Source organism: Triplophysa rosa, linkage group LG14 (assembly GCF_024868665.1).
Source record: "Triplophysa rosa linkage group LG14, Trosa_1v2, whole genome shotgun sequence".
Taxonomy (NCBI): Eukaryota; Metazoa; Chordata; class Actinopteri; order Cypriniformes; family Nemacheilidae; genus Triplophysa; species Triplophysa rosa.
In genome coordinates this window covers 11959104-12029337 of record NC_079903.1, presented here as the reverse complement: position 1 = coordinate 12029337, position 70234 = coordinate 11959104, and the positions used below count along the sequence as shown (strand labels likewise).

Sequence of the window (70234 nt, the reverse complement as noted above, 5' to 3'; positions counted from 1 at the left end):
TAATGTTAGTGTTGCCGGCAGTCGTCCGCGAGGGGCTGCCGGCTTGTTACTTTTGTGTTTATGTTTGTGTGGCCGGCAGTCGTCCGTGAGGGGCTGCAGGCCTGTTTTATTGCTGTTTATTGTTTATTTATTTTGAATTAAAATGTTTGATTGTTCGCCGGTTCCCGCCTCCTTCCTTCCGTTTTATTGAGCTTTGCTACAGGGTTTTGTCAGAGGAAGCAAAGAAAAGAAAGCGAGAGAGTGATCGGACACGAGGCCGGTCACGAATCAATATCGGAAGGGCTTAAACTAGGTGGCGCGAGCAGCAAGAGGCAACAGGTTGCAAAACGGATGGAGACCTAGCGGTCCTGCTACTGGATTTGTAAGTGTTATTTGTAACTATTTTGTTACTGTCCTGTACTTTTGAACGTATTTGTTATTAGTCTGTGTCATTGGCGCACCACCGGTTCACACTAGCTGAGAGATAATATAGAGATAAATAGCAGGGCAATGTTGGCTTGCTCACCGGGAGACTGCATTTATTCATTTAATTATTTATTAGATATTATTTATTAGAATGATCTTGCTTGGTCTAAACACCATGCACTGTGCTGTGTTTTACCTCTCTGTGTTTTTCTTATTTTCTACTAAAAAGCTGCTTTGGAACAATGCACATTGTGAAAAGCGCTATATAAATAAAATTGAATTGAATTGAAATGAAATGAAATGAAATAATATATGGTTGCCGGTGTCGATAGCTAGCATGTTGTCGTGTCTCGTCATGAATGTGTGTAGTGCTTGTAAATGAAGACTAAAAAACGACAATAAACGTGTTGTGGTAAAAAGTAGCAGATTCTTTAGTTCAAACCAGTAAACCGCGTAAATGTTGAACAGTTCAGTCGTTGAGTAGGCTAATGTTGTCGTTATATATATATATATACATACTATGCGCTGTTTTCATAGTGTATCTGGGTCCGCCGGGTCCGTCGGCTGCCAGCGGGAAATCTTTGCGACAGTTTTTATGACACTGTAAACAGACAATTCCGCTTATCAACCATGTGGGGCAACAGTGAGCAGAAGTTGCTCGTTGTCGCTTTAATACAATTGTTATACAATAAAATAATATTAATTAATATTAATTTAAATTAAATTAAACTAAATAGTTATATTATTAGCCACTAGCCAGACCAAAAAACAAACACAGACCGGAAGTTATCTTCCGTCCAGGCACGTGTGTCTGATGAAACTGCCTATCTTCAATCATTTCAACAGTTAGAATGGGAGGGTGACACAAAACAGTCCCAGTGCTCTTCTGGTTGCATCAGCCCTCTTGTCCAATCGTATTCGAGGACCTGAACTAACTGTTCTATCAAATATTTAATACAGCTGAACATTATTGACAAATAAATGCTTAGGAATACCAGAATAACATCTTTGTCAAGCCTGAAGAATACAATGTAAAGATGCCACGACTCATCCGCAGTTGTGTAAATAAACTAATTGTGGGAAACACAAGTGCACAACCCTTCCTGTATATTTGCTTCACTGTGACAGCATGCACAAGTGAAATTTAGCAACCAGTAGGACGATGATGATTTCTCAGGTGGGTTTTTATCTGCTTTACACTGGAGGGCATTGTCACATATGACATATCACCATCTCTGCGCTGCTGGGGTTTTTTTGCTAGTAATTTAAATGTGCGGAGGGGACCGTAATTTGTTCTTCATGGATAATATGACCCTTAGCGGAGCAAGATCATGGGTCGGCTGAAGTGATATTTTCTGGTAATGATGGTCATACATCATTCCTGACGGCGTGGGTTTAGAGGCTAGCACATCCCTGCCATGTCCTCTGGGACTCGCTGCCATAAACAAGTAAGACATGAGCGCCCTGTGGAGGGCTGTGCAATTTTTACGAGCTTATCTTGAGCCCTCGGGGGTTGGGGGCTGAGCTCCTCACTGTCGCGGTGATTAATACCTCTGAAGTCCCATCATATTTCTTCATGCTCTTCCACTACTGAGGTACTACATTAGTGCTAGATGTCCTCAAGGTGATTTTCTGCAATCGCTCTTGCAGTGTACCGGTTGAAGAGATATGGTTATAAGAAATGTAGAGAGAACCATGGGTTTTTAACACATGAGATAGAGGTTGCTGGGTCTGTAAAGAGTGTTGCAGGTTCACAAGGTTAAAGGAGGTTAAAGAGAAGGATGATAAGCATCAGATGCACAATAAATGGCGAACTGTTGTTTCTTAAAGGAACAGTTAGCTCAAAAATTTAAATTCTGTCTTCATTTACACCATTGACTACCATAGTAGGAAAATTGCTTTATAAATTTCTTCGTTCTTTTGAACACAAAAGAAGACATTTTGAAGAATGTAGGAAATCAAACAGTTCTGGGGCACTTTTGACTACCATTGTACAGTAATTTTTCCTACTATGGTAGTCAATGGTGGCCAAGAACTGTTTAGTTACAAGCATTCTTCCAGGTATCTTTCTCTGTGTTCATCGGAACAAAGAAATTCATAAAGATTTGGAATAACTTGAGGGTGATTAAAGGATGACAGAATTTGTAATTTTGGGTGAACTGGCCCTTTAAGTCATGACTTCCATTCATGTTGTTTCTTAACACCATGATATTGTACTTGCAAAAATGCAAATACTTGTTATTTATGAGCAGTATTTACCTTTGCTTATGAAAAGACCTTTATAGAGTTGTTGTTATATGACAAGCAAGAATTGGTTCAGACTTCACACATGCACTAGATAAATGCAATGTTGTCTCCCTTTAGACATTAACAGACTTTGTAAATTAGGTGTCAGAGTAACAACCAGCATGTAATAAAAGCTGTTCACATTATTCTTCTGAGATTGTTAATAGAAAAGGCACGTAAATCATCCCCGCCTGTTAATATTGAAGTTATAAGAAACATTCCATTTGGCTCTGTGCTGTCTGAATACAGTTGTCTTGAACTAGTAGTCGAGAAGGGCCAACCATCTAAAAAATCTAAAATATGTGATAACTTCAACGTCTGTTTCCTGGTAAATAAAGGCAATTCCAATTTCAGTTTTTTAATTGAAATCAATGTTATGATTTGTCTATGTAAAATGCAATCACATGCAAATCACTCTCTCACATCACCAGTTTATATCAGCATGTAAACCAAGCTGAAGGAATGTCCTTTGCTTGTTCCCCACAACCCACCTCCATCTTACGCTCATGACTGCAGTGGGAGCTATGCGATTATGATGGAAATCTCACAAGCCATTACCATGAAGAGGCTGGGCCCGATGCAGACAGCTTAATGGACTCATTTGTAATTGGTAGGGGGCAATGGCTAAGCTACCGTGGCCTTTGTGTGATTGAGTATAGAGGCATGCATGCAAATGTGACAAATGAATAGGAATTGAGCCTCTCAGGTTTTTGTGTGGCTTTCTCCAGCTCTCCGCTCAGGCAGAGTGACCTTGAGAGGCAGTTCAGTAGGTGTTAAGAATCGTATAAAGAGTTGTTAACACTGGGGCCAGTGAACGGAAAGACACAATTCAGAAAATCTAAAGTGCCATATTCATTAGCTGCCACATGAAAGAGCTTGGAACGAAGCTGTTGTGCAAAGCTGTGAGGTACACATGGGTTATGAGCTCTTCATAAGTAGCATTGGAATACTCCATGTGCCTATTCACGGACATGTTAAACGGGCTTTCTGTGCTTCCTGTTCAAAAGCTTAGATGCCAAGTTCCAAGACTTTCAATTTAATAGTAAAGAATTATGTGCTAAAACTGTAATACAAAATGATCCCTGTCGGTGGTTCACCAATGATTTTTATTAATGTTTATACAGTATTATGATTACAATACGATAGGTGGTTTTATATGTACTAAGATGCGCATTAATCTTACAAGGTTTTGCCTTTATAATGAGTACTTGTGGTTTCTCATTTCTGGCAGTCAGGAACAATGATCAATGTGAATTTTGTATTATTAACGATAGGTAAGATGTTATGATATAACGATGTACATTTGGTGATTTACACAATAATGAGAATTTAGTTGTTTTGCAAATAAAGTGAGAAATTGTGGATGTTGTCTGTTTCTCTTTGCCTGGCAGTCAGGAACAATGATCGATGATCGCTTTAATTTTTGTACGAGTAAAGATATATAGTGTTGGCCAAAAGTGATGTCCAGGGGAATAGTTGTACAATATTTGCTTTTAATGCCCCCTCAGGTTAGATTAAAGCATCAAAATATGAGGTCAAACCATTAATCACAATTAATCGTATCCGGAGTAAGATTTGTGTTTACATATCTCTGTGTACTGTGCATGTTAATTTTGTATTTATAAGCACATGTACATACATGTATACATATTTAGAAAACATTTGCATATTTATTTATTTTTACCAATCATTTAAATGATAAACATTTATTCATGTTTATATTTTTCTTAAATATATGCATGTATTGTGTATGTTTTTATAAATACAAAATTAATATGCTCAGTACACAGACATATATTATGTAAACAAACGTTTGTTCTGGATGTGATTAATCGCGATTAATCGTTTGACAGCCCTATATAAAAATGCATAGAAAACAAAAATCTCACTGTAACTAAAGCATTCATTCACTACAATTTTATCTGTTATTAAAACTTGTTACAAGTCATTGTTGATCCTCTCTTGTTTTAATATTTCATTGTCATTCTCCATTGCATATGTTTGTGTGTAATTTTATGCCAAGCCTTCTTAAATTCTTCTCAAAGCTGAGCTTCAGTTTACACCCCAAGTACAACTATGCAACATGTGTACAACATTTTTAATGCATCTTCAATGATATATTCCAAAGAAGAGCAAAGACGTCAAAGCTGGACATCACTTTTGGCTAGTTCTGTATATGTAAGACATTACGATCGCGATAGCTTTTTTGGTGATTTTATATCCCCATTAATGAAATTGTTTGGAGGCCTTGCCTTTGTAGTGAGTAATTGTGGATGTTGTGTGTTTCTCTAAGCCCTGGCAGTCCGAGACGTCGGCTTCATTGTACGAGTTGTTTTTTGTGTGGCATTGGGAAGAGAGCCTGCTCGTCACAGATGTCCAGGGAAAATTACACAAGTGCCTCATTAATGAATGGCTCAACAGTCTCTGGAGGTGGCCTTAGAGGCAGCTCTTTAATGAGCTGGGAACTCAAACACTGCCAAAGTTTACCTCGACCCTGCCTCTTGCGTTCGGGTCATTCGGAAGAGCAATTCAATTCAGGGCCACTGAAGCAGAGGGGAATGGCCTCACGCTGATTTCTCTTTCTCGGCTCCAAAGGCAGGAATAATGCACTTTTGTCACACGCATCCTGGGGAATTACAGCTCCTAATTTGATTAGGGGAGATTTGATTAACTGGAAAATGGGGATTTCACTAAAACTTTCACATGCTTAATTTATCCCTTGCCAAGCAGATGCAACATTGTGTCACTGCAATGAAAGGGCATATGGGAGCCCTATTCAATGGTTAGACGGTCCTTGAAATCCAAGAATATTGGGATTTCGCCATGGCTCTCACAAGTCAAACGCCTTTGATTATCTCTCCCTGGAAATAGAAATGGTTGTCATGCAAGTTTCTGTGTGCTGGCTTGTGAAGGGTACCTTGAACCGACAGCGCCGCAAATAAATGCGATATCAGCAACTTCTTACATCTTCTGTCATCGGTTCCAAAATCTAGAGAGCTTCATACAGAAGCGTGATTTTAGAAAGCTGCCTCCTTGCTATGGGCCAATGCAGCATTGGATATATTCTTCATAGAGAAAGCAATCCCAGAATGCATTGTGATTAGCAAAAATAAATGCAGGAGAAAAACGCATCAGTTTATTTCATTCAAGACTGCAAAGTATTCCGATTTTTTTAAGTAAAGTGGTCCAAAACGTTCACTTTTGAGGTTCTGTGTCGGTGAAAATTCTGCCTTAGAAGGCAGCAGGCGGCGAGCCAGCTCACCATCACATGGGTTTATGGAGTAAAAATTCCAGCAGTGTCAAGTCATTCTATTCCACAAGCGAATGTACTGCACGCATTACAGTACATTAAGATTATGTATTTCATTTCAAGGCCAATTGGCCCTCGGTAATGGTCTCAGAAGGAACATGCCATTACAGACCAGTGGTTATGGAGGACAGAAGCTATTCGAAAGGGCAAGTATGGAGGAATCTATCCCCATTAAAAATGATCTAGTTAAATCAGCTTTCTCTCATAGGGCCATCGGGCCAAACCTGCTCTTTGAAATTAATAGCCAGACCGAAGCTGAAGGTCTAAGGCATCAATTTACTCCTCCTTCAGACAGAAAATCAGTGAAAACAATCAGGCCAAAGTCTGCACTAATGACTTTGCCTTTGAGGCAAGCCTGCAAGAATCACAAGGAAAAACTTGCGTGTTGCCAGGTCTTGATATGATGTTTTGTTTTTAAGAATGTTTGGGATTATTGCTGGATCTTGGAAGGATTTATAATATTGCTAGTACCGTAAACCAATTCTTTGTCATACTGTAATTACAGAAAATTATTTCAACTCATGAGCACTCCAGCTCATTTTCAGTAATCACATCTGACTCAGATTTTCTGCCTTTAATGGTGTTAAATTGAGCAGTGATTTACTCTTTTGTATCAAAATCTAGCTGTGCTGGTAATGCACGATCATGAATTTTGAAAATGACTTAACTGCACATTTTAGAATCCTTTCAGTATCTTTGTTTTTGCATTAATGGGAATTTGACAGAAGATGATGTGCATTAACACACTGATATAAATACACAATACCCTACACAAACTTGTTTAGGGGAAATTTATGATATACATATATTAAATTTGATACTAATATTGTAAAAACTAGTAAAGTAGTTTGGATTTAATTAAAATTTTACCCAAAGTTATGAATCTAAACTAGACGCCTAGATTCCACAAATATTAGTAGTAGTTAAAGTTATTTCTGCTCAAGTAAAAAAAATATTTTTTCCTATCTCCATTTAATTTGTATATAATACAAACAAAATACAGAATTATTGGGTCGGTTTCCCAGACAGGGCAAGCCTTGTCCCAGCCTAACTTTAATGTTAGATGTGTAAAAATGATAAAGTTCAATGCCAAGCGAGATATTGTCTTTAACAGAATTCGCATTTCAAAGACTACGGAGAACGGCTGGAATCGGACTACAGCCCTTTACTTCCCGGGTAAATTATGTCACTATTCCGAGTTTTTGAAAAACCTCCGCCCAAAGGAATAGGCCAAAAAAGGGGCGAGACCTTCCTTAGAGAAGAGGAAGAGCCGCTGCAGTAGTGTTTGGTTATCAGAGATTGTAAACATTTGACTGAGCTGCGCAATTAATTACTTTCACTTTCATCACAGGCCTACAGCTGGTAATAAGAATTCAGCGACACACATTCTAAGATAACCAACGGTCAAATAACAGCTTCCATGACTTTAACATCGGCTGTGAAAGCTGTTCTGTGTAACACTCTGATATTGTCTGTGTGTGTGTGTGTGTGCATACCTCTAAAACACTTCTATGAAACGTCCTTTGATGTCCTGCTTGCAAATGTCTCCTAGTCAATCTGCTTGTTTTATTATCCAACTTAGGTCCAATATAAAAAGGCAAAACTAACGCTTCTGCTATTAGTGTTAATATAACCGGTCTGACCCAATAGGTCCGGTGTCATTTCCTTCGCCATAGTAGGGGAAAAAACGCGATCTCTAACAAAGATTGACGTTTGCACATGCACTAGCAGACCTCCATTACACTTAGATCGATTTAACTGATGAAGTGAAGTTGACGCCATTGTTACCATTTAGTGCTAAAAGCCAAAGCTTATGAATACACGTGCACTGAGAGGGGGACTGACCAATCACAACAGCCTGAGAAGCCTAAGCTCGCTGATATGGTATGGGTGGGACATCTTCAGATACACGCTCTAAGCGGGGAACCAATCACGACAGACCTGGTCAGCTTTACAAATCAGAGCGTTTCGGAAGGAGGGATTTTATATAGACCGGAAGAAACCCAGTCGTTTTGTTAGAAGAGGGACAGCAGTGAACAATAGACTTGAAATATATGTGAAGCGTTTTTTGAACCTAGAAACATGAACATCCGTTGATAAACACCCAAAAAACATAATCAAAGCTTCAAAAACAGCAAAAGAATGGCTCCTTTAAGACAGTCCCTGTGTGGGAAACCACCCCATAAAGTTTAAGGTTGCTAAATTTGAATAGTTTAACTAGGATTTAGGAGGTTGATTTTTTTTATCTGAATGTAGTTTGATTTCAAAACTAATGTTAAATGATCTGTTAGAAAAGTAAAAAGCAAGTTGCATACTCCAATAAAACTGAGCACAGCTAAACACTGTAATGTGTTTCATATGAAACTGCACCAGTGGTTATGTCAAAAGCAGCCCGGGATTTACAGACATATGCATGTTGCATGTCTGATTCAACCAAAATCCCTTTCTTGTCAAAAACTCATAAATAATGGCTATGCGTATATTAGATATTAAATCCACACAGTCAAGACATAAAGTACAGTAATAATGACCGGCTCAGCAAGTTGAAAGTAAATTCATTATTTGTAACTTATGAATTATAAAACAACCTCCCCCCCAAAAAATGTTTATGATATCTGATGGCCTGCATACGATTTGGAGTCTCTTGTGTAGCTCTGTATACATTTTTCATCTCACACATCTGCCTGCAGTACCACAAATCAAAAGCATCCGAGGGGAGACTGTGTCGAGGCCGCGTGTGTTTTCCTCGGTTTCATTCGTTGATCGGTATCCCGGTGTGTGCCATCAGAAGAGAGAAGTCAAAACTGTTTTGCTCTGCTGCGCTGGCACGCCGAAGATCCATGTCCCACTGAGGAGTCGCAAATCACAGCTACATCCCAGCAGGAGGACCAACTTCAGCTTGAACAAGGCCTTGTTTTGTTCAGGGCCTGTGAAATGCAATTAGAAACCCCCTCAGGGCCGACAGGGCCAGTGACTGAATGAGACCTCCCCGCGATCCTGGCGGGCTACGGACTTTGAAGTCTCGTGCTATCTCCCCCCAAGAGCCCATCCCTGACTCTTCAGCGAGGCACGGTTCAAAGAGGATGATGCGTTACAAGACATGAGGCTACAGTCACACTAGCCCAGGGAGCTTTCATGTGTCTCCTCCCACAGGGGTGTTGACGGTTATAATAAATTATGTGATATATCTGTTGTGATAATTTTCTGTCTTGTGATCTATCATCTTGCCATGCCCTTTCACGCTGACATTCACAGCTCTCGGTCCCATGAGGTGCTCTGTGATTGGTTGATCACACGGAAGATGATGGTGTGTCAGAAGCAGCATGTTCATATGGTCGAGCCAAGTGGTTTTGAATGCGACTTCCAAACAAATGACTTGCTTCTCTTGATAATGCATGATGACTGTAGCAAAAAACGTCTTTGTTGTTTAACACTGTTGCATAAATCTCATTCATACATCTGTCCCGACCTTTTGCAGAAGATCATTTGCTGTAATCATCTACCCACCCTCACGTCACTCCAAACACAGAACACATAAGAGTTGTTATTAAAATGTCAAAGCTGTTTTTTTCCATAGAGAAACTAGCTGTCACGTTCATTTCAAAATTGTCTTTATTTCCGAAACGAAAACGATACCACTAAACTAACACATTTTATATAAAGAACTACATTAGTTCTTTAGCCAAGATCGCCACTGGTTCTCCCTTATATAACAAACATAGGGTGCATGACGCCCCTGGACAGTTTACGCTCGGTTTCAGACTCCCTAGAGAATTCTACAACACAGTGTTTGTGACATTAACCTTCATGTGAAGCGTTTATAATAAGCCATGGCAGATACAAATGCGAGCACCACATTAAATCACATTGTTTTTTTTCTCACCCCACAAAGAATCCGGGTGGCATACCATCACAGCACAGCATTAATTAAAGCTGATGCTGTGGCCCAATGAGTGTGAAGTGTCGTTTCGGTGTGAGGTCATCAGCATTCTGCACTCGTTATTCTCAGCCTGTAATGAAGAGGATGGCCATGGGCCCTGGACTATCTGTCTGTCTGTATGTATGTGTGGAGGTGAGAGGAGGCTGGGCCTGAGGGAGATGAGGAGGGACGCACGAGTGGGCGTGTCCTTTTAGGGAGGGCTCGAGGAATGCACTGTGCACTACTGAGGGAGCGTTGCGCGGAGCTGTGGGCAGGAGGCACTCGGATCTGTGAATCCAAGCAAACCTGCTTCGCGATTGGATTTGCGCTGGGAAAGAAACTCAAAGCTTGCCGGTTACCTTTCCTGGAGGATATTATTGGATACACATTCATTTTCTTGATAAAGGATTGTCTTCGGATTGACTTTTTCTTCATACGTTACATATTTAGACTTTCGAAGGTTTAAACAGGTGTAGGTTAACGTTACACAAGATCAAAGCTGTTCGTGTTTTCCCTTCATTTTGTGAGGTTTTCGTGTTTATAAAGAAGGAAAACACGTTTATGCTGGAACTAGTCTGATTATTAAAACTTCCGGGAGCCTTCTGGTGGTAGTTTCTCTGTTTTTGGATTACAGTCGTTTTTATTGACCGGAGTGTTGTCAACATCTCTTCATCGTTTCATTGACATTTTGGGTAAGTCATCCTCTAACTTAACCCTTGCCAGAACACAGCAAGCTAATCATATATTTTTTTCTTTTTTGGTAGTAAAATCGTAACCACAATTTTAGTTTCACCACAAAAACCATTGTTTGATGATATTTGTAGTAAACGATGACTATGGTAATAGAAATGGTAAACAATCTGCCAAAAACACAGCAGGCTATACACTTTACTATATATACATATGTAAAACCATTTGTAATATTCCCGAGGCAAAGTCTAACGAAGTAATAAGTTTGTTTTTGCTTCAGTTAACGTTATGCTTGCTGTATGAGACAGGTAACGTTAACGTTAATACATAAGTTAGCCTAGACATCAATAAATAGCCTTTACAAAAATTTCTCAGTAAGTGTCCATACGAAGTGGCTAATTTTCATTCGTTTTCATTGTGTCGACGTTGGCGTCGTGTTTTCTGTTACAAAAAAGCAGAATAAAGGATTTTTTCGCGTGTTTTCTCCGAAAACATCTGGTTAATGTGTTTTTTGAGGTGGTGAGACAGTGCCCTCTTGTGCCTGACAGCAGTAATGTATTATTATTATTATTATTATTATTAAAGAGGTTTGCTAAATAATTTCTATTGACTGTAATTGTGTTAATGTTGCAGGTTGCCCTGACAGACACACTCATTCCCTCCAAATGAAGGTATGTAAACCTCTTCACAATGTACACACCTAACATTCAAATCCAGTACTAAATTCATTATTGGTTATGCAGCTCTGCATACCCATTAATAAATCAACATTCTATGTGTTCATTTGCCTCCATGGGTGAGAATTCATAAGCAGTGTTTCTATCTGACACCTCTGGATAGATTTGATAGATATTAGACACACCCAATTATCCAATGACAGTATCACCTCATGATATTCAATAGTCTATTTTGAGCAAAGAATCTCTGGTGGAAATTTTTAGAGATCTGTTTTACAAATGTTTGTTTAAACCCAAAACTTGGTATACATTTAGATTATTTAAAATGTGTTTTTCACATCTTTTTGAAATATATAATTTATACTCCGTATTTTCTGGGATACATAAAAACTGGAGGTTGCATTTGTGTAGAGATGGCAACACATTCTGTTCATCAATGTGAGAATCCGAGTCCAGATTTTCAGTCTTGTAACATTTCATTACTTGCAAGAAACTTTGAATTCTTGCAGTATCATACCATTTAAGCCTTGAAATATGATGACTAGTGAAAGATATAAACAACATGGCATTAAGCACAAACACAATGCTCTTAGAGCCAATTAGCATCTCGATAAGTTAGGAGGCGGGTGTATTCAGGCCAAGAGCATGCTGGTAATCTTTAAACATAATTGGATAGGGGGGTCGGTCACTCAGCAGCCAGCTCACCCCAAAAAAAACACTTTAACCTTGCTGATTTATGTATCAGGACTCACTTAGTCTCTGTTTTTTTTCTTGGCACGCTTAAGTCACAAGGCATTAATGAAAGCCTTTATCGGTCTTCTCGATGTCACTCATCGCTACTCGCTCCGAGCTGTTTTTGTCTCTTAAGTGTGCTAAAATCAAATCAGAGGCACTTAAGAACTTAACCAGATTACTTTTATAGAGTCACCAGCAATAGTTAATGGAATTTACGTCTTGAAGTAAGACCGGGTGCATTCCATTATTCTGTCTAGCACATTTGTCAGCAGGGGCCAAGGTCTGGCCACCAGCACTGGCTGTGGACTCGCTGAGCTGATGGGTCGTGACTTCGGGTCAGCCTGCTGCCGCTTTGTATAATGTGTTAGAGTTTACGTGTGTCATATTCTGCAAAGAAGACATTTGTTTCTCTAGCTAAACATCCTTAAAACAAGATACATTTATTTGCACATACTGTAGATACACATAAAATCACATAAGATATTATGCCTAGTAAAAAGGCAGACGTAAAGGATTTATTTTCAAAATGTAAGAACAAATTAGATTAGATTTCTCTGAATTTAAAGCATTTATTTGTAGAGCTGTTTTTGAAATAATATTATATCTGTTTTAATATAATATATAAAACAGATGATGGCTGAAAGATCTTCATGAATGACTGTTAAGGGATACTTCACAAAAAATGCATCATTTACTCACTTTCAAGTTCTGTATAATCTGTATAAATTTCTTTGTTCTGCTGAACAGAAAGATATTCGGAAGAATGCTTGTAACCAGACAGATTTTGCCTCCCATAGAAAAATTACTTTATCATTTATTTGTTCTGTTGAACACAAAAGAAGATATTTTGAAGAATGTAGGACCGCAAACAGTTCTGAGGCACTTTTGACTACTATTGTATTTTTTCCTACTATGGTAGTCAATGGGGGTTATAAGTCTGGTTATAAGCATTCTTCCAAATATCTTTCTCTGTGTTCATCAGAACAAAGAAATGTATACAGATTTGGAACAACTTGAAAGTGAGTAAATGATGACAGAATTTTCATTTTTGGGTGAAGTATCCCTTTAAGAGAAAGGATGTGAGCAGATGAATGTTATGTGAAGCCTATTAAACCATTAACACAATTGAGTTAAAGGACGCTTGGATTAAACAGCTTTCAGGATCTGTTTTGTTCTTCTGAGAATTAAGTTTTTAATTAGACATAATCTCCTCGAATGACACACATCATATTTTGAATCACTTGCCTCTGAACGTGTGCGTTGTTAGACTGTAATGCATGTGTGTGTCACACGCTGACTATGCTAAGCCTTCTGTTGTTATGGTTGTGTGCTGATAATGCTTACATGTCATTTTGAGGAAGCATGCTGAGAATCTGCATCATCTGTTTATCTGACACTCGGCTGTCAGAAATTGACAGCTTCACTCACCGCCGTAAAGTAAATCTGCCAGGAATAACTGCAGCTCTATTTGTGGATCTGTCGTTGGCTTAGCCTTCAGTTTTGGCTGAGGTGTGCTAACTGGCCAGGATGGAGGGTTTTTCATTTCTGGTACCTAGGATCATAGGAGCTGGTTTAAGCTGGTAGATCATCTTGGACAAGCAATGATCATTCCATAGTAGGAAAAATTGTTTTATAATGGTCCTTGTTCTGTTCAACACAAAAGAAGATGTTTTGAAGAATGTAGGAAAGCAAACCGTTTTGGGGCACCATTGACTGCCATTGTAAAATTTCCTACTACGGTAGTCAATGGTGGCCAAGAACGGTTTGGTTACAAGCATTCTTTCAAATATCTTTCTCTGCGTTCTTCAGAACAAAGAAATTATACAGATTTGGAACAACTAGAGGGTGAGTAAATGATGACAGAATATTTATTTTTGGGTGAGCTGTCTCTTTAAAAAGGAGATTGAAATCACCCAGAATGCATTTTACACCAAGGCTACTGTATCCGCCTTCAAAGTGGAGTGAGACTATTCAAGACCGTTGTATAATCCGTTCATTCCCTGTCCATTGCAGACACAGGTATACATGTTAGTACAACGAATTCTGTGAGATAGGCAGCCAGAACAGGGTTCACATTGTTCCCGTGGTAACCCGAGCCGGGCCTGGCCCAGGCATCGAGGGAGAACGTATAGCCGAGATTGGCGCTGTTGAGAGATCAGCGAGACAGCTGCCTGTTTGGAGCTTTCATGACAACTCAAATAAACACTTCAACTATCCAACTTTGGAACTCGCATTGCCCCCAACTCACACACACACATAAACACGAGAGCTGTGTTAACTGACCACTGCTTTAACACTTAGGTCAAGCCTAAGGCTTATTAATCATTTGTGAAGTCAGGTTAAGCGAGATCTGTTATAGCTACAGAAAGTCAGGTCTGACGCTCGGTCTCTCTGAACCCGGGAGGTACGGCCTATCCCACAATGCATCAGCAGACATTTTGTACACATCCCCATTACTAATCCCCCACTGAGTGTAACCTGACCACTGAATAATGAAACGGCTCAATGCTGAGCTATTGTGCCGGCTGTGGGAGAACACAGTCATTTCGCTCACGGCAACCTAGACGTCCTTAGCTTGTATCATGAACTGAGCTTTCACATCGTCTATTGTGAAGGGATTCATTGATAATAACATGATATGGCTTGCTTAAATAAGTCTCTGTTGTATGCTGTATTTGTCGGATGAAATGAGGCTTTGAAAGTGGAACGGGACATTTCTGAAAGCTATGTAGTTTTAAAGCTTTAAAGATAAATGCGGGGTGTGGATATGTTTACTGAAAAGACATTAAATAAATGTAATCCTTGAAGAACAATTTACTGCTAGTAGGTTGCTCCACCATGGGTCAAAAGATCCAAGTTACCCTTCATTTAAGTTTTAAAGGGATAGTTAAATTCTGTAAGCATTCACTCACCCTCAAGTTGTTCCATTTCTATGCTATGTATAACACAAAAGAAGATATTTTAAAGAACGTGGGAAAGTAAACAGTTCTGGGTCACCATTTACTACCACAGTAGATGTTTTCCTATTATAGTAGTCAATAGTGTCCCAAAACCGATTGATTACAAACATTCCTCCAAATATGTATTTTTGTGTTCAGCAGAACAACAAATATGATACAGGAACAATGTGAAGGTGAGTAAATTATGACAGGATTTTCATTTTTGGGTGAACTATCCCTTTAACTCAGATGTTTTCTTAGGGATGTATATTAGGGTTATAGAACTATACAATTATATAGATGGCAAGCAAAGATCATTTGGTAGTATCTTTTAAAAAAAGAAAGACATATAAATTCAAATTTACATTCAAACGCCGATATCTACATACTTGACTATTTTAATGTTTGATGTAAATCACAGTAAGGGTGAAAATCCTATGTGTGCACCACCCTGCTTTTGATGTATTAACTAGAGTTGGAAGAGAGAGAGAGAGAGAGAGCAGTGAGGCAATAAGGGAAGTGTTCGCTTAGTCTATGTGATACCCAACACCACAGACTGTGATCCTGCAGACAGACGGGCAGTTTGAGAATACAGAAGGATACTGTTCCCCTGTGTCTTATTCAAGAGCTGTTGAACGCCTGCTGACTGCACCGCAGAGAACTTTCTGAACCTGGTGGAATGACTGAAAAGGCTTCTTTAAAGATGTGGACAGTTTACGGTTAAAAATGAGGGTTCTTGAGAGGTAGGAGGTTTTTTGAGTTCTTTTCAAAGCTTTGGTGTATATTTGTATTTCTGAACAGTTTTTATTCTGTAATGTCCAGCACATGTTGTGTTTTGGATCTCCACCAAGCTTCTTAACTAACTTGACCAGTGAAAAGTCAGTTTCATCAGACAGTTACCAGTATTAAGCAGATTTGGCTAGTGAGGTTTTGCTGTTCTTTTCAGCGTAGCTGATTTCGCAGATGTTTTCAGCAAACTGTCATGATCATCCAAAAATGTCGGATACCAAACTGTAGCGGTGTTATATTCTCGGACACGCTTGTCGAGTGTGTCAAAGAGGTGCTTTTGAACAGCTGAGCGCCGTACGCTGACTGCACTTCATTCACACTGAACTTAAAACCATGTGGGAACCTGCCGGCCTGCAAAAACAACTGGTTCTCTCAGTCATCCGCCAACTGCGCTTCAGCAACAACACACACCGTCCTCGACATATGATTTATTAGACGCCGACCGTAACCACAGAGGGCTCACCTCAAGCAAACGCTCTGTGATTGGAAGATTACGGGGAGTTTTTACGAGGGTTTACCTGCGCTACGCCCGAGTCCCGCTTGTCTAGCATACACACAAAGCTCCCTCCAACAGCTCCCTTCACAAGATTAAGAGCTTTCCCCCTGGCACCCTGTCAAGGACAAAATTTAAAGAACACGAGTGTTTAACCTCTAGCTAATCTTGTCTTTGTGAGAAAGGAGGGATTAGACGATTGGTTTCTGCATGCCTGGAAGGGTTAGGCCAGTAATGGGCTTGATGAATGACAAAAATGGCTTGGAGAGAGAAGCTGCCAACTGACACAGGAAGACAAATTTACCAGTGGCCTGACAGCTCCAAACAGAAGCTTAGCCTCGCATCAGAATAGAGCATTTCTGCGCCATGACACTAATTGAAAATAGGCAGTTTAGGCAAAGAGAATGTTCTGGGAACGGGCTTGGGTTTGAATAGGCGAAATTGTGTTTTGATTTATTTGAATTGTTTGTTTGGTTATTGTTTCGGTTTTTGGAAGGGAGCATCGGTACACGCTGTGCTTTGATTAATCTGGATGCAAATTAGATTTAAACGCCGAAGCCATTATGATCCAAAGGCCTATTAGAGACTCGCTGCGCCTATTATTTAGCTTTACATGATTAGACTGTAGCAGGTCCAGCTATTGAGCCGTGCCATGTGCTCTGTATCTCTCATTATGGGAACTCTCTGTACTCCTCTTTCTCTGGAGACTTATCATTCCAGACGGCATTTCACGTTCGTCTCATTTAGCCTTGATATGTTGCTCTGTCCGTTGCATTCTGGAGACTGTCGTACACTTTGTTTGACTTCTAAACAATTTATATGTAGTTTCCACTGGAAAATGCCTGCTTTTCTCCAAAGATATTTACTCTTATGTCAAATGACCCCCTGGTCGCACAATTCAATGCAACCGGGTCATCACAAGGGATTTGTGAGCTCAGCTCAGGCGAATAAGTTGCCCCCCGCGTTCCCGCCCCCACAGACCCCTGGCGTTCGGCAAACCCCTCGGAGAAGCTAACAATCCATTATGGAGCCCTCAAAAGACTTTTTTTCACTATAGATACAGCAGGGACTGGAGAAAAGGCCCAAATTGACAGCTCGACACAAAGGAGATTTACTGCTTTGCTTTATGTGCCCGAGTGCTGTTTAAAAGGAGGTAATTGCAGGTTGTATAGATGGGCGAAACCCCAAGGGATTTTACCCCTTCATCGCATTTGCATTCACTGTTAGTGGCCCCCTGGGAGGGACCCGTAAATGTCACGGTGAAATCAACGTCATCCTGCGGTACGGCCGTGACAAAAAGCGTGTTAAATGGACGATGCTAAAAGAGAGACACCCTGCGCTTTTTATCTTTCAGTGAGGCTGTATCTCATTTTACACCGCTGTCTTTGCCGTGACTCCTTGACTGCAACATGGCATGCCACTGTTTAACATCATCACCATATTAAATTTCATTAATATCGTATAAATAATGTTTTTTCCCGGTAAGGTTGTGGGAGGAGTCTCCGCACAACCCCATAGCAACACCTTGACTACCACACAGAACATTGTAGTGTTTTAAGTGATCGACTAACATTTTTAAAAATATTTGTATTAGGGCTGTCATGATATCGGATTTTCGCTACACAGTTATCGTGTGCAGCAGAATTCGCAATGGCGATATTTTCATGATATCTATTGAAATTTTAATTCATCCAAATTAATTTAACTAATCAAAATTTTCAATTTTTTGGTCAATGAATCGCACTCAAAGTGAAGAGAAAATGGGAGTGAAGGCTTCTAAAGCAAAATTTCAGACGGTTGCTGAATTATTCACAATATATGTAGTATTGATGCAATATTCATAATCATCATTTTTTATCAATTAAATTCTATTTTATTTATATAGCGCTTTTCACAGTTTTGCATTGTTGCAAAGCAGCTTTACATACAATTTGGCAGTGGTTACTGTGGTAAAATAAACAAGGAGAAATAGATAAATATATAACTAAATGACACAATATATGGTATAATACATGGTAATATTGCCATTTACTTAACTGAACCAAATGTTGGACTGTCTGTATCATGATTATTGACAATATATTGTATATATTAATATATTGTGACACCCCTAGTTTGTATGTATCCATGTATGTTATGGAAATGTATTTAAAGGTCCAGTGTGTAATTTTTTGGAGGATCTATTGACAGAAATGCAATATAATAATCATAACTATGTGTTTAGAGGTGTATAAACACATAGTTACAGTCACCTGTTTTGTTGACGCACCTTTTTTTTACTTTCAGATCTTGCTGATGTTGCTTATACCACAGATGCGAGATCAGAAGGCGACAGGCACGATGCCGCAAGGAGGAGATATTTAGAACCAAGCCATCTCCTTCAAGAAAGACCTAAGGAAATAGTCTTTCACCTTCCAGAGCAACTTGTAAGAACATTTGTGCACTTTTGGGTGCATCGACACAAGCAAAAGAAGAGAGGTGCATTTAAATTGTCACCTCCTCTGAACACCTCAACATGTTTGCCCCAACAACAGCCCTGCCTCCTCCACCTGCCCACTTGACAAGAAGTGCACTGCCTGTGCCTGGGGCGCCACCTACAGGTCCTTACACAGGTAAAACAGCCCCATATCAATAATCACTAATATTTGTCTCTTGCTTTGCTCTATTTTCATCATTTGGAATACTTGCTATGCTATGCATACTTTCTATGGCGTCGTTATTCACTCTGTTGTACTCCACTTCCAGAGCACGACCTACTACGACAGGAGTTAAACTCTCGGTTCCTGGCCTCACAGACGGTTGATCGAGGGGGGGCACTGGCTCCTCCGGCGTGCCTGCGAACTGAGTTCCATCAACACCAGCACACACACCAACACACGCATCAGCACACATTCACACCCTTCCACCCCTCCGTCATGCCCAGTCCAGCTGCACCACTGGTGCGTACCCCTGCTAGACAAGTGAGGATTTGCTTTCTATATATTCATAATCTGTGTTGTTAACGCTGGAACATTAATATTTACATCAATAGGTCTTGTAAATAAATAATTCTCGTTTTTTTTCTTGTTTTGCAGTTCGACAAATACCCAGCAAAAGTGGACACCTTTCATAGACATGGTGTAAGTTGAGACAGAGTTCACCCAAATATAAATATTCTTTCATCATTTACTCACCCTCATGTCAAAAATATTTTGAGGAATGTCCAAACAACCAAACAACACTGGGTCCTATTTACTTTCATTGTATGGACACAAAACCACTAAGACATTTCTCAAAATATCTTCTTTTGTGTTCCGCAGAATAAAGAGTCATATACAGGTTTTGAACAACATGAGGGTGCATAAATAATGACAGTTTTTTTATTTCTGAACTATTCCTTTAAATCTGAATTACTACTATTAGTACTATTACTTTGTATGTTTATGAGCAGTTTGATAAACACTTGAGGTTATTATATTTTTTTAATGCTTCTGTTGCTTTGTGTCCTGAATTAGCACAAACAGACATTAATGACATTTTTCTGCTGTTTGACTCCAGTTGGTTCCGTCCTATCCATCAGTAATGACTGGAATACCTCCTGTGGTTCCACCTGCTGGATCATTCAGCTCTCTCCAGGGAGCTTTTCAGCCCAAGGTCTGCCTGTCGCTCTGGCTCTTACATTTCTCTTTTGTTTAAATCGCACAGTGTTCTCAAAAAGCTCTGACATTTTTGATAGGTGACCCCCGCAAAGAAAAGAGATTGTATGGGGTTCTATTTCTTCTTGAAAAGATCCTACACTTACAAAAACTACTACTGTATTACTGTGTTTTTTGGCCATGTACATAGTACCATGGTATTCTTAATAGTACCTTTTAGTATCTTATAAACACAAATGTACATTTCGACTTATGAATTCAGAATAAAGTTATATATTTATTTCAATTAATGTAGACATTATATTCATGAATATTTGTTTTTGCAGGCTTCCAACCCACTAGATGTGGCGTCAAGACCTGGAACAATGTCACACCAACATTTACAGAAAGAGTCGAGAGTAAGTTTCCATTTCCTATCACTTGCCCATCTTTTCTAATAAGACTGAGCCACATTAATTCATTAAATATTTACTGCTGTAGTTTTCAGTCTTTTATTTGGGAAATACAAGAATAATTTGTAATACTTGTAATATATATTTTATAGCTTTTGGATCCCATGTGTACTAAAGCAAAGGTAAAAAGAGTCTCATCTGTCTATTAAATCGTGTATTAAATCAACCTCTTAAATCAGGGACAGTTATTTAATTACCCTGGTTTTTTGTTTCCATAGAAACCTGGGAAGTGGTGTGCAATGCATGTGCACATTGCGTGGCAGGTTTACCATCATCAGCAAAAAATGAAAGTAAGTTCAAATCACACCAGTCACAATTTGTGTACGTAATTTTGTACAACGTATTGTATTAACTTTTTACTCTGTTCATTACAGAAGCAAATGCAAATTGAGCCACATAAGCTAGACTTTGGGTTTAAACCTGAGTTTATGAATCGATCACTTGCTTCGAGCTTCATGGGACTGCAGCCGCGTGATTTACCTCGCCCTGCTACCATCCTCTCTAATGCAGGTAAAAAGAAAGCTTTAGCCAAGTTGTGTTTGTGGATCACCGTCTTTTGTTGGACCTGGAACAATATCCCTATTAACCAATCACATTACAGGCTCAGTGCTGGGAGAATACTCTAATCAACACACTATTTTTAGCAGTAGTTTATGTACGGAGTGGCATACTGTATGTTTGTTTGGCAGGATTATTGTTCCAGGACAAAGAATGCTTGACTACATTAATGAATCACTCACTGCTCTCTTGTTAGGTCCCACACATCCTTCAGTTTCCCCCTACGGACCACCCTTACCACATGGCCCAAGTAATCTCCACAGTCTCGTCCCCCATCCCGGTAAGGCTACCTTTACCAGGCAGAACATATTATATATATATATACATCACTATTACTGCTTAGAATAGAAACCAATGTGCTCTCTGTTGTTCTGTAGAGCCTCTTAACAAGCCACCCCCCTTTGGAGGTCTAACTGCACTAGGCGTGTCTGCTTTTGGAGGACTAGGAAACCCAACGCTTAGTAAGAACATGCATACATGTTTTTTAATAAACATCTTTGCAGCCATAAGGTTATTATGCATTGCTAATCTTTCCTCTTTGTCCTTCATAGCACCGAATGCATCCCACGCCACTGCTGGTGGGCCACAGGAGCCCTGGAACCGACTGCAGCAAACTCCATCTTCATTCCCGACACCCCCTCTGCGTCCGAGGTCTTCTGAACCAGAAAGGGTTTCATCCAGTTTGGACCGAACTACTAATAAGAAGGACTCTCTGGTCAAAGATGATCAGGAACGGTTTGTGTAAGTTATTCAGTACTAGCCACAAATACCACCTGAACCCAAATACATCTTTCCAAACTTCCAATGAAGGTTTTTAAAAGAATAAATCAGTTGACAGATAAAAATAATGAAGGGATATATACCATACATTCTATAATATACAGTATCTTTTATTTCAATCACATTACAGGGAGACAAAAGCAAAATCAAATGGGAGAAATTCATCCCCCATCATACACAGCACGTTGGATAACAAACAATCAACAGAGATGCTTAAAGCTTCCTCTCCAGATCACCCAAAAGACGACGAACGGCTGAGAGAGAAAACGCAAACGCAAGAGCTTCCGCAACAGACGCGAGAACCCAAGGATCAGAGAAACACAGAGATCCAAAGTGACAGAAGAGAGAAGGATGTAAAATCTGAGCAGCAACCTGATGAAGAGAAGCCAACAGCAAAGGAAAGCTCATCACCGAAGCTGCATAAAGATGATCTAAAGAGGCCGAACAATGACGTCCAACCCTGGGAGCCCCCTGAGAAGAAGGTCAGAATCGAGTATGAAAAGTGCAGCAAGGTGAGGATCAAGGAGGAAAAGAGAGATGACCAGGAGTCAGATGTTATACATCAGAAGAGTGTGGAGAAACCATGGCAGGGTCCCAGAACACCTGGTATAAACCCTTCACCTCTCTCTGCTCTTCCTATGCCAATGGGAATCCCAGGTGGACATCCCAGCCTCGACAGACATCCCAGTATCGACAGACATCCCAGTATTGACAGGGCTCGTCTGCTCTCACCCTTCCTGGGAATGGGTCCATTACCAGGAGCCGAGAGGCTGCCTTACTCCCCGCAACATTGGGAATCCATGAGGAACATGTATAGGGGATTAGATCTCCCTCGAAGAGACTCTTTGGGAAAAGAACTCTTGATGAGAACCGACCCACTGCAGCGCGCCATGATGGGTCACCCTGCTTACCCGAGGGAGACGTTTTTACAATCCATAGCATTGGAGCACAGGAGTCAACAGGAGGAGCGGCAGCGCCTGGCTCTCCTGCGTGAGGACAGCGAGAGGAGTCGCCTGCTGGCCATGCACCAAATGGCACTGGACCCCCACCTGGCTCCACCAGGGTTCCTTGCGTCACCCTACCCGAGCCCCGGGATCCCGCACGGCCCACATTACAGGACTCTACCCGCTGCTTATCTACATGCCCCACCACACCCACTTTTCCCAATGCTGGCTGTACGGTCAGGGTCACCGAGACGAATGACCCCTCTTACAGACAGGCCTGGTTTCCCGCACAGAGACGCTGAGGCTCGGTGAGCTCGACTGTGTGGAGGACTGTGAGAATCTACCTATAACAAGCACTTCATGTTAAACAAAGTGTAGTTATTATTATGTACAGTGGTCATGAAATGATGCTTTTGTTTTTGGTCAAAGAATAAAATGAATTCTGAGGAAAAAATGGGTTTATTTATTTCACGTTGATGTTTTAGGTTTAAACTATACAACCACAGCAAGGCGACTGCTTGTAATGGTACACTAATACAGTGCAATTCAATGTCAAATATAGATAGTAATAAACTAGATTTGTTGTTTATACTCTATCAAATACTTACCCTATTGGTCCTGATCATTTCATAAAAAAATACAAAAGCCAAAACATGGGTATAATGGGTCAAGGGTCAAATGAATGAATGATACCCATCAAGGGTAAAAATGAATGAACATTTTTTAGAACGTAACCAGAGTGCTATATGAAGATTCCAGGCAACAATATATTACTAAAAATAAAACCTGAGATTAAAAAGCTAAAAAATGCCAAACAGCAGATGAACATCATCAATTGAACTGTGCGTGTTAAAACAACACTGATCTAATAAAACAGGCTCTTTTTCCTGACATCCCTCCCACAAAAAGTGTTAAAACATGTTGCCCATCCAGTAAAACTGCATGAGATATTACACAACGTCCATTCCCAGACCTCTAGCCACCGCAGCAAGAGCTATAACAGCCCCTGACGGCCCGCCAGACTCCGCTTCCTCTGGTTCTCCATTCACATCAGTCACAGTGCTCAACACACAATACACAGACGTTTCATCCTCTTTCAATGCGCTGCTGTCGGCCCCCTCCATGAGCTCTGAAGTGGATGAGGATGAGGAGGGAGATGAAGGTGAGGAAGAGTGTCGAGGAGTGCTCTCTCCGCTGTCGGGATGCAGCGCGGGCTCCTTGGAGTGACCTTGGGTTGAATTGGAGATTTTGCGAGGGGTTTGTTTAACAGCCATGTTCTTTATTAACTCTTCCGTGACCTCCACAGTCTCATAGCGCACCATGTTGAGCCGCAGGTACCCGTCCTCATCCTTCTTATACCTGTTTAGAACAGGAAATTGTGGAAATTACTACATGGATGAAAATGGGTAACCATATGAATTACAGTTGAAGGTCTGTGTTAATCTGTGTTTTTTAACTTGCCTGAAACGGGAGTGTCCAGATGGCCATTTCAGTTGATGATTCTTTCGGAGATGGAGGGTAAGTGTGTAACACCAAGAGAACGTCTTGTCGCAAAGGTGACACTTGTACCTTGGAACCATGTTATCCTGATGCAGAAAGTTGCCGAATTATTAGTGGAATGAGTTGACAAAACAGATCATTTAACTTGTTCTTTAGGTTGTATGCAAAATTGTGAAAAGTTTTAATTGAACTTATTATTGCAGTTATATAGAAGTGTGTATAAAAAAAGAATAGTTTGACATTCTTTACGTCATTACATTCAGATGTTACTGGTTTCATTGGTTTTGATGCCAGTAAGCTATATGTTTATATGTGCTTTACGTTCAACAGTGTGCATTTATATGAATACAGCCGTAGAAAAAAATAAGAGACCATTTAAAGACTATTTTCAGTTTTTCTGAGTTTACTATTTATAGGTATATAGGTCAAATGATCATTTTTGTTTCATTCTGTGAACTAACAATATTTCTCCCAAATGTCAAATTAAAATATTGTTTCTATTTGCAGAAAATGAAAACTAGAGAAACGGGTCAAAATAACAGAAAAGATGCTCTGTATTTCTTCAGACCTCAAATACTGCAAAGAAAACAAGTTTGTATTTACTTTTAAGAAATACAACAGTAATACTTGTACATGCATTTAGGAAAAGTTCAAAAATATATGTGATAACCTGGATTTTGATCAGTTTTCATGTGTCTTGTCATGCTGTCAGTCTTTCACATTGCTGTTGGATGACTTTGTCACTCCTGAGGTTTGATTCTGTTCAAATTAAACAAACACTGAACTCTAACGGCCACAATACATCTAGAAATGCTGATCGGAAATGAAAATTTAGAATGATCTCTTTTTAATTTTTTACGTGGCTGTATTTTCCTTAAACTGTGATTTTTTTGGTTGAGTGACGATTACAAATTATTTTTTAAATAAATAATAGTGTATAATAACTGTACTCAAATCCTGTCAATGGAGATTTGTTGCATTACAGATACTCATCTGTAAGTCGCTTTGGATAAAAGCGTCTGCTAAATGACTAAGGGGCGGTTTCCCAGACAGGGTTTAAGCCTAGTCTCAGACTAACTTAAATGTGCGAGATGCCTTGATCGGAAACAACTTGCACTGACATATCTTAAAATATATCACTGTGATTGTTTTGTCTCAAGATACACACAGTAATATTTTTTTGTAAAGTATGTTTTTTAAAACAACTTAATTATCCTAATTTAACTAAATCCTTGTCTGGGAAACCGCCCCAAAATGTACATGTATTGAACATCAAGCATTTAAAACTCAAAGCTGAGGTTCTAGCACCCCCTGCTGGCTGACCTCATGTACTCGCTTGTAGTGCTGGTTCATGGTGTGCGCCATACGTGAAGAATACTCGCAGCCCACCACTGTACAATGATACGCTGCACCTTCGTTGTGGGTTTCCATGTGTCTTCGTAGATCATGCTGGTTCTTGAAGCTAAGTCGAAACAGAGATTAAATATAAGCAGGGCCTTCAGTACTTTAATTGTACGTGGACACCATGCAAGCTCTCGGCAGTCACCTGCTCTCACAGAAGTCACATGGAAAAGGCCTCTCATCGCAATGCCGGAATTTGATGTGGATCTTCAAGGTGGAAAGAGACGTGCATGTCATGTCACACAGAGGACATTTTATGTGATTCACTGCAAAACAAAAGCTGCATTTAAAATTGTATAAAAACATCAGTTTCTCTGAAACTGTCGCACTTTCACAAAGCACAAACAAACAAATCTGCAAGCGAACTCACCATGCTGACGGACATGATCTCGCAACAGCCTCTCGTTGGCGAACGCCTTGTCACAATGTCCACATGTGAGCGAATCTGCAAAAATCAATTGGAATTGTTAAACGTATTGGAAAGCGCAGATAGACATAAACATCATACAAAATATATTTGCATGACCTTCTGGTTCAGCTTGTCTCTGGATGTGATCGAAGAACTTGGTATTGCTTGAGAACATACATCCACAGGTGGGACACGCAACAAGGCGCTCTTGCGTATGACTGCGCAGATGTTCACGCAGACGGTACTTTATCTTGAAAAAAGCATCACAGCCTACGAAAAACAAACAGACAAACAATAACTTTCTTAGAAACATAACAGCGCAAAGCTTTTAGACGACAAGAGACAACGTAATTATAGTTTTGCCTACCTGACCAGCTGCAGAACAGAGCCTGCTGTCCATCAGGAAGAGGCTGAAGCTCGGTGCAGTGTGCATGCATGTCAACGTGACGGTAGAACCACTCCGGACTATTAAATGAACTCTGGTAGAAGCAAAATATGAAACAAATGTATGACATACCCTTTATTGATATAACAAAAGAAACATTTCTAAATGAAAACACCCATACTAACGTCGCAGTGCTGCCACTGACAGACAAAACCCTCGGAGACTTCAGGAACTAGGTTGTTACTATGGAGATCTTGAGTGCAGCTAGGCAGTTCGGGGTGGGATTCAAGAAGCTGAGTGCCAATGTGTTTCAGCTTGCTGTGGAAGATGTGGAAATGCGCATGAGTGACAAACTCACTCTGGTTTCCCATAGCCAAAAACTCACAGCCTCTCCACAGACACTGATAGTCCTCTACAACAGAGAAACACACCCATATTCATAAATACACTCAAATTCACAATGTCACAACACCTAATATCTGAGAGCTAATTTAACGGTCATGTCTGTTTCTGTCAAGCTATTGCATGCATCATCATGACATCATGTCAATGACATACCTAGCTCCTCCATGGCGTCTCCTTCCCCAAGATGTTCCTTCAGATGTAAAGACATATGATCACTCAACTCCTCCATGCTTTGACTCTTAAAGGAGCAAGACGCCCACTCGCATGTCACCACGGTTTTAGAGACATTTCTTCTTTTTGCCATTGTAACCTTGTAAAGATACATAATGTCCAAGTTATTCCATCTTACGTATTGAAGCTTTACGGTCTCGTAGCAAACAGGGAGCTCAAAACGTAAACAAGGGTGGGTAACGTTAACGTTACTGGTGGGCTACTGCACAACACACAATCAAGCACATCCATGACGCTACGACGTCACGCTTTACCAAAGGTGCTATAAAATCCTTGCGTTCACTTACTCTGATGTTATCGAGTCACGTAAGCTGTTTTGAAGATCAGTTGCTAGTACGGTGTCATGAAATGATCGAGGTTTAAAAGCGCGCCCGAGAGAGAATAACGTCAATCATACAGTCTCGAAGTATATTAAGCCATTTGGGAGACGGTTCGTAACGTTTAGGGGGTTAAATTAAACGACACATAACTTGTATCCGTAGACCGGATAGGAAGAGAGCCGCGAACGCGGGTAATGTGTTCGTTTGAGACGATGATGAGAAGGTCATGACGTATGTTCCGTGTCGAAGGCAAAACAAAAGTCCCCATGCCTTAGTTCGTCTAGCCTTGTCAGTTTGTTTTGTTAAAAAAACAATCCGAATACATTTCAGACAATCATTTATACAAATATGATTACGAATATTCATCATATTTATTTCATATTTGATCTATTTTTCGTGGTTTTCATGTTAATTATTTTTTAACCTCTCTATCTCATTGTCTGTCTCTGCCTTCTGTTCTACAAAGTTTGTTCTACAGCTGCTTTGCAACAATGCAAAATTGTAAAAGTGCTATAGAAATTATTTTTCAAATTAACTAAAAATAAATGAATGACTAAAAACACACCTGAAAGAATGGTAAAAGCCTTACAATAGTAAACTATGAAAAAAGGATGTTTAAAAAAATAAAATAGAAAAGATTGTGGTACTTGTAAAAACGGAATATTTAAAATATCCAAATTTAGCACAATAATAAAGAGTGGCTATTTTACAGAAATGACTTGCATTTAAATGTACTGGACGTGTTCAGTGATGCCATATACATTTAACCTGAGTAGGTTATTTATGCTTCTCACGTGCTAAGAAAAATGATTTCAACTGTTATTTATAGTTTCTTTTGCCCAAACCGTATGCAGTAGGTGAAATTAGTGCCAAGCTTATGACTTGAATTATTGATGATATTTTGTGAGGATGACTGAGTCTCTTCTAGGAGTACCTGCAATGTTCTTTTTCTGACATTTGAGAGCAGCAGCACCAGCACAAGTCATCGTTTTCACAATTTCACAAACGAACAAACCACAAAACAAACGTGTTGCTTTAATGACTTTAATCATTTTCATTCAATGCAAGCTCACAACACAAGCACGTCACACATAGAATTGAACCACTTGACATCGGCCCCATGTTGCTCAATATACAGGCACTACTGTTTATAATGGAAAAGCATAGCTTGAGGATAGCACCTAGAATGCTGTGCATGAAGCACATGTTTTGGACAACCCAGGAGGAGCAAGAAACCACAAGGCTGTAGAGTTTCAATTGACAGGGCTCTCACCCATCAGGCAGGAGCATGCCAGCACTTCAAAGAAAGAATCGAATGATGATAGACGAACAGTACAGATGATAATACTGGGCATGCTTCTGTCTGTCAGGGCTTCTCTGGACAGTCTCAAAAGCTGGAACTCAGCTGTGTGGTTAACAGCATTCTTCCCGATTCAACACTATATGAAAGCAGCAGGCCGTTTTAGGTGTACAATAACAAATTCTTTCATCACACAGCATGATATTTGATTGTTGCATTATGAACCGAGCAAGGTGAGCTTTAAACTGTTTCAAAAGCGTAATGCTCTACACTAAGTTAACAATAAGACTTTGAATGGTTTTGATTGGTCTATACAAATTCTTGGAAGAGAATCTAGAATATGCTTTGATCATCTTGTGCACTTGTTTAGGAAGTTCTGACATTCTTGTGTTTCACTGTGGATTTATGTGAGGTATACAACAATGTGACGTGAAATATTAGAATGTGATCCATTGGTGCATTTAGGGTGTTCTGTATACTTACAGTCCACATTACATTCTTGAGAGTGATTGAAAGAAAGAACCATTCATGTTTACAATAAATATCTTTCAATACAAGAGAAAGCAAAAGCAGTATTTTTATAAGGCTTGTGGCCATTTTCTCGAAGGCAGCATGCAATAAGGTTCAGTAAAATATCTTTGCCACGGAGAAAGCTATTGATGTATATGGAAGGGCGCAGGGCAAAAGCAAAGACAGATTCGTAATAGACTGGACAGTGGCCACGCAGTCATGACAAATCAAGCAGACACTCCTTGATCCATTACAGCAAGCAGGCAAAGACACAGAAGGCAGAGCCGTAGGAGTAATGAACGAGGGGATGAGAGTCCTCTGTTCCTGTACTGTAGCCTCCCCACCTCCCCTCAACACAAAAGTCCACTTAATCTTTTCCTTCGGCTAGTCTGTTGATAATTTCTTTGCTTTTCTTGGTGACGCCTCCCTCTGGCTTTGGCTCCAGGTTGCTCGCTGAGGTTTTCTTCTTGGCTGCTGGATTTGCGGCGATTTGCTTTTCCTTTGTTTTTTTCACTGTTTTGCTATGGCTTGTTGTCTTTTTTGGCTTGGAAAGTGATACGTGATGCCTCTCCACCTACAGAGAACAAAAAGAGACATTTTGGTGCATTACTACAAATTGCAGAACAACGAACAACTTCATATTCTCTATTAAATATTTAACCATTCCTGTTTTCATATTATTTGCAGTTTGTAATGTTTTGTATACCTCTACGGTACCAATTTAGCACCATATGACAAAAACAAATACAGTTGAAAAATGTGTCATTTACAAACACAGCCAGTGACTCTATAGTGCACACTGTACATAAAAAAATGATTTTATTTTTAAAATAATGTGAGTCATATGTTTCAATTGTTATGGTGGCAGTTAGTATTTCATGACACATTGTGTGAGGATGTGATACTTAGGTCGTGTGGAATAAAATAAAAGTAAATGCAACTGCAAATAAACAGTGATTTGTTCTGCATTCTCAGATGCAGACTTTGGTGATAGTGTGTATCCAAGCCAAGTCTTTTAAAGCAAGCTCAATGTCATCAAAATGTATATATGTATAACATATATAATGTGTGAGTGTATCTTATCCATACCTTTCATTCTAAATATATATTCTCCCATTATGAAGAAAATAATCTCAATAAATTGGCTGTAACTTGGTTCACATGGGTCTATTACCAGTTTCTAGTATAGGAAGCATGGTTTCAGTGATCAATGAGAGGTTAGTTTTGATACTAATGGAGATAAGCCCTATTAGTATCTTTTGGCACTCAAACGCTTCTGCTCCATGTTTCAGAAAATAAAAAGCCAATAAACTTAGTTGCATTCAGTTACAAAAGCACATTAAGGCCCCTCTTGATAGTGAGCATACTACATCGTTTCATGCAGAAAAATGCACAGTGCTCAGCAAATCCTCATTGTGAAGAGGATTTCATTAGATACGGTCCCTCCAGGATTTTGTGATGGTGCAATTGTATGGTGGATAACTTTAGTTCCATGCTTTCCAAACACACCTGACTACAGAACAGAGCGGCTGTCACTCTCTGAACAGTCCTATGAGAGTAAGACATAACATGCACATACACACTATTAAACTTTCCTCGTTTCGAAGCATTTGATTTCACATCTAAAGGTATAATTCACCCCAAAAGTCATTATTCATTCACTCTCACATTGATTTAAATGTTTTTTTTTAAATAATATTTACATACTTCCTGTACAACAACAGTTCCAGTGACCACAGGCTGTTTTGTGTGACGTACAGACCAAAATTGACAATCTTCACCTTTACTTTTAGCGATCAAACATGAAGTGGATTCGACATCATGTTTGGTTACACGACACACGAGAACACAATTATGTTTGTCCATCGACTGAACCATTAGGTTATTGACACACAACCCATGCCATACGTCACGCAGGCCTCACGTTTAATCTGGGAGTAAAAGCAGAGGTGAAGATTATCATTGAATAACAACATAGATTTCAATCTGTTTCTCACAAGGACCCACTATATTGTTTAAGAGACTTAAAACGTAGTCTGGACTTGTCACATAGTGCTTTTTAGTCCTTTTTGGAGTTTAATAGCCCGTGTTCACAATGTACTGTCATTGACTGGATAGACTGTGAAGATCCTTTAAATAAACACATACGGATCATGAGAGTAAGTATGTAATGACTACATTTTTGTGAAATATTCTCAGAATCGACAAGCGTTTGAGGACTTGCTCTCCTGTTAAGCCTCATATTAATAAAGCATTTCAAAATGAATATTTCTGCGTTATACACTGCATTTCATTTTTGATTATAATTTTGATTTTGGTCATCAATCTCACAGATTCTATGATCACTCCCAATGACCTAAGTAAACATACCTTGCTAGATTCTTTGCTCGGTTCGCTGTACAGGCTTCGTATCCGGCGGCGTTCCATCACCTTGTTGTCTGTGGTCTGAGGCTTGACCTGCTCTCCTTTAAAGGTGGCGCTGTAACTGGTCTCCAGGTTGGTTTTCCCCTCTACTAGGAGTTTATACTGAGATTTTGCTTTGATCGGTTTCACTGGTTTGACATCTGTGTAAGCTTTGAACTCCGTCCTGCGGAAATAAATCAATAATTTTGTAAACGTATTAAATATTGGGCGTCTGGCATTACACATGGAGAAGTCACGTGTTCTGAAATTCAATACTGCAAGAATTGAAAATTGACAACTGTTTTGCAATATATGCCTGAGACGAGAAGACTTACATACAGTATAAAGCTCTGACATGTTTAGAGAGATTACAGTCAATAATAAATACACATCATTACTTAACCAAAACAAAAGCATTGTGAAGTAAACAAGATAAACAAATCAGGACATTAAAGTGCATCTGTTATATTACAGCTACATGCAGAATGACCTAAAAACTGAAGTATGACTCAACATTTTTCAGGGTGTTGAACCAAAGACATATGAAATAATAAATAAATGTATTACTTTTTAAATTGGCGCAATTATGTTTTTCTGAGACTGGATTGAATTGAAACATGGACCTATATATGTTTCATTGATCACATTAGTGTTACATTTGGCTACATTGATATCAGATTTGTATAAGATGCTCTTTATTTTCTATAAATAAAAATAGACTGAATGAATTCACATATTGTACATAAAAAGTCATTTTTTAAAACTTCAACCATCATTTACTTGTCACTGACTGTGATATCTGGATGCACAAAAACGACAACGTTTATAGAAAATAATCTTATGTGTAGTTCTGATGAAAGTTGTACAGAATGAATGGTAGCCCATAATTATATGCACAATTAGGGAGTAGATCGTTGTAATTTATTATCAGTGTCAACATTTGAGACATTATAATGGGGAAATGGTACTTATAGCCATGTGCCAATCAGAAAATCCTATAATTGTGAAGCAGCTGAATGATGGGCCTGTGACACATTTCAATTGTTATTAAATAAATCATTGATGTATTTTCAGTCACAGGCATTTTTGAGCGAGTATTTGACGCTAAATAAATAAAAAAACAGAACACGTTTACCTGTATGAGCTTCCAGAAGTGACCTCTTGTTTAATCTGCCTGTTCAGAGCATCTGCCGTTGACCTCTTTTTCCCCTCCACTGCAACATCTGTAGGCCTATCCCTTTTAATAACATCTGAGATATTCTCTTTTTTATCAGGCTTCTTTCTTTTTTCTTTGCTCTCTTTTTCCTGCATCTTCTCCTCGATCTCGCATTTCTCCACGCCGGTTTCAACCTCAGAAGTGGCTTGCTCCTGTTTGGAGAATTTACTCTCAGCCTTACAGGACGCAGGGGTGGGTTTGGCAATCCACGGGTGGTCTCCCCTCTTCGGAATGGGCCACGGTTTATAATCTTTCTGATACTGAGTCACATTGTTGAAAGGGGCCTTGGATGGTTGGTACTCGTTCCTAGGCTTACAGCTTCTCTCGGGACGCACGCTCCATGCTTTGAAATCCTCGCGCATCACGGAAGCGCTCGAGCCATCGTGAGATGATGATGATGGTCCTGCGGCATCAGAGGCGGCGTGGATGGCTTTGGCCGACGCCTCTGGATGAGCGCTATGGACGGGCTGGCTTTCTGTGGTGACCGGAGGCTTCTGTGAAATGAGTGGTTTGGGTTGCGGGTGCAGATGTTGCACATCGGCCACATCTGAATATTTAGTGAAAACCAAAGGCACCGCAATGTCACCTTTGTCCAGATCACTCCAGAAGCGATTGATGCAGCAAGCCCTGGTTAAACAGGGCCATGCCATGATCGATAACAACGAGGCAAGTGCTTGATTCTTAAGAGAAACGAATCAGAAATACAATGAAATTAATCTGACCTTATTTGACGATGTATTCTTTACATGTACCTTCTGGTGCGCACGATGCGAGAAGTCCTTCCCAACGTTTAAAATCCCCTGAATCTTTAGGCACGCGCTTGCGCACCGCGCTCAGCAGCAAAAAAAGTAAGATCAGTTTAATGATTCTCGGTGGAAAGGCAGGTTCAAGATTTTTTTTTTTTTTAGAAAAAAAGACAGTTCAAATGAGTTCATTAACAGCTGTATGAAAAAGACACCGCCCGTCTCTCGTGGATCCTCGGGGTCTGCGGAGCGAACTATCACCTGCAGCCGTCAGCGTGTGCATGGGCAGCAGCGGGTGGAGACGGAGACGCCACTTATTTAACCGTTTAAACGCTGGCACACATCTCCCCAGTGTCTTACAACCCCCTCCTACTTTCTCGGTTTGCGTTATTCTTACTAAAAAGAAAATGATAAATAAACTCGTGAAAATTACAGGCTGATGCACAGGACCTCTATGCGTTTTCCACAGATTACAGAAATATTTGCATAAGCGTAATGGGTGTGTTTGACACTGTTGAATAGCAAAACAGCAGCTATAGAGATGTTGAAAGCAGTGATGAACATTTGTTTTTCTAGATTGTTCATTTTGAATGTGCGATGGCTACAAAAATGTGGTAGGTATGTATTGTCAATGAAACTCTCAGCGCCTATGTGTTTTTGAAGGACCCACCCTGCATGATTGAAGCTCTATCCATTCTTTTGTTTCAATGTGGCATGTGGAAAACATACCATCTAGTGGTGATAGTACGTGTGTTCAAGTCTGTGTGTTCTGTGCACACATGGGGTGGGGCACCATCAGCTCAGTGTCACTTGATGCTTTGGTTTGAACTGACCCTTGTTGTAACATGACTGGAAAGAAATGCTTTATCCCAATAAAAATACTTATAATTGATCATTGAAAAATAATCACAAATCATAATGTGCTGTGCTGTGCAGTGCACTAACTGATTCTGATGTACATTTACGTCATATGATTCTTCCTATTCTAGATAGGACAAGCATGCAGGACCATGGAAAAGATGCAAATGATATATAGAATGAGGGCTGTGAAAATGTTGATTGGATCAGATTAGTTGACATTTAAGATAAACTGGGGCAGAAAATGTAATCCAAACACCAACATTTTTTAAATATTAAAAACGATGACACTTGCGCTTACATTTTTACTCACATCACTGGATGAAAACTCAAGATTCTTTTCTCCACTTATTACGACAAAACAGTTCAATGAAGAATAAATGTTTTAAAATCCTTCTCTCAAACAAAATCTTTCCAATTCAAGCTGTATTCATATGGTCGATACCTTGATTTATCCAAGCGATATAAAAATCTTTTGCATAAAAATGTATTTGCATCAGACTTGTGTACTGCAGTGATAAACTACCACAAGCAAATGCACATGTAAATAATATAAGGAATGTTAGTATTCATATAGAATTCATTTTGGGAACAAAAACCATGATTTTGATAAGTGAAAGAAAAAGATTTGAAGGATAGACACAACCCCTCTGTTTACTCAGCCTCAATCTCTCATCAATATAATCTACATAACTATGTCTTCAGAGGTGTATTAAGACCTTAAATAATGAAGCGTTATGTTTTTATGACCTTTGGATGTGCTGTTTCTATTTACATACACCCCAGTCCCCATGCATAGAATTTGACATGTTGTTTCTCCTCTAAATTTCATACACTGGACCTTAAAATAAAAAGCTGAATACCATGTGGTCCGATAAGAGTCCTGTCACATATTGGGCCATTAAAGACAAAAACATTACATCATAACAGAACAGGGCATCAAAAGTGCTATCATTTTATTGACACTTTGAGCCACTTGTACTTAGTCACATCTACACAAAAGCAAACCCCCTCTTCAAATTTCTTACTTTTACTTTTATGGTAAGCTTTTTATAAATGCCCTATCAAATGTAAAAATAGTACTCTATTCTCAATGAAAATCAAAATAAATGAAAATGTTAAAAAGAAATGCAGTTGTGATAAAGAGGAATCCAGATCACTGACAAAATATAAAGCAAACCAATTTTGAATAGTTTTGAATAGCACAGCTCACAGGAATGTTGGAATAAAAACGTAAAGGGTCTATACGGGTTACCCGTCTGTCAATCGCTCTCGCTTTCTTCTGGGTAACTTTTTATATAACACTGAACCATTTCTTCCAAGTCCGTTTTTACATGGTAATTGATGTTCAGCACAGCCAGATGTTTACACCTGTGGTGTAATGACGTGTCTATAATGTAAGCTTGCAAGCGCTTTTGGGCAGTTTCACCGTGACTCCCGTCAAGCTTCAGCACTGGCAGCGTAGCCAGAATCTTCAGAAACGCATTTACATTCGGAAAGAATTTGACATCCGAGTGCTGAAGAGTCTCATGAATGGTACACGGCAGGCTGACTTCCTTTCCTCTGTGTTTCCATTTTATCCTCCAACAATGCAGCTCAGCAAGCAACGTGTCGGGATGGGGCAGATCGCTCCTGTGCACATTCGCGTGGCTCTCCTCGGAGGTATTGAACTTCATTTGCCCCATGACTGCTGGGACGAGCGACAGGCACTTCAGCGCCTTGAGATGATTCTCAGAAAAGATGTCCTTGACCTCCTGCTCGATATACTCCATGACTGGGAGTGTGAGATACTCTTTAAAAAAAGACTCTGCCTGTATTTCCATACCGTCGACTGTCTGATGCTTTCGCAGGAATAGCCTCGGGACTTTCACAGGGACCTCCATTGCAGTAGCCAAGGTGACAGCCTCTTCGAACCAGAATTCATGGTATACTTCAAGATTGTCCATCACCTCGTGCAACGAATGCAAAACTGCAGTCAGGCTGTTGGCTGCGAAAAAGACATCCAGAGTTTCTCCTTGCAGGTTTTTGCCAAAAGCTCTCGTGAATGACAAAGCGTTCTTCAATATAACCAACGTCACAATAAACTCAAAGTCTCCAAGAGCTTCTGAGATGGCGTAGGCCTCGCTGGTGATTTGGTCGTTCCACTTTAGTTCTTCATTGTCATGTACGCTGTCCATGCAGAGAAGGAGCGGCTCCATGAGATCGACGGCCATCTCGAACACGTTATGAAGATCGGTCCAGGTTGAACGTGAGGCTTCCTTGAGATAGTTTTCTTTCTCCGTGTTTCCCTGGCAGAGAATGGAGATGGCCTTGACAAGCTCAGCCTGCAGCATTGGACAGGCTTTAAAAAACGCATTCGTCTTTTTCAGAACCGACATCACAACCTGCACACCGGTCAGCGGCATGCCATTAGCAAGGTGAACGTTAAGCGCACAAGTAGAAGTGGGGGTGATCACCGCCATGGGATATTTCTCCTTTAGGTGAGCAGCAATGACCTTCATCTTGGTGGCGAGTATACCCGAGCCTGCATGCGCCTGCCCCCTGCAGTCCTCTAAACTCAAGCCCCACCCATTCGTGAACCGAGACTCCAATCTCTCGGCGATGGAGATCTCCTCTCCTTCCAGCGAGAGGAACTCTATGAATTCTTCTCTGAGAGTGTTGGCTTGATCTACAAAACGCAGGAAGATGGGAAGGTGATCTCCATCTGGGAACTCCACTAACTCCCCGGTGACGATGGAATAGAAACGACATTCCCGGACCCGCAGAAGAATCTCTTCACGGACGCACTTCTCACAGACCTCAAGCATTTGTTTCTGCTGGACGGCTGGGCAATAGTCTTCGTTGACAGACGCAGTTTCGAAACGCCTCCTGAGAAATTCATCGCCTGCATTGATACGGCTTTCTAACAGTGCCTGGAAGGTACTAGCAGAATAGGGCTGTTCCTCTTGTTTGGCGCTCAGATCATCTTTCGCAATGTGTGGAAAGTTCTGCCTTCCTATTAAAACCATGACTTCAAACAAAGACCTCAAGAAATTTCTCAGTTGTTTTTGTTCAGGCGTCAGCTGAGGGACGTCATCAGTGGTGTCGCTGCCTTCCTGAGGTTCACATTCTTTTTTGGAGAGCATCTGTTCGATTGAAGACTCCACTAGAGAGACAGAGACAAACGCTCGAGGCAATGATACTTTACTTTTCACATAAATGCTAGGTTTTATTTGATGTATCATACTTACATCGTCTTTCTTTCATCTTTTGAACCTCTTCATCGGTCTGTAAATAAGGATGAGATTGAAAAACAAGTTATTTGCTCACTTAGTTTTTAAGAGAGAACACTTATGAGAAACATCAGAAAAGCTCATCGTACCAGAATTTTGATGCGTTTGCGATGTCTGCTGTGAGGATTGCTGAGGTGACTGGTTAAATCAAAAATCGTAGGAATCGCAGTGTCTCTGAGCACTGTCCTGTATGGGCTCTTAAAACAAGAAATATAGTCAACTAAATGTACCTTACGGATTTAAAAAATATATATACATTTCAACTAAATGCAAATGCAAAAAAACATGGTGCATTACAGTTTTGCATATCATGGCTGGTTCAAAATGCTTTGCACATAGCCGGTAGTGCTTGTTCAACTGTTCAGGAGTTTTCTCCTCAAGATCTGCACGGCGACAGTTCTCCACCCACAGCCTACATCTGTGAAAATAAAACAAATGAGAAGTTTCACAAAATTATGTATTTTTGTGATACATTTTTTACAACGGGCAATTGAGTTTGTTAGAGCATATTCTGTTGATAAGAACTTCTACAGTACCCATAGTCAATAATGGTCTTTAATGCCAAATTATGAAAATGTAAATGTGATCAAAAAGTGGCGAAATATGTGTTCTCTAAATACACAAGAGGTTTACCAAAATACCAGAAAATCACTTTGGTAAAAAGCAGTTTGTATTTATAATAATTATGTTCCATGTTGCCAAAAGTTTATCGAAGTGATGTGTATTATTATTTTAAGATGTTGCTGTTGTATAGCAAGGATCTGACAATTAAAGCAGTCTATTTCCTTCCTACCATTTCCTCTGAAATAATAGAAAATAACTGATAACATGTGAGAAAAATGTATTCTTACTTCTATTCTATTCTATACTATGTAAAACTATGGTTTCTTCTATTCTATACTACAGAAACTATATAGCAAAGCAAGGTTTTTTGTATGAATAGACAACTAAAATGATTATACTGTGCAACACTGTTACAAGCAAGCACTGGACGTATATTGACAGGGTATGACTGTATGATCTCAATCAAACAGGTTACGTGTCACATTAACTCTTGTCTCAACGTGCACCAACTTTACATCATGCCTTTACATGCTGCGTAAATACAGGTTCACTAAGAAATCTTACGCGGTCAATATCATTGAGAATAAGGGAATAATGACATTACAAATGCATCAATAATATTTTGTAGACAGAAAGTCCTACCTCTCCGGATCCCTTGGAAACCGAAAGAAAGCTAGATCAGATTGTGTGCTTTTCCTTGTACAGTTCGGGGCGGCGCAAAAATTGGGCATTGTGCATGAATACCCACGAAAACCTTTTTATTGCCTTGCGGACGCACTATTAGTTATGCTCGCATTACTGTAATTTCCTTGCCTATCAACATTACAGAACTGAACATGGCGCGCAAATATGAAGCACCAGTATTGTTGGTCTGCTGTCCCATAATGCAGTTCGCTTCAGTCCCACAATGCACCTCGTGTACTGACATGACAGCCACTAACAATGAACATATTAATAAAACAGCTAGAAGTTATGATTAGAGACACAGAGGGTCTATTATTATTATATACAAAATTACTAACGTTACAGTACAGGCGAGTTATCCCCGCAATATGGAGTAACTTAATGTTACTTGATGTGTGTATAATAGAAACACGGGTAATTTGTGCATTAATAAATGTATTCTTACCTTAGTGACTTCAGTATACGTATTCATTATTTGGCACGGGGCGCTTATATTAAATACGGCGAGCTTCAGGGGAACAAAAAGCGAAACAATATTTTGGGCTCGTCCGGGATTTGAACCCGGGACCTCTCGCACCCGAAGCGAGAATCATACCCCTAGACCAACGAGCCGCACGACCGAATAAGGAAGGACACCCTAATGATTTGTGTTCAAGCCTTTGTTCCTATATGGCGATTTACAAGTCTGACGTGGATTGATTCAGGTATTTTTAATTCCTTTGTGTACTATTTGAGTTGCTTTAAATCAATGCCATCAGAACTAAACGTCAAGGCAGTCCTCTAGATTAGAGCTTAGTTACGTAGTGTGGAAGCAACAAGCCAGGGAATAAAGAAAGAAAAAGCCAAGAGCGCGTCAATTAAGTTATTTTTTTATATATCATACATAAGACTGTTTGAATATAATACAAAGGGCATTTTCATATACACAGCAAAGTATTGACTAGATCTTACAATCTGTGGACACTTATCCTTTCCCCCATGCTGTTCAATTATATAGTGCATGTTGCATGAAAAGGGTCAAGAAAAAAATGCAAAGAAATAGAATAGGCAGATGTTTCATTAAAATCCATGATCTTGTGTATAAGTGACATTTATCTCTAATGCATTTAAGAGAAATGGGGAGAAGCAGACCTGGCAAACCATGAGCATTATAAAAAAGTGTGGACAAACATGCATCATACCCTGTGAAAAGATTCTTTAGGTACAAGTTCTGGTCTTTTCTCCCCAATATAAGCCCTACCTTTAGTGTTGTCCTGTTGAAGTCAAATGCATTTAACTAAAAGCCATTTTTGTCAAGGAGGGTTGAAAAACAAAACGAAACAAACAGGTAATCGAACACATGGCAATGTGATTGACATACCAGCAGGAGCAATGTAGTGAGTTCTATACTTCCTTTATTTAAAAAAATATAAATATATACATAAATTCTATTCAACTATTAAAAAGGGGCTGCATTTCATGAAAACTGCACTAAATCAGATCTCATTGAGCAACAGCTGAAACAGGTGCACTCTTTAAATGATTCTGTCATTTTTAGATTTCGATTTTTGGAATGTTTATGTCAGCAAACTGCACTCAAACGTTTTTCGTATAAACATTTTATATCAAGCTAACATTCAGGTAAACCTTTTTCTGATAGCCACTGTGAGATTCGTAAATATATCAAACATGTTTCTGGTTGATGTCTTTGCGAAAGATTAAAAAAACTGCAAAAGTGAACACTACAAACACACACACACACACACACACACACACTCACGTCTGGTAGGATAGTGTCCCACTGCTATATTCAGAGATGTAACAAACAGGGGGTTATACTTCATGTTCCTTTGAAGAATTGAGACCTAATGCAAAGTGAGAAGCTAAGTGAACTCACATACTTGGATATAAACATCATGGTGAGCTCGGCTATCCATACCGTGACTGAAGTGACTATAAAGACATATCCTCTTCAAAACAACATGCATGTGCCCAGTGTCTGTGTGATAGCGCATCACCTCTGGTTACTCTTCGAATAAGTACATCTGAGGCGAGCATTGAACCAATCACTTGATAACAAATTTAACTCGGACTCAGAGGTCACAGTAGCTACAGTAGACTGCCTGAATAAATAAATTTAAGTAGCCACTTAGATTAAAAAAGGTAGAAATTAGCATGTTCATCAAATTAGGTATAAAAGGCAGCATCACTGACTGATAGACTAGGTAAATACAAAACAAAACACTTTTCTTTCCTCAGAATAAATTGTGATCTCTCAGCCACTCTGTAGCCTGCAGAGTAACTGTCCGTGTCCTTTCCCTCCCGAATACATTTTCCTTGACAGGAAAACCAAACTAAAAATTAACAAATAAAGGAGGTTTATCCATATATTAACCAATTTCAGTATTTAGTTAACATTAAAACAAAGTTCAGCAAAAGTTCCAGTTTGAGAGAGCGTACAGACTAAAATGGACTTCAATGAACCTTGGGCTGAAATGGTGAACTGCTACATTATTCCTTACAGACACCAAATGCTATAAAAATCAACAACTTTGGTATATCAACAAAAAAAAAAAAGAGGAGACAATACTAAAGAAAAAAAGTGTAAAATTCACAGCATAATTCAAGAGGAGAAAAAAAGGCAGTCACATACATTTCATTACACATCTTCTGTGTTCAACACAGAGGCAAATTTTTGTCAATGGGAACCGCATGCTTCATGGGAAAAAATAAAGCCAATTAATGGTGTCTTATATGGGGATGACTATGTATAATCCCACTTCGGCAAGAAAGATTTTTAGGAAGTCATGTCAGAGACGTTTGATCAAGACCCTGCAATTTGGTGTCCCTCAAATGAGAAATCTTTGCTAAATAAAGGCCTCTGAATAACCATTCGTATTTACCCTTTTCTAACCAATTTTTCCATCTTAAAATAGAGGACAGCCATCTCTATTTAATAATATAGTCCAGCTCCTTTTCAGTCAAGGTCCAAACATCATAAGGCCAAAGGGTTCTCAACAACAGCCCCAGAATGATCTGGATCTGTCCCCCTTGTTGCTCCTCCGCGCACCTCCTCCTCAGTTGCTGTACGTAGTTGAAGCCGGCCGGACTGGAATTCTCTGAGTCTGAAGAGTACTGCACCTGCCTGTCTAAACCCAAACACCAGCTCATTCACCCCGCAAGGCCAGAGCTTGCCACCGGAGCTCCACAGCTATGTGCCCCCTCTTGAAGAGTTTCACAATACCGACAACACGAAATATCACTGCAAGTACTGCTTCCTTGACACGCAACAGGTTTAAACACACAGCTCTTTAGAGAAGTTTCACTTAAAGGGTAAATAAAAGAACAACCAGTCAAATTATAATATGTTTCACTTGTTTGAACTAAACAAATGTTTTGCATTGCTTTACATATAAAAGCTGTACGACAGCTCACAGCTCTGAAATGCTCACTGTATTTAAAAAAAATGTAAAAACAAATAAAAAAATCTCCCCGTTTCTAATGAAACAGATGGTAAATAAGTACTATATGGAGATGAGTGAATTGGCAGATGATGTTGCCATTTCACTATGGTTATTTGCAGTATTACTAACTTATCTAGAAAACGTAAAATTATGGTAATACATATATACTTTTTAAATACTCTTCAATTTGTTGCGGTTCAGTGATATCTCCCCTCAGAAGTGAGCAGCTTTTATTCTCTATGCACCTTTTAAAAACAGGAGAAAAAAACACCACTGTAAAAAAGAAAAACAAAACAAAAAAAGTCACACAGAAAAACAAACTCATTTCAGCTAAAGTCACGAGCTAGCCATTGAGCTCTGCTGAACACACACTCCAGTCATCGGAGAATCTTCCCTATCAATCCCTTGTCTCATGCCCAGGTGTCCCTCTGTTATAAAGTGACCAGTTCCTGCGTTTGTGGCAACAGGGTATGTAGGATGACCAGCCATACCAGTCTCTTGGCGAGGGTTTGAGAAGGCACCCAAACCCATACTCATACTTCCATTTTGGCTAAAGCCCAGGGTGTTGGCAGGAAGTTGGCGAAGCTGGTAGGCCTGGTTGCCGTGGTTTCCTGTGGAAGAGGAAGATGTGGAGGAAGAGGATGCAGAGGAAGACAGGGATGTCATGGACAGGTGACCATGTACCACCTCCATGGAATCTTGCGTGGAGGCGCTGTTGGTGGGCGAGTTGTAGAGTCGCGGCCGTGGTCGCGTTGCTATGACCTGTCCGTGGTGATGATGGTGATGGGGGTGCAATGCCTTGGGATGCTGGGGAGGCATGTGAAAAGTGGTTTCCTGGACTGGATGAGTCTCTACAGTGACGGGTTCTGGTCTTGCAATTCCAGGCCATACTACTGGTGGATGGTAAGGCTGTCTCGCCTGCTGGGGCGAAAAGCAAATCTGAACAAAAGCAACAAATCACTTGACTTCCTAACACTTCATTTTACATAACACACCATGATGATTACAGCATAATGAAAATCAGCATCGTTCCGTAATAAAGGCCGAATATATGTGTAACTACTTCACAAGACAAGCAAGAGGGTTCACCTGAGGGCAGAGGTTGTCACAGTCTATGGCAGGCATAACTGTGCCGAAATGCCCGCCACTGTGTCGATGGTGATGAGTTGGATCAGATCTTGCTCTCCCACTGGTGCTTGTTCCAGATGATCCTCCTGAAGCAAAACAAAACAACAGCATGCTTTTTGGTTTACCCAGAAAAACTATTATGGGGGTCTAAATGACAAAGCCTTAAGATATCAGATCTGTTACATTAAAGTCAAGAGATCAGGGACAGGGACTAATTTTCAATCTTAAAAACAATTAAAATGTAAAAGAACCTGAGCTTGAGGATGTACTAGAAGTGGTCCCTGATGACTGTGACTGCTCAAGTGCAGGACTTGTTGACACACTACTACTTGTATTGGTTCCTTCATCAGCAGTTTTCTTAAAGAAACTGTGCTGGAGGGCATAGTAGGGCTGAATTCGCGTCTTGGGGTCGTAGTCCAGCATTCTGAGGATGAGGTCCTTGAACTTCAAGTAGTCAGCTACCGCATGGCCAGATTCTCCAGCCCGGCGACCGCCTGGTCCACCACATTCCACTCCCAAGATGGAATGGAGTTTTCGAGATGCCGGAGGTTTGTACTGGTCGCACCAGTCAAAGACAAAAGGAAAGGTTTTTAACACTTGAGATTGAGCGCAATCAAAATCCTGTAACATTGTAAAACATACTGCCTACTACACTGTATAGTGTTCTACTTCAATAACACAACATGACAAGTGAATGCATTATTACTATGTATTGATAAAAACTATAACAGTGGCAATATATCCGTAACACATACCCTTTTTCCATCTTTGGTCTTCTTAACACTCCATGTTCCATCTGACAACTTCTCAAAAAACTTCCTGGCTTTTGGTGCTAGGTCCATAATGTGATTGGGTGGGATACCAAGTACTTCAACTATTTTGTTCATTTGGTCCACCTAATGAAGTTTTACAAAAAAAAGTTTTGTCTGACCATTTCTTACTAATTGAAAAAGATAATTTAGTAAGGCAAAATTTGTCCCTTTTCTTACAAGTAATAATGATAGAAATATTTTGTAGCTTCATTTTACCTCATTGGCTCCACTAAACAGAGGCTCTCCTGTATGCATTTCCACCAGGATACATCCCAGAGACCACATATCTATGGCCAGATCATAGGGCATTCCCAATATCACTTCAGGGGAGCGGTAGAATCGACTCTGGATGTACTGATATATCTGATAAAGAAGTATGAATAATTGTTTTTTATATTCACCATGCTGTGATATACTTTGATATAGTGTTGTCAAAAGTACCGGTACTTCAGGTCCAAGTCGGTACCTAAAAATAAAAAAGTTGTCGGTACCTAATTATCATAAGACCCGGTAGTACCGACATACCGGGTCAACCGGGTACTGATGCTCTGTCTGACAGGTTGTCAGTCGGAAACTTTTTATAGACGCAATAAGACGTGATGAGCGGATAAGCGCGGCTCCGATCCACAAGAGATGCGCGCAGAAATACTTCAAATTAAAGTCATATCACGAAGAAAACGAACAGAGTTTTGTGGTGAAAGGAGGAAACATCCGGATTTAAGTAACAATTCAAGCGGTAAGTTTCAATTTCTGTTGCGTTTGCATTATGAATGTTGTAGCATGTTAAGTTAAAGGTTAAGTCAAAATAAACATCCCTGTTTGCGTGTTAATTTGTTAGCGCCAATGCTAAACCAGTCAAGTGTCCTTATTAACCATTTAATGCTTTTATAACTGTAATGGGGTAAAATAAATGGGAGGGCGGGATGGGGTTTACAGTACCTATTTTATTTAGGCCTATCTGAAATCTATGTGCTAGAAAACTATCTGTATCTAACTGTATGACTAGCAATGTGTATGTCTTGGATAGATAACTCTATTAGGTTTAAAAAGCCACATTTAAATAAAGAAAAATATATCTGTTGCATTTATTATTTTAATATACAGTTACCTTAACGTAAGTAATCTTGTGTAAATGCAGTATAAAAACTGATGTTTGTTTTAATATTGCATATGCATGTTTGTTCAGTCAGTTAACTTACTGAAGTTTATTCTATTTGTCTTATACAGCAGCAGACTGAGGAGGATGTTCATCAGCATGAAAGAACCCAGTGAGCACACAACCGTTTCAGCAACAATTAACTTGTATACTTCATGTATACAAAATGGCATTGCTTTCTATACATTTATATTAACAATGAGCTTTATTAATAAAATTGTGTTTCAATTAGCATGTACTGGTGTTTTGCTTTGGTACCGAAATTGGTACCGAGAACCATGAAATTTTACTGGTATTGGTACCGACTACTGAAATTTTGGTACCGTGACAACACTACTTTGATATAAACCTTCTTGACACTGGCCTTCCTTTTTAACTCCTTCCACATATAAGCAATAAATAAGACATGGCAGTTACATACCCTTTGTCCCAGTTGGCAGGAGCTCCCAAAGTCCACTATTTTGATGGCACTTCTCTTGGGGTTACATAGCAGGATGTTTTCTGGCTTTAGGTCACAGTGGATGATGCTGAGCTCAGGTGTAGCAAGAAACAGCAGTGCTGTACATAACTGTTGGGCAAACTTTCGTGTCAGATTCAAGGAGACACCTCTGAAGTTTGTGTTTCTTAACAAGTCATACAGGTTGTATGACAACATTTCAAATACTAAGCAAAGATGATTCCGGAACATGAAGTGCCGTTTCAAGTGTACTGAGGAAAGAGAAGATAGGATAGGACAAGATATATGTCAAGTTATCAACTATTTACGTGTGTGATTAAGGTTTGAAATGAAATCAAAGAACTGAACGATAAGATTCCTTACCTATATAGTATTTCATCTCTGTGTCATGTTTGTTCATGAGCTCGAGAAGCCGTACTTCAATCTGAGCTTGATTGAGGAAGGCCTTCTTGTTCTTGATAATCTTAATTGCTACCCACTCTTGCTCAGCACGATCGTAAGCTTTTACAACCTAAACACAAAAGCATTGTTTAGTTTTTCCTTAAATAAACTGAAAAGCATTTTACTTTAAATGTGGCCATGGCAAGGATAATTAAGGTTTTTTTTTAGTAAAACTATCCTTATTTTAGTTTTAAATCATTCATCCTAATATCTATCAGATCTTTTTTATTTTGTCAGATTAGACTGATAAATAATGTGTTCTTCATAATAGTAGCATTCAAAATATCTGCTTTGCTCTGGACATCTATTTTTAAAAACTTGCCAAAACTGAGTTAACCTCCTCTAGAAGATTCAAGCTGCCCTACCTGTCCAAATGACCCTTTTCCAATTAGAGAGTCGATTTCATAGCGGTCCATCCATATTTCCCCATTTTTGACAATGTAGTCGTAGTTCTCATCATCATAGCCATCGTTGAATAGTTTTCTCTCCTTCTTGTGGCTGGAGTCCTCACCTTGACCCTGTTGATGCCGTCGCTTCTTTTTTGCATAATACACCTATACAAAGAAAAACAAGCAATCACATGTTACTGTTTTCAACGTTCTAATTTATCGGTTTGAAATGTACTTCATAGCAGTAAATCTGACACTGATGATGCTCGTTATAGTGTTTGATACTTTATTACTTTATGTGGTTTACAACTAGATTCAACAGACTTTACCTCATTGATGTGTTTGTAGGTTTTGATCAGGTCTATGGAGAGCTTCCTCAGAGGAGCTAAAGTGGGGTCACGAAAGCACTGGGGCATGTGCCTCTGCAATAATACAGACATAAAGCAAACTTAAACCCCAAGTAAAAACAAAACTAAATCCTACGGAAAAAATAACCCCAAAGTAACTAGATAAATGCAATAATGTGCTTTATACATGTTTATTTACAATTACATAAACAGGAGTGGAGCATCTAGTACCTGGCTGGCAGCGAGTGCTTGTGTCTGTTCACTGTATGGCAGTACAGTGACAGACTGGTCTGTACTCTGTTGGTGACCGTCACTGTACTGCTGGTGCGAATGAGGCATGGGAGCAGCCATCTGAAGACCAGCAGCATGGAAAGTAAGAGAGGGTGCAAGCCAGACAGACGAGGGTTTGCATGCTGAGGTCTCTCCCCCTAGAGGAAATTTAAGCTAAATTAGTGCACGTTAAAGCAAAATTTTCCTCCCTCCCTAAGATCCTTTGAACCGCAAACCTTACAGGTTATTAAGAAAAACCCACAGCAGGTTTACTTCCCAAAATGCTCATAGCAGCATCAATTGAAAAAACAAATATGTACAAATGTACAGTATTTGTAATAATATGAATCAAATTTCGAATGAAAATATAACGCATTTCTTGAGAGAGACTGACAGAAACTCATGCAACTAAAAATCCATATAAGAGCACAATAAAGCACAGCAAATGAGAAACAATTCAGATTGTTCTCATTTTTGACTGTAAAGAAAAAAAATACAACAGTTCTCCCCTCAAAAACTAAACGGAGACTAAAGAGAGGGAAAATGTCAAGTAGAAAATTTTCTGGTCAGAAACTATTTGTCCTCTTTTAGCTGTACATTCTTATAATTATAAGGAGCTTGCTCATATATCAGCATCTCTTGCCAGGCAACACAATGCACCACTGCCACACAGAATCCCACCACTATTCAGAATCCCAGCAACAGCACCTAATTAGCATAGCCTATCACCAAGAAGATACAGTGTGATTTGGCAAGCCCATCAATGTTCAAGCCAATCACAGAAGAGTATGCAAATAGCCTACTTTTGTTGCCAGGGCAGAGCTGCTCCCATTTTCCAATAAGAAAACAAGAAATAAACAAGAAATAAAATTGAACTTTGGCACACTTAGATGAAGCATCCACCACATTGGAGCCTGACAGCAAAATAGCAGCTCAGACCCCACTCATGGTGTAGGCATGACGAGAATGATTCAGCTGACCTAACTAAGGCAGGGCAAAGGATTCATGTGATCCACAAAATATCAGAGGAAGGAAACACTTCTACATGCTTCAACACAACCATCTAAAATGAAAGGCTGTGATTTGTGAAATAAGAATAAATATTTGAGAATTAATTGTCTGTCCCTGAACAAATATAAAGCAAAGAAGAAAAATAAATAAGTGATGCTTTGTTGTATTAGTAAAATATCCTTAATAAAGTCAAATATCCTACAGATGCCTCTCATTGTTTGGTACTTGTTCTGGTAAAACACTTTTCAATAAAAATCACTTAGGCTTGATGATTCATGTTGTCAAGGACTACAATTCACTAGGAGAAAAACTGATGCGTGTCATAAAACAAATAGAAACAGCAGCACAGGAGACACTACATTCCATATTACAGCCCTTATACTCATGTTTATGTTTTTATGAAGGTGTGATTTATAAGCTGTCATTATAAAAAAATAACAAAAACATTACCACAATTTTATAACTTTTTATAATGAAAATGATAAGGCAGCATGCAAAATTATTTGCCAAAAATACAAACATTGCACATGGTGTTGTGCGCACTACAGTCAAATTTCACAGGTTCATAAATATATCAGACTCTGATTAATGTACAAAACTAAACTACAAACGCTAACATTATAGAAACTTTTTTATACAAAATTACTCTGTTTACAGATTTGTTATTTAACCATCCATTTTTAACAGTAATTGCAACTGTAACCACCAATATGCCTATATTTTATTATATAAATAAATAAACAAGTTTACTTTTTTTTACTAAATTTAAAGACTAATAGATTGTCATGATAAATTAATTTCTTATCCATCTACAGAGAACTTTGGTCATAATGAAGTTACAAAAATTACAAATAGATTTATTGGTTTTGTTTTATATTTTATTCCACAGCACATTGGGTTGTGTTGAGGGTAAACATAATTTAACTATTTGCTTTTTGTTAAAATAGTCCTCCCTTTATTAATATAGCCAAGACAAATATACAGATCAGGAATGTGATCATTAAATTATATCAGGTAAATGATAGCAATCATAGCCAAACAGGGTGTTGAATACACCAACTTGGATTTAAAAACAACTTTTGAAGATTACAAAAAAACATACAAAAAATCCATACAATCTTGGTAATTTAAAGCGCTGTGGGCCAGCACCCTGTTCTTAAATGGCTTTCAAGACTGACAATTGTTGTTTTCCAAAGCTTGCCGCTGTCAGGGAAAAACTTCTCGAATTGCATACCTGTTACATTCACCAGAAATTACTACACTTATTTTGTTCAAATTACAAGTGGGTACAGTTAAAACTTGTTTTAATAATTTTAAATATCATAAAACTATGGTTCAAGTGACAACTTTGCAGACTATGAAAAAAACAGTCAAAAAAACAGTATTGGTACATTTTGTACTTCGTGGTTGTAATATAGTTGATTTAAACTTTCAATAAGCATTAATTCACTTATTACCCTTCACTGCAAATCAACAGTGAATACTTTATTAGTTGCTATGCTATAACAGTTGTATCAACATAATGGTAGCAAATAAATGTTCTTATATGTCAAGATCTCAGTTAAATGGGAATTATTAAAAAAAATACATTTCTTTTCAGTAACTTTTATATACTTATTGGACATGTGCTCTGTTATATGCTTGTTTTTAAGTTTAGAAGTTTGTTAATATTAAATTAAGAGAGATAAGTAAAAGTTTCTACAACTACAAAAAACTTTGCAATGTCACATGTTTGCAGGGCTCACTGGTATTTAAAATACTTACAAAATATTCTTAAAAATCAAGTTTTACTTAATCTATTCTAAATATTAAATCTGTTTTGTCTAAATTTCTAATCAAAACAAGAATTCCTCAATTAAGTCAACAGTGCACAGGACCCTTAAAACTTCCATGCTATGTAAAGTAAAGGCATACATGATGCTGCATGTAGCCATAAAGTAAAAACAAATAAGAGACAGCCTACTGTTGTTGCCTCTTCATGCAAGTGTTAGGCCTCTTTTTTCATATCATGCTAAATGCAACTTAAGTTTTAGGAGGGATTAAATTGTGCAAAACAATGAACAAACTTCGTCCTAAGCAAGATTAATTTTGTTTACAAAGAACAGAAAGAGTTTAAGACTGTTAAACTAAGGACGCTGTCATTAGGCATCAATCACACATTTTGACTACTGTGTTTGCTGTGTGGGAGTGACTGACAAAAAGGTGGCATCTAGCATGGTTCTACCCAGGAACTTTGAGAAGAAAGTTTACCTCTGGGAATCACTAGTAACAAATCCTTACCTTATTTAAGACAGCGATCTGTGTATATCCAAGTGACATTTCTGCGTGTACATTCCATCAGTTTTATTAGCGCCAGTATAGTAAGTATATGTAAGTACATTTCAGCAGCATGCGACTTAACGGAAACCTCAGGTGCCAGTTTACGCTGGGCTTACATCTTTTAACATTTTGCCCTGTATTCACCTGCCCAGACAACAATTTGATCATGATTCCAACGGCAAACATGAAAGCATCCTCCTGACATGCGAAATAAATCTTTACATAATTGACAATCGTAGGAGCGTGCCACCAATTCTTTCGTTTCAACTGCAAATAACTTGATAGAAATAATTGTAAACTGAGAACGTCAAGCAAACCCAAAAGCCCATCGCCAAGCAAACTAACGAGAGTTAAAATGAGTGATAGCGACAGGTAAACGCGGACCTTACCTCTCTAGCTGGCATAGCCATTCATCGGGCTCGATTAGACTCGTTTAACGCCTCCATCGTCACGCTAAAGTCTAAACCCGTACTACATGACTGAGCAACGTTTGCTGGAGAACTATGGTTAGAGCCCGAGTGGAGGCATCACATCGCTGGCTAATGTCAGCCCCCCTCCCCCGACAGGAAACCAGCCTGATGGCTAACTGACAACACGCTAGTGATCGGGCTTTATCATCACCATCACCAGCCAAACCCTACCATCAGACTGATTTGAAGATACGCTTCTCTAAACACCAGCTGACTGACTTTCTGCTGGTATTTAAAAGCGTCGCGCTAAGCCAATGACATTCATTTTCTCTGACAGTCTGACCTAGCGCAGCTACAAGAGGTTACATATTAATCGACAACTAGACTTTTATTTTTTTATTAAACTAAGAAACCTGCTCACTACACTAGCTTCCGGAGTGTAAAACCAACTAAAGCTATTTAACGCATCAACACATAACAGTTAACTAACTAGTTTAAGAATAAGTTAACGTTAGCCTTCTAGGCCAAATCAAACTAGCCTCTAACTTAGCTTCTAACAAACCGACATTCTTATCAAACAAGCTGTTTCTAAACAAAGCTGTGGTGGTTATCGTTCATTCAGACCTCTACATTTTTGTTCATGATTGTTCACGAGTCAAGCCAAAGACTCACCTTTGATGGTGTGATCTTCATTTAAAGTCCCAAATCCAGCAAAGAGAGGCGACTTATCCAGTTTCTCTACGCTGCTTCCAACGAGACACCTCTAATTTAACGAGCCAGACAGGGCCAAATGGCTTCCTATTTCAACTGACAGGTAAAACAACGGCTTTCCAGTCCAGTTTTGTCCGTGACATACCTTATACGTGCATAAATCATTGTTAATAAGTGGTGAAATTAATACTAGCGGCTAGTTAGCGCGTTCTTGCTCAGTGACTTTAACGAACGTAGCTAACCAGCTAACGTTAGCGCTCAGAAAGGCGCATTCAAGATTACCCGCTTTCTGGACCGCTGGGGGCGGATATTAATTATTTTCAAAAGCAAAATTAGCCGGGAAAAACGAAAGGTGTGCAGATGTTATAAAACCATCTACATAAAAGACATCACTTTTCCGTTAAGGTTTTTTGTCAGTTTTCACAAAATGGCGCGCGTTCCAAACCTGCGCAGCGGACCGGCCCGGTGGACCCGAGACACGGACTACTAGCCAACTAAATATATTCCTGACATTCCGATAATTCGTCCTGGTGTTGTTATCAGTCCGACGCCGTTGACGAATCCTTTCCAAAACTGCCGCTGTTACAGGCGGGTGAATGCATTATTCCGGCGGGAAGCGAAAACATTTGAAAGATTAAATAAGCCCCTGACAAAATGGCGACAGCCTGCACTGTTGCTATGGCAACTGTCAATCAAGCGCTCGAGTGCCCGGATGTTCAAATGACGATTTGAAAGAGGCGAGAGGATTGCTGCGCGGAAAGTGTCAATCAAACATGTTGACCAAAAACTTTATAATACCAGGTTTTTAACACGGTGTATACTGTACACAACATTAGAATAACGCTAAACAATTTATTCAGTAATCGGTGGTTATTTTTAAACTCTTTGCTTGTTTCTTTAAACAGTTTAGAGTTGGTAAACTTACATTGTGTGAAACGCATGCCCAAAGATGCACCTAGAATTACGTCTAAACGACAAATCTATGTAAAACATGCTGCATATGTTAAATAACAACAAATTATACTTAGGTTGTGAAAGACAAACGTGCTTTTAAACGTACTAAAACAGCTAAAACCAGACTATTAGATTGTTTCAATGGTTTTGGTCTCCCATACTGGTTTTAGCTGGTTAATCTGTAAGACATTCCACTTTTTTAGCTGGTCAGGCTGGAAGACCTGCTGACTCACCCTTTCAGTAGGGCCAGTACAACTTCTAGTAAATTGGCTGATGCCCTTGATTTTCATGTTGTAGGGTCTGACTGGTGTAAATTGAATTTAAAAAATAATAACATATACAATTTTTTGTTTGTTTCTTTATGCGATTCATCTTCTGCACATTGATCACTTGTCTTATCATCTTTTAACCGATTAATTGAAATGAGAAGTAGTGGCCTTTGTCATCTGAGGTAAAGATCATTTGGTTTCTATTGAAACTAGCTACATTTTGCAATATGCGAGTCATTCCAGCACCATGGACAGCAACAAGTGCTGCAATGACCAATATAAAACTATTGGTTCAATGCTTTAAAGCAATAACCTTTAGAATTCTCGTACTGAATTTATAATAGCCTTTCTTTACTCCATTTTTCTATTCAGCATATACAAAAATTTGGTAACAGTTTACAACATTAGCATGAACTAACAATATAGTTTTCGTTATTTAATATTCGTTAATGTTAGTTAATGTCAATACAAAAGTTACATACAACATCACAACTATTGACTTTAAAGTTGTATTTGTAAATGCTGAAATTCATTTAAACTATGATTAATAAATTGTTCATAATTGTTCGTGTTGTTCATTGTTAGTTCGCGTTACCTAATGGATTTACTAATGTTAACATACAACCTTATTGTAAAGTGTCACCACAATTTCTTGAAAACATGTTATCTAAAGGACTATGCTTACATTTTGTAGACCGGAAGTGATGTACAAGTTGCCTCATATGAATTTCTACATTTTTGGGGGGGTTGACAAAACTGCCAAGAAATGAAAAGAACAGAAACACTGCTAAAAATGTACACTTTTATTTGAACTAAAAGTACAAAACAATGGTCAGTATGTACAATACTTGCATGGCCACATTCAACCTCTTTGGTCTAGATGGTGGTTTAAACGCACTAATGAGCACTGAACTGTGAAAATGCAGTAACACCACTATGCAAAATGGAAAGCTGGACGATTCTATTTCACAATTCTAAAGCCTGCAAGTAAATACCATCAATTGAACTACAATTCAACAGCAATGGAGGTATATTTTCCGAAAACAATTACTACAACTAACATGATGGTAAACACTGCCATTTAGCTAAACCTTATCAATATAAATAGAACAAAAAAACAACAACAAAAAAGTTTACCATATTTACAAGTAATGCTTCAAATGGATCACATACAATTCTGGCACAAAACGATGATACATCAGAACACACAGAAATAGGTGATAATCTGAGAGAAAAAGTGAATATTGGGAATAATGAGAATGTACATTGGTCAGAGCAAATGAAACAAATATGGTAACATGGCTGTAATTTAGTCTTTAAAAACTGTATGGTAAACAAGGCACAATTCTTAACAATCCAAGCACAGGGTATTGTTTTCAACAATAAAGAAACACTGGTCCCTGCATTATATTTGCTCATTTATAACATCACAAAGTCTTCAATTCCTGAAGGTTACATGATTAGAATGCGCGGGTAGACATAGCTAAATAATTGTCTTCAAATCCAAAAGAGTATAATATTAATTTTACTGCTCAATTTGTCTCCTCGCTGACTTGTTAAGACTTCAAAACTCAAACCCAAGTGCTGAGTTAACTGCGAAAATCATGCCTCGCATCATGCCACAGATTTGGTACTATATATAATTATAAAACAAAGGACTTACTCCGAGTAAATGTGGCATGGTTCGCACACATCCCATACAAGGTCTTGAAAACTGAAGGCCGCTGTGTTATTACACATCAAGTGAAACTGCAAAATGCATGTACAAAAAGTTTGGGGCACAGAAAAAAAAAAGACTTTACTTCAGAGGGCAAAAGAAAAGCACCCCAAACAGCCTAAATGAACACTTTTTACAAACTGTTTTCTTAATGGCCTTGATCTTCAATGCAAATAATTCACATACTTTACAACACACATTATTTATTAACTGCCCAATGGTGGAGATGTAACTGGCCCAGCCATTCAGACCCTCCATGACAGTTGTTTTTATTTTTTCAGATTTCCCCTTGACGCGTACACCTCTCCTCCAGTGGATAGAAGGGACAGTAGTCAATAAATCCTTTGGAGAAAAAAGATGTTATAATAACATCTTAAGGCAGATTCATAACAAACGTGTTCCTGTAGCTCATCTAGAAGAGCAACACCACAGTCATGGGTTCAATCTTTGGATAAAAGCTTCTGTCAAATGCAAACTATCCAATGAGGAAAGTTTATGTTTCTTAATTTACTCAATTTTTGCATTATCTGGCACTCGGGTTAAAAAAAAAAACATATGGAAAACAAAGAATATCTCCCTTGTTTTTGTATGCCTATTAAAAGGCGTATTAAACATGGATCTACATGTACGTATAATTTTTTTCTGATCGCTTATTGAAAGCCCAGACCAACTTTAATTTGATCTAAGGTGATAAATACTTCAGAAATACTTTGTCCCTCACCCTGAACGGCTCTTTAAACATTACACATCTGCTTTCTGGCTCTGATTCTCTTCCAGCTTCTTGCTCTCCTCTGCTGACCCATCCTCCTTTTCTCCAGTTTTCCATGTGCCTGTCCTACAAGTACATAGAGATTAAAGATTACAGTTGACCACTTTAAACAATTATAAGTGTTTCACATAACACAAAAAATGCAAATGCACAAAATGTTATGAATAAGAACGCTATTCATTAAGAAGACAGTACCTGAATTTTTTCAAATATAGCCAGTAGGCCAGGCCTACTGCAAGAGCAGCCACCAACAATCCAACAACGATGCCAACAACCATTGTAGTCTGCTCACTTTGCTCCTGTTTCATATCTGCTTAAGAAATATAGAGGTTAGAGGTGGGCGGAGAATAAGTGGTGACAATAACTAAACAAAAGCCTACAAGCTCACATAAATTCAGCTTAAGATCAATATCTTACCTTGTTTGTCCATTGTCACGTCATCAGCAACTGTAATCAGATATAAAATAGCATTACATTTTGTATACGTCTGTATACAAATAGCACAGCACTGCAGAAATTATTTGTTTAAAACATTATCCTAAAATTGAAAAAATATGTAATGACCACAAAATATTCTATGCATATTCTAAATGCTTATAAACTGATTTGATGATTTAACACACTGTAAAATGCTGGATTGCTTCAAATTCATTTTGATTAATATATGGAGAACCCAATAGTTTACCTTGAAAACGTCTATATTTTAATATAATATTTATATTATGACCCATGTCTTTAATATTGCATTGTTGAAATGCACCTCTTAATGTAGATCATTTAATGTGATTGACAACAAAATTATTTTGACAAAACAGTTATTAAAATCAAAACCACAATAAATATAGTTGTGTGATGTTGTAGTGAACAAATATATTATCCTAGCTTTATGTTTTTCAAAGATTTTATTTTTCCAATAACGGTTTTGTCTAAATTAACCAATGAACAGCGTCAATCATAAAGAAAAGTGATGCAAAAAGTGGGGAGAGGCAAACTTACATGTTGAGACATTAATGCTTCTAATGTCAGATCCCAAATCATTAGAGACAGTGCAGGACACAGTCAGATTAACCTTTGGAATAAGTGTCAAGCTATATGTGATTTTGCCATCCACATAAGCAGTCTCATCAACCTGAAATTATAGCACATTAAATCATTAATTTCAAAACATCACCATTATTTTGTCTTTCATATATTACAGAACTGTAAAACAATGATATGGCAACAAGTACACCTTAGCAATATTATTAAAGACAGCTGCTTTTGTAAACGACTATATGCACCACATGAGGGCGCTATTGCTCTAAAGTTTGTCCTTATGTGCTAGTACATTCCCTTTTTACTGCCATACACATATGGACTCAGATAATGCACTTCTCTAGAGTTTAGTTGCATTGATAGCGTATTTAAACCATTACACCCACATTACACAGGATGTGCGCAAGTCTCCTGACTTTAATTGCGTTCTCTTTCCACGCCCATTCAGTCACTTTACCAATCTGGTTTGTTTGAATACTGAGCTCATCCGAGAGCTTCCTGATACAGGTACTGTAAGTGCTTTGTCTAACAAACTACTGTACGTGACAACCCACGGCTCGCATTCGTTGAAAATGTTATCGAGGTCATAATCGCACACGATGTGACAGCTTTTTATAAGAATGTCTAGCTGGCTTGTCCAATCTACAAGATTAAAAGACACTGACACAATTTTCTCCTTTTTAGGTAGTTAATTTCCAAAGCTTTATTCTAATATAATGAGATCTCTAATAAGGTCAAGTTCTGTGGTGACTTGTATAAAATAATTTAGTTCAGACTTACATTTGTGCCGTTGATGCTCCATTGTACGGTGGGCTTTGGAGAGCCTTCTCCCACACAAATCAAGACCTTGTTCATGGTTCCATCACCTTTCTTATTGATCAGGCTCTTGATCACTGGAGCGCCTGCAAAAAGACTTCTCATTAGCCATCAAAATAATACAGAAGATACTCTCAAATCCAAAAGAATGAGAAAATAGTTAAATGTACAATGGTACACTTAAGACTGCGTTCAATGTTTTTAAACAAATTTAATAGCTCAAAAAATAAATAGCACTCACCTTCAACTATTAATTCAAATGTTTGTGTTTTCTTTAGGCCACCCATGGAAACAACACACCCATAAACTCCAGAATCAGAATACTTCAGCTTGTCAAACTTAGGCGCCTTCTCCAGCTTGGCATTGCCCTGAACGTTAGAGTTTCAGCATAAATTAGAGTTTAGGACTGGAAATCACAAAGTTGTGATTGTTTTAAGAAGAATTTTTGTTTTGCGACACCATAAACACAAACACACACTTTCATCTAGCCGGGGAAAAAAACTCTGCTGATACTGCAGTGCATATTGCACAATTTACAAACATTGAATGCTTATTGCTTACGTAGTCATCTAATAACAATAAGTAGTCTAGTTATTATTCGTATGAATTGTAAAAGAGACGTTTCTTTTCTACCTTTCTCCAAGATGTTTGCGTTGTTCCTGAGCCGTCGATATCCAGAGTGATCTCAAAGCTCTCGCCGACTTTCTTGTTAATTTTACCGGTGCTGCTGAGGACCACCTCAAGATCTTTGAAGACAAAAAAATGATGCATTACTGTTAACTTTGAAAAACAATCATCGATCTATCTGTCAAGAATCGAGAACAGAAAACAAAGTGTCCCGTACAATCAACGGTGATTTGTGCCGTATCCACCATGTCCTCCCCGTCCACCAGCGAGCATTTGTATTCTCCGGTGTCGGCCCGAGTGATGTTCCTCAAGGTGTACGTGTTCGAGTTTTCCACTGTCTTTTTCTCGCCCTACAGAGAAACACAGACACGTTTTGAAAACCTCACATCAGCCTTCTGTAAAGGAGCTTGAGTTTCCTTCAGCAGACGTACCTTGATGTAAAAATTGTAGATTGGGGGAGGAGGGTTCCCGTCTGCCGTGCATTTGAGGGTGACATTGTCTCCTTCCTTAAAAGGGCCCTGGGACACCACCTGGAGGCTGACCTTCTCGGTTGGGTCTGTAGAGAGGACATGTATGAATCATGGTGAGCCGGACAGAGAGGGGCCATTAAGCCCTGATAGAACCCGTGCAGATAAGAGCACTTCACAAAATCTCCTTATGAGCCAGAAGAGGCCCTTCAGCTCAAGAGTCGAGGCTCTTTTGTGGTGAGAAATGCTTTCGAGAGGTAGTCCGAGTAGTGCTGAGCTAGTTCCTTCACAATAACGCCAAAACCTCATTTACCGTCCAATAGCCGTATTCCCGAAAGGCCAAATTACAGATCTTATTGGACAAAATTCAAAGAGCCATTTGATTCTGAAGCCATTTTCTCATTGGTGCTTCAAATGGTCATTCTAAATAATGCTGAGAATTATGCCAAACATTAGGCCATTAACCACTTCAGTTTTCAACAGATTCATTCACACAAAGAACTAAGGATACATAATTATAACAGGAAGTAATAAAACAATAGTAGGACAGCACAAACTGCCAACCCAAATAACATGAAACGAATAAATAGAAAGTCATTTCTCATTTCTGGAGACAAAAAAAAGAAACTCACAGTTCACTGTGAAGTTAAGAGGTGAAGACTCCATGTCGGCTGATCGGACGTGTTGAACACGACAGGTGAATTTGGCATTAACATCTTCCTTCACCGCTGCGTATTCAAGCTTAGAAGTCGTGGCAGAAAGTTTGGTCACGCTATCAACATCCACAGCTTGGCTGATTTTAATCGCTGTAATAAATGGAAACTATTGGTTAATAAAAAAGCATTCAATGGGGATCAGCTGTGGTCAGTTTGAGCATCCAATATTTTCATATTGCCACGTCTCACTCTACCTGTTCCGTCAGACGCAAGTGGAGTTTTGTTCTTAAACCACGTGATGTTGGCAGCTGGGTTGGCACCTTCGGTACGGCACTCCGCTACCTAATGAGACAAAAGCACGAGTTATGAGAAAGAAGACAGGCGGATGTAGACATACTGAGAATATGCAAGCACAGATATCATCATTTATGTTCTTAAAAATGTTACACATGGTTAATATCTTCACATATATCGAATATATGGTTATATAAAAAAAAGATATATGTTTAAAATATTCACAAAGACATTGTATAAATGTCTATATGGAGAGTTCAGATGTGATCGCCTCTTCCTTTATATTTTTATCAGGCTAGGGTGTTTATATTAAAAGTTATTTTACTTGAATGGCAAAGAGGACGTATTCATTGCCATTAAAGCGAAATGACTGAATCTAAACATAGGAGCATGAAAAGAAACGCTAATTTTTGAAGAAAATTGTAAAACGGCACATAAGAGGCTTTTGTATCTGAACTCTATATTGTATCAATTGACTATATTGGACTGAACTTACCGTAGTTAGTTTGCCGATCTCCATCACAGTTGCTTGTTCTGTGATCTGAGGTGGCGACGGAGCCTCTGCAGAGAGAATATACATTGTTTGTTGCTGGTATAATCCATAAGTGCTGCCAGAAAGACTTTTACTCAATTGCGAGTTATCATTATTCTTAAGAATTTCTAGGCTTTGCTATGGTGTCCAACACTTACTATTAATGGCCAGCTGAACAGGGAATTCCAGAATGTCAGCAGACACGACGGTGATGCAGGTGAAGGTTCTCTGATCGTCCATAGTCACTTTTGTGATGACGAGACTGAAGTCATCTTTCAAACTGACTCTGGTCTTGTAGTTCACGTCATCTAAAACGGTTGCATTCTGATCCCGAAGCTTCACCAGTATGTTCCCTTTGTCCTAATAAAAACAGCCATGTTTAACAGAGCAGTTTCATGACAACCACAAATGGGCCATTTACAGGTTGACCTCTGTAATGTTTTCAAAACATCATACAGTCCGACACGTGGCTTTTGTTTTGACCAATGGCGTGAGTTTGTAATGAACTGTTTAGATGGGAATTGATGAGTTATTCAGCAAACATAATAGCAGTACTTACATATTTCCATTTGGTAATCGTGACGTCCTCTGCTTTGACAAGACCTTTGTTGCATGGGATTGTAACGGTCTCCCCATAATTGGCAGAAACTGTTTCCAAACTGCTCACTAAAATACACAAGAAAAACAACAGAGCACTGGCCGTGAATATGTGTTGGACAAAGCAATAAAGTGAACATCGAAATATTCGTACAGGTTATAGTTAGCCTGTTGTGAAACCAAGACTAAGCCTCAGGTTTTTTGACCAGAAAGATTTTAATTTTATTTGAATTAAAATAATTTTGACTGGAACCAGGCAAAGCAGGCAAAAAATTTGACTATTCAAATAGACAAAGACACTCACATTTGTTCGAGTACTGTCTGTACTTCTCTGACACATTCTCAAAAAGTCAACTTCTCTATGCTAAAATACATTTTTATTGTGTACTGTTACAACTTAAATCACACAAAGGGCAAGTAATAAAACTTATAGTCAAAATAATAAATCATTTTGGACAACATCTTTTTTCATTACTACTCTAATAGGTATGAAGAAGCCATTTACATTTATGCATTTGGCAGACGCTTTTATCCAAAGCGACTTACATTGCATTGTTATACATATGTTTCTGACTATGTGCATTGCCCTGGGATCGAACCCATCACCTTGGCATTGCTAGTGCCATGCTGTAACCACTGAGCCATACACACAGCTAAAGCTGACTAGCATGCTGAAAAATGTGCACAAACATTGTAAACTGCAACTACAGTATTTGTGCACAATTGTGTTTCACATAAGCTTCACTGCCTACATGTTTATGTTTAAAAGCTAATATGCAAATTGTAAAACAAGGTTGCAAACTCTAAAGCCGGTAAAACTGGTTGTAGTTTGTCGCAACTACACACAACCGATATTCTGAGGAAGGGGCCTTGACAGTTGACAGATACTGCAAACAAAAAACCGATAAACGTCTGAGATTGTGAATTCCATAGCTAGACCTATGACAACATTCCACCGAATCCTGTTTATGACATTTGCATGACTGAACCTGCCATTTAAAGAGCGATTTGGGCTTTAGAAATTTTGATTCAACCCGTGGCGGTAAGCAAAATGTTTACTGGCAAAAGACATAAAAGTGTGAGATCCAATAACACTTTCCTAGTGGAATGCTGTGATATCATATATACCATAACTTAATATAACGTTCCATAAGGTTCTGAAGTTAAAATCAATTATGCATGTTTTCTCTTTTGGAAAAATGTTTAGTGTAAAGTTCAGTCAGGGTTATATGAGCACTAGAGAATGAGGCTGCCCTGAAGCCACACAGGTATTTGTTATGCAAAGCTTAAGTTTTGTCTCAATGCTCAGTGAAGTTGTTTTCTGCTGACAACTCTTTTATAAATGTACAGACCCGTCATAAAACAGAATTCAGCTCCTGGCTATGTTTTCTTTACAAATATGTGAGACACAAAACTAAGAGTCACAAAAACAACTTTGGTTCCCTCCAATAATCCCTGCATCAACACCAGCTCTTAACTGGAAATTCATCCAAACTAAATACTGCTATTCACGATCATAGATTATTACAACATTAGTAACGTGCTTTAATCATACAGCAATACTTTACTGAAAATTGATCACTCAGATTACTCATTCACCCTGTGGCATTTTCTTAGTATTAGTAGAAAAGTAAATGGACACTGGCTGACACACTACAAGAGAAAAGGGTGTGTGCACGAGTGACCTCAGAGCTCAGAACAAACCACCAGCAGGTGAAGTAAACAAATGACACTACTCCCCCCATCCCGATGCTCTTTGTCTGGCAAACAGGTGCTCTGCTCGAGTAGCTTCATCATACACCTGTTTTAAAACTCTGTTATATAATATTTATATACTATAAATATATACTATATATATATATATATACTTATTAGATACATTTATTAATACAGCTAATAGATCTAGCATGATATTAAAAAAATTATCCTGTTGATTGAGTTGCCGACACATGAGACCAACGACAAATTATATTATGTTGTTTAATGTTTTTAACATTAACAGCTTTAAGACGTCCTTACTTAAAGGGATACTTCACCTAAAAAGGAAAATTCTGTCATCATTTAATCACCTTCGAGTTGTTCCAAATCTGTATAAATTTCTTTGTTCTGATGAACACAGAGAAAGATATTTGGAAGAATGCTTATTAACCAGACAGATTTTGCCCCCATTGACTACCATAATAGGAAAAATGCAATGGTAGTCAAAAGTGCCCCTGAACGGTTTGCTTCCCTACATTCTTAAAAATGTCTTATTTTGTATTCAACAGAACAAATAAAATGAAAAAGTAATTTATCCTACTATGAAAGTCAATAGGGGGCAGGATCTGTTGTGTTATAAGCATTCTTCCAAATATCTTTCTCTGTGTTCATCAGAACAAAGAAATTTATACAGATTTGGAACTCGAAGGTGAGTAAACGATGACAGAATTTTCATTTTTCAGTGATGTATCCCTTTAAGGTTTTGCTTTCTTAAAGGTCTAGTGTATGAAATTTAGCGGCATCTAGTGGTGAGATTGCGAATTCCAACCAACAGCTGCTCCACACCACCCTTTTGAAGCACTACGGTGGCTGACACAGAACTAAGATGAAATCATGTTTTCGCTTATTTGCTGAAGGAGATAATGTATTTACGAAACGCGTTCTGTAGAGCAGTTTATCCGTTTAGGGCTACTGTAGAAACAACATGGTGAATTCAACGTAAGGGGACCCGCGGTGTATGTAAGGTCTTTATACACCTCTGAAGACATAGTTATGTATGTTATATTGCATTTCTGTCAAAAGATCCTTTAAAAAATTACAACTAGCACCTTTAATTCCTTTCTTAATTAATTTTTTAGTGACAATGCAATCACATTTTTATTAATTTACATACAGGTGGTTTATTAAAACCTTGAACCCGAGTGCATTGTTAGACCCCTAAAATATGTACATGGGTAGTTGACAAATAAACCGTAACGTGGTATGACTGCAAAAATTTAGAAAATAAACTATTAGTAGTATGTTAATTTATATTATTCATATTTATATGTATAATGTAAAACAGCATAAGAGAGATTTATCTTCATTGTTTTTTACTAAATTTCTCCTGTCACACATAGGACACATGTGCAGTTTATTTGTCAACTACCCATATACCTTCTGAATCTCACAGACTGCTCAAACAAATGTGAATAGGTTCAAAACGAGATGTTCGCAAACCATTAACTTAAGCTGAGTCAGTTAAGTGCTTATGTGTGCACGCGTTGTAGACACACAGGGAGTGGTTTAAGGTTTTACAGACTGCCACCATAGTGAATCTCCAAGAGACTAAGACAACCATGAAATTGATTTCGAACCTGCCTTTTTACACCAAATGTCCTCACTTTAACATGCATGAGCCATTAGGCTGCCTTGAACATGCTATAAATTAAACCCAAGATGGATCCGAAATTGCTCTCCAAACAAAACTCATCAAGCAGGTTGCACTCATAAGTGATAAGTGCACTCAGAAATCACGTCCATTACGTTCTAAATTATGTATTTGATTGCAGGACCCCCTGGGGACCTTAAAGAATGTCTGACAGGCACATCACGGCTGATTCAATGCTGACCCGGAGGATTCTTTGGTGGACCCCCGTTCATGAGCGGCTATTAAACTAAATAGAGAACTATTAACAAAATACAGACATGCAGCTTCCTGTGAGCTCCATTAACCACAAAAGCAATTTACTAGTTCAGGGTTATGAGTGGCTGTTCATTCTGCTACCCCTCCAGAAACTGCTGCCATTACATCATCTAAGTTATGTTACCTGGTAACATCTAACAAAATTAGGTCAGTACAAGTTCAAGTTAGTACTTACCCAAATCATTTTGTTATGTGTCTACTACAACGTTACTGTATGTGTAAAATTCACTAGAAATGGCTGTTGATCTGTAATTTTTTTATGTTTTTATTTTTAGCAGTGATACTCATCGCCCCCCAAAAAAGCATGTGTTAAACATGGCCTCTTTAAGGGACAGTTCATCCAAAACGAGAAATTCTGTCATCATATACTCACCCTCGAGTTGTTGTTCCAAATCTGTACAAATGTCTTTGCTCTGATGAACACAGAGAAAGATATTTGGAAGAATGCTTGTAAGCAAACAGTTATTGGCCACCATCGCATGAAAAATCACAATGGTATTCAAACGTGCCCCAGAGCTGTTTGCTTTCCTACATTCTTCAAATTATCTTCTTTTGTGTTCAATTTAAAAAACATTTTTTTCCAAGAACTGTTTGGTTACAAGCATTATTCCAAATATCTTTCTCTGTGTTCATCAGAACACAGACATTTGTACAGATTTGGAACAATGTGGGGGTGGGTAAATGATGAACTGTTCCTTTAAAACCGACTAGTCGTTCATGCAACCCACAGGCTTGTCAACCTGCACAACCTTAAAATGAACAGACACTTATATGTAAAACTTAAGAGCACAGACTTCAGATCTTCACAATTTATTGTCGACCAATTAGATGTATAAGAGGATTCATGTGGTCTTTTATTAACAACATTCCAAACATCAAAGTCCAGTTGAACATATATTCAAACGCCGTTTTTTAAACAGCAAGGTGTCGAGTATTTTTGCATAGACAGAAACCGTGGCTTTATCTCTTCCTCAAACCAGTCTCCCCGTTCCCGAATGCCTCTGGGCTCTAAGCATTTGCATTCCACAGGGTCCATGCGGGGCCCCTTGTGTTCATAACATCGGCGTTTGCTTGCAGGCATTGAGATACCAATCAAATTTGGTGCCAAAACACAGAGGTCAGTTAGCTTCTATTGAAAGTTAAATAAGCGCATTCTTTAGCCTTTCTAACTCTCGAACGGTTGCCTCCCACGTCCTGTGAGGGCCCGGCGTATACTGACCACCCTTATCTGTGCAACAAAACAAGGCTAAACGTTGATTTCAAAATGCACAGTTGGTGTGTGCAGCCGTTGGCTCCCCTCCGCTGGGGGGAAGAACAACAAAATACAGAAGTTGGGGAGTGTGCTACCTCAAGGCCTTTGCTATCTAAGAAAATGAAATTATCTTTACAACTCTCTGATGTAAAAAACTGTCATTTTGGTGATCCGATATGTGAAAACGGATCTGTTTCACATTCCTGTGTCGTTTAGGGTTTGGCCAGGTTCGTAAAAGAGGTCATGAGGATTCTTAACTGTCTTCTGCTTCATGATCCCAGTTGCCTGGGGGTCAACATCTGCAGTAAGCCTCTTAAAACAGATTGAATGCACTTTATGTACTGGCTGACTATGGAGAAACTATTGAAGACAGAATTTCTATTTTTCGGTGACCTATGCCTTTAACATCCTCACCACAAATCAACCCGGTTTATGATTTTGTAAATGTATAACCTTAACTGCTGACCTACATCTCATATCCAGAATGTGCAATCATGAATACCCCAATTAAAGTCCAATGCCCTTTGACCGTTCCTAAGATCTCGTTCTTAAACTCTTGATCACAAGAAATCTGTGCTATTTTGGAAATCCACCAGGAAGTTTTCGAGCAGTCAGAGAGCAGAGACACCTGGCACAGGTGCGGCTGTGGCTCACTATGGCCTGTGCAGGCTTGCCAGCTCAAAGCAATGCGACATCAAAGTTCCCACAATAGAAAGAAAACTAAAGACAAGCTTATATGTTTTCTGAAGCTGACTTCAAAGTGTAAATGTCAAAGGTTAGGCTAGGAGCTTGTCTTTCCAAAGCGCAAACTTACAGAGCAGTCCTGTTTCTGCATGTGGAATTGTTTTAACAGGGGCAGACAGATATTAGCGATAAAAACAGAATTGTGCAAACAAAATTGTGGAGGTGACAAGAAAAGACTATTGAAACTGAAAGAAAGTTCGTTTTTAAACTGGTTTTAGTGGGACGCTGGTTGTGGCTCATTTGGATAAGCATGTGTGAATTGATATTTACCATAACACCACTGCAACGTCTCACTGTTTGTTTCAATCTGCAGACAGATGACAACAAGCTACAGTTTCTAATTCACATATGATGATCAATGCAAAAGATACAGGATGTTTGTGCATGAGACACAAACTTTGAGGTCGAGGCAGGGCGGTTGAGGGGGCTACTGTTTAAAACATACATTCAGAACATTCAGCTATAAAGGTGAAAATAAGACCCACTGTGTGGCTAAGCATATAAACCTATTTATATAAGGAGAAAGGTTATCGGTGGCTGGTTTAATAACGTCTGTTTCCGCCTGCGATCTGTTGCTGCTCAGCGCGGTGCCCTGAACGTTACAACGTACAATCAGTTATTAACACCGTCAGTTACTTTGTCTTTACAAACAGCATTGGCCTAAACACATGACCTTTGTACAACAAGGAAGAGGTGGTTTTAAACCACTATGAAAATGTGTCTACTCAACACTGTGTAATGGGGAAAAAAACTGCAAATTGAAAAAAAATGGTGTAAATGTTTAGGATGCCTAAAGGGGACTCTGTAGAAGGAAATATGTCACATAAAAGATCTGAAGGGGCAGGCCCAAAAATGATTTAAGGGTCTCACGTCGCTTGGAAGAGGGAATGAGGAGAAAATGCAGAGACAGAAGGCGGTTTCAGGGGGTTGGAGGGGCTTTTATTGTAATGGCCGGTTTCATTTCCTGAGTCCGAGCGCACACACAGCATGGGATTAAGAGCTTTCAACTGTACATATGCAGTACAAGTCCTTCCTATTAGATGTTAAAGGTCATTGCCAAACAAAAACACTGTAAAAAACGACTTATTTTTCAGGAAGAAAAATGGAGGGAGTGAATTGCACAGAGATGCAAAGAAAGCGGCGTCCTCAGCGGATTTTTCACACAGTTCCATATTTTAGTGTCGCTTTTGAAATGCATGATGGGAAGAGAGGTATGAGCAGCAGTAATTCATATGGTAACCCGACGTCTTTTTCAAGAGGAGTGAAGGGGTTGGGGTAGATAATGGCTCTCGGTGGGGAGCATACAGTTGAATTTGATTACAAATGGTGAAGAGTCGGCGGGAGATGTCGCAATCGTACCCGCATTAGTTAAAGAAAACCTGCCGGACAATATAGTCAGCAGGGGTCCAGAGGAGGTCCAGAAGAAAGCGAATAACAAGAGAGAAACAACCTGTCTTTTTGTTGGAAATGCAGGGTGGATCCAAACAAGTGCACTGAAGGTTACAGAGAGCCATGGGGGACATCATGCATCTCAATGGAAGCATTTCTACAGGGCAAGAGGAGTCGCTGCTAAGCACACACATGACTATCCTGTTGTAAAACAATGTGGCTTCTCTCTTTTAACCCGAGACAATTGCTCTCTTGTCTTGCTTGATGACAGATAAACTGGTTCTTATGAACAACCAAATACTACTCTGCTAGAGAACAGAAGACAGAGGAAAACAATTGTTTCCCACTATAATAGTACGTTCACTGAGGGAAACTTATTAAAAATTGTTTGTGCTGGTAAATTGCAGTCGGTTCTTCTGAACTAAGCAAATGCACCTTTATTTGCTTTCTTTTTTTAAACATCACACACGAATGGATTTGTTTGGATGGTGCAGTATGGCAGAAACTACTGAATGAGTGGGGGAAAAGTCTAAAGGATGTGTCGTTTTACAATATAAATAAAACTATTCAAATGCTTTCCTTTTATATAGCTTTACATATCAATTTACTGTAATGTACTACTGGAATACTATTAGTTTACCTGGTGTGTTAACATGAACTTTCAAGCTATGTTCACTGCTATACAGATATCTCCACCGGGAAACAAACGAGTGAAACATGATAAGAATATTCAAACTACTTCCACAATAAAAAAAACAACCAATCAACAAACTTTGCAAATGCAAATTGCCTGAGGGTTATGCTTTCTACAATTCTCACTACAATAAAATCTAGTCTGACAATTAAAATGAAACTTAATCCCACATTAACCACAATATTTGTTTTCAATGTTTGCCAAAAACGCACTAAAGGGAAGTTCTTCGTTTTGGATAGGATGGTTAAAATGAACAGAAACCCACAGCTGAACTGGTATTACGGGTGTGACATAGCACATGGTGTGTGTTGGAGGGGGTCGGGTGTGGTAGGGGTTGGGGGGAGGGGTGAAGAAGAGAGCTCTGTTAGAACAGAAACAGATGCTACAGTAACAATTAACTTGTTAGTTGTAAATTCGTTTCGGCTCTCAGGTTTTATCAGAAACACAGTCACAGTCACACAAACAACGTTACGGGTACTAACCCCAACTGAAATAGACATGTGCGCCATTATCTGAGGAAGAAAAACGTTGTATTGAATAGTTAGCTAACAGGTGTTGGTAACTGAAGATTCGTTTGACCACAAACTTCTGAATTAGTTCAGACGCATTCTGCACTTGTATACAGAAATGCGTCTGTGAGCACAAAACCGCCACAGCGCGGTAAAGTTTGTGTTGCAACCCAACAATCATTCAACACATGGAACCCTATCATTATGTCCTCCTTCCTGCCCAAAAGGCTTTAAAGTTGTATTGACAGACGAGCTGGGGCTCACGGTGCCTTATGATAACACATGTTAACTGGAAGGGGTAAAACGCAGAGGCTTATGTCTTGTAGGCTATTTTTACCTGTCTATGCTACTGATTTACTAATGATAAATGCTGCAAAACTAACCCCCCATGACTGAAAAGAGATACAGATAAAAAAAGACTCGCTTAAATTATTCATAATCGGTTTAACAGCAATAAACGCATCGAGGTTTACTTTGTGCTCATATCCATCCAATGCATTGTTTCATGTGTGCATGCGCAGTCGAACAGGTGCAAGCAGATGTGGAAAGGGGGAGTTATAGAAATGATATTAAAATATTTACTGATATAAAGCATTTTCGTTAAATAAACAGTTAATGAATGCAGTGTTCCTTAAACAGAAATGATTCTATTAAACTTTGGGAAACAAAAACTGGCGCGCACTTAGGAAAACGATTCCTAGGTTTGCGTCTTACTCATCTTCAAACATCGGCAAATTTTCTTTAGCTGTGCGATATAACGTGCTCAATCGTTTACTTTATAACTTATATAACGTTATATAGATTCACAACAGCTGCGTGTGACGTTTCTAGAGTTAGATCTGAAAAGTAAGAGTTTAGTAGGCTAATTACAGCTTCTTCTATTACACTCGAAATATTTCAATGTAAATATCAAAGACACAACTACGCAAACACAGGTTCTCAACTCCAAAAACAATGTAAGTGCATAAAGGTAACGTTAACTTTACCTTGATTCACGAGCGACACGGTGAGAATACACGTTAACAGTGCAAACCAATGCATCCTTTAGCAGTCCGGGGGTGTGATCTTACACTTAAAGTCTTGAGAAATAATATCCTTGTGTTTTTGCTGAATAATGCTGTGTATTAAACAAAACACACCGCAAGCGTCGCTAAATTCAAACTTCGGGATTTTTGTCCACGTGCCTCATGTAACTCCTGCTATACTCTGTTGAAGCGGTGATGGGCGGTTATAGCTCTGTCCTGAAGCTCCTCCCTCTGCTTGTGCGTTAGAAAATAACTTATTTAACCTGCTAGAATACTCTTAACGACACACACATTATCTTGTCTGTTATCTACTGTTCTCGTACAGTTTCGTTTTTTAAAGCTTGACCAGGTATCATCAAATCAGGGTGAGACAACATAAAAGCACTGCATGGAAACACTGCATGGTCCATTTTAAGTTTCAGCAATTTCTTCACAGCTTCTCCTACACATACATGTGTTTATTTGGATATATTTGTTTAAACCGTAAATTATTTATGTGCAGGTTCTTATGTGCTTT

The 70234-nt window shown here is 39.0% G+C and overlaps 6 protein-coding genes and 1 non-coding gene across 12 annotated transcripts; 1 reads left to right on the top strand and 6 right to left on the bottom strand.

The window, feature by feature from the left end:
* The first annotated feature begins 9882 nt into the window (after positions 1-9882).
* Positions 9883-22924, top strand: auts2b (activator of transcription and developmental regulator AUTS2 b). Of its 2 annotated transcripts, XM_057351664.1 has the most exons (14): positions 9883-10612; positions 11244-11281; positions 18530-18855; positions 18989-19203; positions 19318-19362; positions 19781-19876; positions 20205-20276; positions 20423-20452; positions 20549-20620; positions 20705-20840; positions 21085-21168; positions 21266-21349; positions 21440-21629; positions 21799-22924. In XM_057351664.1, exons 3-14 carry the CDS (start codon positions 18759-18761, stop codon positions 22922-22924), a joined length of 2247 nt encoding a protein of 748 aa, XP_057207647.1. In that variant the 5' UTR covers positions 9883-10612; positions 11244-11281; positions 18530-18758. The 2 variants fall into 2 exon arrangements, with proteins under 2 accessions (XP_057207647.1, XP_057207648.1); XM_057351665.1 differs by lacking the exons at positions 9883-10612; positions 11244-11281 and adding an exon at positions 15410-15704.
* Positions 22925-23547: 623 nt separating this feature from the next.
* zgc:112083 (uncharacterized protein LOC550461 homolog) lies at positions 23548-27466 on the bottom strand. The gene is made up of 10 exons (XM_057351666.1): positions 27231-27466; positions 26866-27022; positions 26493-26719; positions 26290-26401; positions 26040-26192; positions 25884-25958; positions 25659-25779; positions 25436-25574; positions 24074-24198; positions 23548-23971 (listed from the first exon to the last, which is right to left on the bottom strand). Exons 2-10 carry the CDS (start codon positions 27014-27016, stop codon positions 23563-23565), a joined length of 1512 nt encoding a protein of 503 aa, XP_057207649.1. The 5' UTR covers positions 27017-27022; positions 27231-27466; the 3' UTR covers positions 23548-23562.
* Positions 27467-28299: 833 nt separating this feature from the next.
* On the bottom strand, positions 28300-33836 carry map6b (microtubule-associated protein 6b). 2 transcript variants are annotated; one of them, XM_057351137.1, is made up of 4 exons: positions 32612-33836; positions 31444-31660; positions 30583-30622; positions 29535-29647 (listed from the first exon to the last, which is right to left on the bottom strand). In XM_057351137.1, the coding sequence occupies exons 1-3, from the start codon at positions 33340-33342 to the stop codon at positions 30587-30589; spliced, it is 984 nt and encodes a 327-aa protein (XP_057207120.1). In that variant the 5' UTR covers positions 33343-33836; the 3' UTR covers positions 29535-29647; positions 30583-30586. The 2 variants fall into 2 exon arrangements, with proteins under 2 accessions (XP_057207119.1, XP_057207120.1); XM_057351136.1 differs by lacking the exon at positions 30583-30622 and having other exon boundaries at positions 28300-29647; positions 32612-33814.
* A 771-nt stretch (positions 33837-34607) lies between these two features.
* thap12b (THAP domain containing 12b) lies at positions 34608-39003 on the bottom strand. The gene is made up of 5 exons (XM_057351140.1): positions 38772-39003; positions 37863-37983; positions 37655-37762; positions 37524-37560; positions 34608-37438 (listed from the first exon to the last, which is right to left on the bottom strand). Exons 1-5 carry the CDS (start codon positions 38858-38860, stop codon positions 35556-35558), a joined length of 2238 nt encoding a protein of 745 aa, XP_057207123.1. The 5' UTR covers positions 38861-39003; the 3' UTR covers positions 34608-35555.
* Positions 39004-39353: 350 nt separating this feature from the next.
* trnap-cgg (transfer RNA proline (anticodon CGG)) lies at positions 39354-39425 on the bottom strand. Its single transcript has one exon. It is a non-coding gene; the product is annotated as a tRNA-Pro (tRNA).
* A 762-nt stretch (positions 39426-40187) lies between these two features.
* Positions 40188-52497, bottom strand: dyrk1ab (dual-specificity tyrosine-(Y)-phosphorylation regulated kinase 1A, b). Of its 4 annotated transcripts, none has more exons than XM_057351181.1 (11): positions 51669-52497; positions 47218-47414; positions 46969-47061; positions 46616-46804; positions 46173-46320; positions 45774-46060; positions 44413-44559; positions 44140-44280; positions 43636-43939; positions 43346-43470; positions 40188-43195 (listed from the first exon to the last, which is right to left on the bottom strand). In XM_057351181.1, exons 2-11 carry the CDS (start codon positions 47335-47337, stop codon positions 42593-42595), a joined length of 2157 nt encoding a protein of 718 aa, XP_057207164.1. In that variant the 5' UTR covers positions 47338-47414; positions 51669-52497; the 3' UTR covers positions 40188-42592. The 4 variants fall into 4 exon arrangements, with proteins under 4 accessions (XP_057207164.1, XP_057207166.1, XP_057207167.1 ...); XM_057351183.1 differs by having other exon boundaries at positions 40188-43177; positions 51669-52496; XM_057351184.1 differs by having other exon boundaries at positions 40188-43174; positions 51669-52477.
* Positions 52498-53696: 1199 nt separating this feature from the next.
* On the bottom strand, positions 53697-69901 carry alcamb (activated leukocyte cell adhesion molecule b). The gene is made up of 16 exons (XM_057351103.1): positions 69679-69901; positions 60403-60509; positions 60002-60203; positions 59808-59872; positions 59272-59359; positions 58994-59167; positions 58326-58450; positions 58112-58244; positions 57901-58013; positions 57509-57635; positions 57232-57353; positions 56413-56545; positions 55834-55863; positions 55612-55726; positions 55369-55482; positions 53697-54989 (listed from the first exon to the last, which is right to left on the bottom strand). Exons 1-15 carry the CDS (start codon positions 69731-69733, stop codon positions 55389-55391), a joined length of 1683 nt encoding a protein of 560 aa, XP_057207086.1. The 5' UTR covers positions 69734-69901; the 3' UTR covers positions 53697-54989; positions 55369-55388.
* Positions 69902-70234: the final 333 nt, after the last annotated feature.

Excerpts from the sequence above, each read along its gene's own strand:
- alcamb (XM_057351103.1), bottom strand. The coding sequence starts at position 69,733 with ATGCATTGGTTTGCACTGTTAACGTGTATTCTCACCGTGTCGCTCGTG. Across the intron at positions 59,873-60,001 it reads TGTTCAGCTGGCCATTAATA|AGGCTCCGTCGCCACCTCAG; the intron begins GTAAGTGTTGGA and ends TTCTCTCTGCAG. Across the intron at positions 57,636-57,900 it reads CGCAAACATCTTGGAGAAAG|GGCAATGCCAAGCTGGAGAA; the intron begins GTAGAAAAGAAA and ends TCTAACGTTCAG.
- auts2b (XM_057351664.1), top strand. The coding sequence starts at position 18,759 with ATGTTTGCCCCAACAACAGCCCTGCCTCCTCCACCTGCCCACTTGACA. Across the intron at positions 18,856-18,988 it reads ACCTACAGGTCCTTACACAG|AGCACGACCTACTACGACAG; the intron begins GTAAAACAGCCC and ends CTCCACTTCCAG. Across the intron at positions 21,630-21,798 it reads GATGATCAGGAACGGTTTGT|GGAGACAAAAGCAAAATCAA; the intron begins GTAAGTTATTCA and ends ATCACATTACAG.
- zgc:112083 (XM_057351666.1), bottom strand. The coding sequence starts at position 27,016 with ATGGCAAAAAGAAGAAATGTCTCTAAAACCGTGGTGACATGCGAGTGG. Across the intron at positions 26,193-26,289 it reads TCTGTTCTGCAGCTGGTCAG|GCTGTGATGCTTTTTTCAAG; the intron begins GTAGGCAAAACT and ends TGTTTTTCGTAG. Across the intron at positions 25,575-25,658 it reads TGTGACTTCTGTGAGAGCAG|CTTCAAGAACCAGCATGATC; the intron begins GTGACTGCCGAG and ends GTTTCGACTTAG.
- map6b (XM_057351136.1), bottom strand. The coding sequence starts at position 33,342 with ATGGCATGGCCCTGTTTAACCAGGGCTTGCTGCATCAATCGCTTCTGG. Across the intron at positions 31,661-32,611 it reads ACTTCTGGAAGCTCATACAG|GACGGAGTTCAAAGCTTACA; the intron begins GTAAACGTGTTC and ends TTATTTCCGCAG. Across the intron at positions 29,648-31,443 it reads CGAGCAAAGAATCTAGCAAG|GTGGAGAGGCATCACGTATC; the intron begins GTATGTTTACTT and ends TGTTCTCTGTAG.
- thap12b (XM_057351140.1), bottom strand. The coding sequence starts at position 38,860 with ATGCCCAATTTTTGCGCCGCCCCGAACTGTACAAGGAAAAGCACACAA. Across the intron at positions 37,984-38,771 it reads TTTCCAAGGGATCCGGAGAG|ATGTAGGCTGTGGGTGGAGA; the intron begins GTAGGACTTTCT and ends TTATTTTCACAG. Across the intron at positions 37,561-37,654 it reads GCAAACGCATCAAAATTCTG|ACCGATGAAGAGGTTCAAAA; the intron begins GTACGATGAGCT and ends CCTTATTTACAG.
- dyrk1ab (XM_057351181.1), bottom strand. The coding sequence starts at position 47,337 with ATGGCTGCTCCCATGCCTCATTCGCACCAGCAGTACAGTGACGGTCAC. Across the intron at positions 46,321-46,615 it reads GAAAAGGGTCATTTGGACAG|GTTGTAAAAGCTTACGATCG; the intron begins GTAGGGCAGCTT and ends TTTTGTGTTTAG. Across the intron at positions 46,061-46,172 it reads AGAGATGAAATACTATATAG|TACACTTGAAACGGCACTTC; the intron begins GTAAGGAATCTT and ends CTCTTTCCTCAG.